The sequence below is a fragment of the Hakea prostrata genome, chromosome 10 (assembly GCF_041222555.1).
Source record: "Hakea prostrata isolate BN-2017 chromosome 10, UWA_Hpros_2, whole genome shotgun sequence".
Lineage (NCBI taxonomy): Eukaryota > Viridiplantae > Streptophyta > Magnoliopsida > Proteales > Proteaceae > Hakea > Hakea prostrata.
In genome coordinates this window covers 25704137-25776225 of record NC_142609.1, presented here as the reverse complement: position 1 = coordinate 25776225, position 72089 = coordinate 25704137, and the positions used below count along the sequence as shown (strand labels likewise).

At 39.9% G+C, this 72089-nt stretch overlaps 1 protein-coding gene across 1 annotated transcript; it reads right to left on the bottom strand.

The window, feature by feature from the left end:
- Nucleotides 1–22266: 22266 nt before the first annotated feature.
- Nucleotides 22267–52912, bottom strand: LOC149002361 (uncharacterized). The gene is made up of 5 exons (XM_089138023.1): nt 52778–52912; nt 50204–50259; nt 50004–50075; nt 49549–49901; nt 22267–24478 (listed from the first exon to the last, which is right to left on the bottom strand). Exons 2-5 carry the CDS (start codon nt 50238–50240, stop codon nt 22859–22861), a joined length of 2082 nt encoding a protein of 693 aa, XP_088994149.1. The 5' UTR covers nt 50241–50259; nt 52778–52912; the 3' UTR covers nt 22267–22858.
- Nucleotides 52913–72089: the final 19177 nt, after the last annotated feature.

Sequence of the window (72089 nt, the reverse complement as noted above, 5' to 3'; positions counted from 1 at the left end):
AATAACAAGACCAAAATCACCTAAACAAGCTTAAACAAACATGTATTGAACATAAGGAACACACCCTAATGATCAGAGTCGAAACGGAAGCAAAACAGAGCAAAATTGGTGTCACTGACTCTATGGGTCGCTCAGCTAGGTCTATCAGGCTGATCGACCCAGGTGATCTACACACAGTGTTCTGTACAGACATAAAACCCTAAATTGGTCATAGCTTCTTCATTTGAAATCCAATTACTCAGAAATTCGAAGGAGAGTTGCACAAAAACATGCTAAGACTATCTATGAAGGTCTAAGCATCAAACATGGTCAATGGAAAAGAATTCTAATTGAACCTTAAAATTAGGGTTTTACCGAAAACAGTCTGTGTATCTCACGGAAAGACTAGAGAGAATGGGGATTCACTCTAGGAAAGAAAGAATAGTATTTCAAAATCAAGAATTGGCATTGGGAAGGGTCTAACATGAAAGAGAAATCAAGGTCTTTGAATGGACACCCATTCTTGAAGGTTATCCTAGAATTGCCCTTCAAAATCAATCCACAGTAGATTCACAAAGTGCTAGAGGGAAAAGGGATTCACCCAAAAATTATGGGGATAGAAGGAAAGGTCATAACAATGGTATGAGTCCTTCCTCACAATCACAGAGGTAGATAGAAAACAAAGAGAGAGTAACTCATGGTCTCATGTAAGATCAAAATATAAAAAACTCACCATATGGCTTTAAGGAAAGCATAGAGTGAATGGGGATTCACTCTAAGACTATGAGGATTAGATACTAGGTCATTACAGTAGTGTAATACCTTCATCACAATCAAAACAATTGGAAGAAATAGTAGAGAGAGTAGATCTAGAGAGAAACAGATCGATTACTAACCTTGTAGAAGAAGATTTGACGGAGAAACTCTAACGGATGCTTGGGGATCTTCCATGGCTTCGAAGAGGAGGTTCTAAGCTTCTTCCCACATACTCCATAGGCTTAGGAGCATAATGGGGCTGAAATCCACGAAGTTCTAATATATAGAGCATAAAAAACCCTAAAAACAGAGTTTTACAAAATCGCCCTTACCCCGTGGGTCTCTCAGTTGAGTCTGTCAGGCTGATCAACCCACTTGATCGACCCAGCTGATAGCAAGCCCAAAAACAGGGATTTCAAGCTCCAGGACCTCAAAATTTTCAATGGGGCTTTTCCCAACTCAACAAGTGACTTACCTAGCATTGAGGGACCTTCCAAAACATGTCCAACTAGGCCTCAAGTCCATCATTCAAACTCTTCAATATCGATGTAGTTTCTTCTCCAAATCAGATAAGGTTTCCATGTAGGGAACTCCATCATCAATCTCCATGGGTTTTGGGTCAAACACCATGTCTTCCACTGAGATGGCCCACAAAGTGATCTTCCTTCACTTTGGGTCTTTGGATCTACACTAAGGGAGAGGTCTGACCTAACTTCCTAGGACCTTCCAAAGATATCAACATTGTACTCAAGGTCCAACTTCAAGGTCAAATATTAATCAAGCTCTTCTTCATCCAAAACAAATAGGGTGTTCAGGTTAGGGTTAGGTGGGATTTCACAAGCTGGGTCACAGTAGCCCATCAAGTCTAGTTGTTGCTTTGTTTTGACTCCTGTCCTTAATGTATTCTTACAACCTTATTCTAGGTAGTCTCTAAATTCTTTGGACTTTCTAATTGTGAGGTTCGAATGCAATTAAGTAGTTTTTACAAGTTAGGATATATATATATGATGAAATATGATCTATGATGAACTGTCTAATTAATTGTTTGCATCATTATTCTTATAACTTGCTGTAATATTATTATGAAATGATTTGTAGTTGAATATATATTTTGGATCATGTTAAGATGTATTTCAATAACTTTATGATGTTGAATGACTGATTATGAAATGATGAGTTATGATGTGTTGTAACTATGGTGGAGGGTATCCATTGCTTGGGATATCAGGGGCTGTGGTATGGAACACTACTTACTGATGCCCCAAGCACTATCATGGTTGCTGGATGACATAGCTAGGAGGTCTAGAATGCATGGCTAGGTACCCACAAATGCTACTACCCTTTTGGCAGGGGTATTGAAGTCGAATGACCCGTGATGACGGTGATGTGACTCTATCTCATCCTACAGTGGTAGCCAGTCCTGTAGAGATTCAGTGGTCCACTATTGATCATGCATTGGTAGGGTTGCATATGTTAGGGTTTGGACTCATGGACATCCAAGGAGCAGTCGGGAGTCAAGAGGGGTCATGAGAGCATTTGCCACAACAATATGTGGAGACCATAGGGTTAGGGAATGAAGTCCAACAGCGGTAGCCAGTTCGTGAGGGGTTCTCATTCTTAGGTAGAGAAGGATACTGAACCGAGTTGGTTGGTGCCATAGGGGAAGTATCTGGACTACATGTAGTATGTCGCTGAATGACCTTGCATTGGATTAGAAACCCCGACATGCACCAATAGTCATACTGATGGTCGTGGTGAGAGAGTGTGGACCTAAACTGTGAAATCTAGCCCAAACCCTAACCCAGAAACCCATTTGTTTGTAGGTCCGAAGACCCGAAGTGAAGGTAGAAGGCAATTTTGGGCCATCTCAGTGGAAGACATGGTGTTTGACCCAAAAAACCCATGGAGATTGGTGATGGAGTTCCCTACTTGGAAACCTTGTCTGAATTGGAGAAGAAACTGCATCTTGATGTTGAAGAGCTTGGTTGATGGACTTTAGGCCTAGTTGGACATGTTTTGGAAGGTCCCTCAATTCTAGGTAAGTTACTTGTTGTGTTGGGAGAAGCCCCATTGGAAATTTTGAGGTTTGGAGCCTGAATTCCCTGTTTTTGGGCTTGTCGTCACTGATTTGATCGCCTGAGTCGATCACCTGGGTCGATCAGATTGAGCGACCCACAGTGATAGGGGGGCGTATGTGTAAATTCCTGATTTTTAGGTTTTTGAAGCTCTATTTATTAGAACTTCGTGGTAATCAGCCTCACATTGTTCTAAAGCCTCCAGAGAATGTGGGAAGCCTCTCTCAAGCATTCACATTGGAGTTTTGGAAGATCCTCATTGAATCCTCAAAACTTTTTGGCGATTCTTCTTCTTTAAGGTTGGTATTCGCTACTACCCACACTTCATCTTCTATTTCTTTTGGTTTCTTCTATTCTCTTTGATTAGGATAATGATCATATGTCATTCCCATGACTGATCCTCCAATCCCTGCTGTTCTAAAGTGGATCTCCATACACCCTATAACCTTGTGAGTCTCCACATGATGATTTCGAAGGGAAATCAAGTGTGATCTTCATGATTGACTATCTTGTCTATGTTTTTTATTTCTAAAGCATGCTAGAATCATTCCCATGATTATTTCTATCTAAGATATACTGTTCTTTTCTTTCTAGAGTGAATTCTCATTCTCTCTAGCCTTTCCTTAAGATTCACGGACTGATTTCAGTAAAACCTAGCTTTTCATTAATTTAGAATTCTACTCTTTTGATCATTGTTGATGCCTAATCTATGCTAGATAGTCTTAGTATACTATTCTAGAGTTTCCCTTAAAATTTCGGAGTGTTTTGAGTCCCGGAAGTTGAGTTTCAGATCAAAATTTAGGGTTTCCGTCCGTACAGAACACTGGTGGTCGATCACTTGGGTTGATCAAACTGACAGACCCAGCTGAGTGACCCACAGTGTCAATGACAGTGGGTTTGGTCTGTTTTGGTCCGTTTCATTTCCAATCTTCGAGGGTTTGTTCCTAATGCTTAACCTATGTTTGTTTAGGGTTTAATTGCTAACTTTGGACCTGTCCTCATTCTTTTCTCCGAAATTCTTCAAAGTTAAATAAGGTAAGGACGTTTGTTCCCTAATAACCTAAAAAAAATGTTTAATTGTATATGATTCGGATTGCATGATCATACTACTATTCTTATAATTTTCTTATAGTTATATTGCTGCTGTAATTACCTTAACTTTAGTAGGACTTGCTTATGTAATTCAATTGTTATTTTGATCATGTAAGATTGGTTATTTCCCTATGTATTGATTCGTTAGTTGTGCTTATGAATGACTGATTTGGAATGTGATTTCTAAGTATAATTGGGGAATGGGGAATGGTCTTTTGACATTTTTGTCATTGGACATCAGTGGAGGTGGTATGGGACACTTTCCTATGGTGCCCCTTGACTCTTTCCCTGATTATTGGTTGACATACCTAGGGCTTATCTAGTAGTGTTTGGCTAGAATTACCCTGTTATATCATACGCGATTCAGAAGGGAATTGAGACCGAGTCAACCGTGGCAGCAATGGGGATTTGTGGGCGCTCAAGACCGGTAACCAACCCATGAGAGGACATGAATCACATTGTAGGGGCCATTCATTGGTAGGGTTGCAATAGTAGACTTGGGCTCATGGGTGCTCAAGACCGGTAACGAACCCGTGAGATGACATGAGAGCTTCCCGTTTACTATTTATGGATGACCAATAGGGTTGATGAGTCCGTAGTCCGAGTTGGTTGTAGCCATAGAATACGCTGACTCTAGTGGGAAGGATACCGAAACGGATCGTGAGAGGTGAGGAATGGAAGTATCTAACTCTAACTTGATATAACTAATTAAAAGACTTGCATTGAGCTAAGTTTAACCCTGACATGCGCCAATACTTAGACCAATGCTGATGTGAGAGAGCGTGACCTAAACCCCAGCCATGGAATGTCTGAGAGGGATGCAGGACCCAAGTACCACCGGAGAACTCAAGACACCGAGATGGTTGAGGGAGAGTGATTTGAGACCTACCCAGAGGAATATGGTGCTATGACTTAAAGCATGTCTACCACTAGAGACCAGCATACATAGAGTTAGAAACATACTTGCATGTCTGTTTCATATTATATTGCATCCTTTATGTTTTGCTATCATGTTATTTGTGTTATTGTGGAATGAACTGCCTTGCTGAGTTCTTTTGAACTTACTCCTTTTTTAGCTACTTTTCCGCTGCTATTGTAAAGTGATTTTCTACCACAATCTACATTGATTTATTCTATTGGTACCATTTTTCGCACTCTGATTATATTGTAAACTCTCTTTGAATCTTATCTTGACTATTCAATTATAATAGTTAAACATTGATTTAGTCTTGTTCTTGATTGTATTATTGTAAATGTGGGAGGTTGATTTCCTCGAACTGATCTTTGGTATGGTGGATCACACACTCGGGTATGCCAGATAGGGCACTGGCTGGGTGGATGTGACATAAACCCTTGCCATGGTTGATTGACGTGGATTGAACCCCTTGCCCAGGATCCCAACAGAGGTAACAAGTCCATGAGAGATCAGAGTGACTAGACCTACCCAAAGGAGGGCTGGTGTTATATCTTAAAGCATGTATACCATTTAGAGACTTGCCTAGTTAGATTTATAGCTACGTCCATAAACTTGCATATCATTCTTTATATATGTTGATTATCCTGATACATCGTCCATATGTACCTAAGATGTGTTTCTTTACTGAGTTCTTTAGAACTCATTCCTTTAGAACTCATTCCTTTTTGTATGTAGCATTATATTATACAGATGGGTATACTGGATCAGGAGAAATTCCATATGACTAAAATGACCCCTGTGAAGAGGTTATATAGGGAATGGGAAACGGAGATGTATGTCAAGAAGTGACCTGCGGATACTTGGAGTGTGCTTATAGCACCCATTGATGGCAGGAGGAGGCAGATTGCTTGACATTTTGAGAAGTCAATGGAGGAAAGCTGGATCTCCCTTCATTGTTAAATTTGAAGAAAAGACCATTGCCCTTGAGAGAACTAAAAGAATCAAACTAGATTAGTTTAACTTTTTCTTCCGCTGAAAATTTTGGAACATATTATTTTTTTTCTTTTTTCTTTGATTCATTCTTTTTGAGTATTGAACTCATGTAATTTCTTTAATTTGATTATTTGGATTAATTATTGCTCTTGATTATTATTACATGCATTTATTATCATTGATGGTATACCGTGGATCTTGTGACTGTGATTTGCACCCACGAGTTGTTGGGCGAGACCAATACTGGCAGGTGGGGTGTGACACACCCAAAGTTTAAAATCCAACCTGAAGTATCCAAACCTGATAATGAAGTCAGAAGGACATCATCTCCGTCCTTCCTTTTCCTATCCTCCTTATGCCTTAAACAATCCTTCTTCATATGACCTTCCTCTTTGCAATAGTAACAAGCTACTTTGCAACCAGTAGACTTTGAGCGACCCCTTGACTTGCTAGACCCCTCCATTCTCCCACTTGATCTTCCTCTACTGTGATCACCCCTTACAACCAACGTGCTACTTTCATCTGACTCCCTATCATCGCTATTTTTCCATCGTGTTTCATTCATCAGCAATGCAGTAATAACATCGTTAAGTTTCAAAGTATCCTTACTGTCACATCCTTCCAGCCAGTACCCCATCGGGCATACCCAGGTATGTGATCCACAGTCCCGAAGATCAAGTATCGAGCAACCATGCCTCCCACATACGTGATAACACAATCATGAACAATAATAATCAAGGTAAAAGCATATAATAAAGGAATCATGAATAAGATAAAACAGATAATCAGAGTGCGGAATAAAGATGATACCAAGTGTATAAAGATAATTCAAAAAGAGAGAGAGAGTGATCAAAAGTCACTTCCTCAATGGCAACAGAAAGTAATCAAATCTAGCTAAGTTAGAGAACCAACTTCTAAAGAGTATATCAAAGAAAGTTAAATTACAGATCCGGTCTTAAGAAGAATTCAAAATATAACACTAAACAAATGTTTCCTCGGTCACATATAGTATGTCCATAACTATAAATATCTGAAGTTCAGCACGGTTACTCCCACACCAATGTCGGGCTAATCCTAGTGTGAAGCATAATCCTCTTCGGTACCCTCACCGTGATCTTCGTAGTAGCCACTACCCTAAGGGTAGTATGTGTCACGCCCTCCCAGCCGGTACCCTATCTGGCATACCCGAGAGTGTGATCCACAGCCCGAAGATCAGGTATCGAGTGATCAACCTCCCACATAAACAATAACATAATCATGAACAATCATAACATGAGTGCGGAAGATAAATCATAGATTCAATAAAGAAAGAATGAATCATAACTGAATCAGAATAATAGATATAATCAGAGTATCAAACAGATAAGTAAAGCGAAGCAAGAATCCCACTTTACATCCAGCGGAAAAGTAGCTCTAAAAGAATAAACTAGACAAAACCTAATCCCAGTAACAAGTACATTGGGTAACTAAATTGTTCTCCACTTTATAGACAACATCCTTGTAGGTGTAAATCTCATAAATAGCACAAGGACGCTTCCACTCAATGGTCGGATTAAGCATCGTACGGAGCATAACCACTCGCGGGATCTTCGGAGTAATTGTGGTAACCGCAATCACCTTCCCCGGAGATATGCCTCTTCGCCTTGCGCTTCTTCATAGGGACCGTGATAGTACTCGAGACTGCAGGATAGTCTAACAACATTGTACAATAAAGGAATGAGTTTCAAAGAAACTCAGTAAGGCGCTTAAAAATCCATAATAACATAAATGGCGGCGAATTCCGAACAAACATAAATGCAATATGATATGAGACAAACAATGAATGAATGAATCTAACTCTATGTATGCTGGTCTCTATTGGCAGACATGCTTTAAGCCATAGCACCGTACTTCTTTAGGAAAGTCCACTCACATCCTCAACCATTTAAGATATCTTGGATTCTCTCACGGATCATTTCACCGGTCTTGAGCAGCCGATTGGTAATGGGTCCTTCATCCCTCGAGGACAAACCTTGGCGAGGGGTTAAGTCAACACACTCTCTCACAACCATTTGGTATAAGTACTGGCGCATGTCGGGGGTAAAACCTAGCCAAATGCAAGTCTTCTACTTAGTTACATCAAGTCAGATCCAGATACTTCCATTCCTCGTCCCTGACGATCCTTTCCGGTATCCTTCACACTAGAGTCAGCGTATCCTATGGCACCAACCAACTCGGACTACGGACTCATCAACCCTATTGATCATCCACATATGGTAAACGGGAAGCTCTCACGTCCTCTCACGGGTTGGTTACCGGTCTTAAGCGCCCGTGAGCCCAAGTCTAACCATATGCAACCCTACCAATAAATGGCCCCCACAATGTGATTCCTGTCCTCTCACGGGTTGGTTACCGGTCTTGAGCGCCCATGAATCCCCATTGCTACCACGGGTCGTTCGGTCTCAATACCCCCTCCGATTAGGGTCGACATAACAGGACATCCTAGCCAAACACTACTAGACAATCCTAGATATGTCATCCAACAGCTTTAGGAAGGTGTCCAGAGGGCATCTCCGGAAACATCCCATAATATTCCCGTAGTAGTCCAAGGACAGAAGTGTCGAAAGGACACCTCTCCTTTCCAAACCATACGTAAGCATACACATGCATCAATTCATATCATCACATATATGGCAACTTCATATATGGAAAGAAATCAGTAATTACAATCACTTGTATAACATTGGTAAGTAAATCATACATGAATCAATTCAATATGAATAAGTAATGCTACTGTAATCAAAGCTATGCAACAGTAGAATATCATTGTAAGAATCTAATTTAGGAAACATATTAATGATATTCAAATATAGAAACTAGATTCATGCTATCTATGTAATTAAGGAAATAACCATCCTTACCTTTTATAACTCGCAAGGAATCCTAAGAAATCAAGTAAGATCTTGGCAAACTTGAGAAGAAGGTCCTAAACAAGTATATACAACATATTAGGAAAGATCCCTAACAGAAAAGATATCAAAACATCCGAAACAGACCAAATCTGGAGTTGCTGTACTCATTGGTCGAGTGGATTGGTCGAGTGGTCCAGTCGACCAATGCAGACAGTAGCCTATAAAATCAGAGTTTTAAGATATGAAATCCGAATTTGGTGGTTCAAAAGGGTACTAATCAAGGGGTAGACTACATCAGTAGTATTCTAACATATAGGGGACCTCAAAACACTAATCAAATCAAGATATCAAGATCCAAATTAGGAAACAAAAAGTTACCATAATTAACTCAAACATGGATCTTGATGAATTTGAAATAGAAAACAAAGACAAGAACAATAGGAGGATGGATCATTGCTTTCGGTAATGAAAACATGAAAAACATACATAGGTCTTCATGGAATAAGGCTTAGAAGCATAAATCTAAATAAGGAAATAAAACCTACCATATATGTAACTATCATGCATCATGAAGAACACATAGTATGGTAGAAGAGAACATCTAGAAATCTATAGATTATGGATCATGGAAAGAAACACAGTAATTAATTACTAACATGATCAATAAAAGAAGATCCAAAGAGATCAGAATTCAGATTAGAAGTTTAACAGAGATTAAATCATGGTTTGATCATGAATCCTTCAAAAGCTTGCAATGATCATGGTTAAGATCATTGTTCTAGCCTTAAATCCTTAGGATGATCATGAGAACATGTTCAGAGATGTTTGCAACAGAGAATGCAGCATCTCCTCTACTGTCTCAACTCAAAAAGGAAAGAAAAACAAAGATGGAGGAGAAGAAGAGAGAGTAGACATACCTTTTGATGCAAAAAGAAGAGTTCCGACGAAGATCCGTCAAGAAAACACCAAGGATGCAAGAGAGATGACTTGCAGAGGTCTTTGGTTCGTTCCAGAGGGTTTGGAGGCAGCAAATACGAAGTGGACTCGAGATTGGACTTAAATAGAGCAAGAACAACCTAATTGCCAAAGACAAGCACTCATTGGTCGAGTGGATTGGTCGACTGGCCCATCGACCAATCGGTCGCCGATCGACCAATCGGTCGACCAATGCGTCGACAAAGAAGACCAAAACAGGGAATTGAAGGTCCAGATCAAATCCAATCCTAAAGGGGTTTTGCACACAAGTCAAGTGACTTACCTAATAGGTAGAAATGCCTTCAAACCAAGATAGAGAGCACTCCAAGTCCATCAACTAATTAGATCTTCATCAGGATTCAGTTTCCATAAATAGAACCTCATCATCAACTTTCATGGATTCAAAGCCAGACACCAAGTCCTCTACTGGGATGGCCCAAAGCTGACTTCTTACTTTACTTCGGGTCATCGGACCTACAAATAACAAGGTTTCCGGGTCAAGGTTAGGGCTGGGTTTCACAGTATGTGTAACATCCAGCCCAAACCTGGCCCGGACACCCTATTTATTTTGGGATAAAGAAAGACTGGTTCAATGTTAGACCTTAAAAGTTGGACTTTAATTTCAATATTATTATCTTTGAAAACCTTAGGAAGCCATGTCAGACCTTTTCCTTAGGGTAGATCTGTAATGTCTGGCCTTATCCTAACCTTGACCCGGCCCGAGACCTGTTATGTTTGTAGGTCCAAAAACCCGAAGTGGGGGGAAATGAGACTTGTGGACCCTTTTGATTTTTGATTTGGCGTCGGAGCCCAAGCCCTTGGATATTGACGATGATGCCCCTCACTTGAGAGCATTGTCAGTATTAGTTTTGAATCTGCGCACCGAAGAGAGGTGAATTAGTTGAATTACCAAATGAACTCCTGTGCCCAATCCGATTATATTTCCCGAAACTATACTTCTTTATGGACTTGTAGGAGAAAACCCCACTCAATTTGACCCCATATAGCCCTCCAAATCCCTGTCCGAAGTTGCTGAACTATGTCTGGAAAATCCTGCTTGCGCATCAAAGAAGGAGAGCTTAGTTGGTGGACCTAATGACAAGTATTTCTGGAAACTAGACTTCTTGATTGACTTGTAGGAGAAAACCTCACTCAATTTGACCTTGTATAGCCCTCCGAATCCCTGTTCGAAGTTGCTGAACTATTTCTCGGATTTTCTGCTGAAACCTGTTACCTGTTTTGGTCGATCCTTTTGGTCAATGCCATCAACCAAGAACCATCGACCAAAGTTACCCAGAATCGAGAAAAACATGCTTTTTGGATATTCCTTCATCTATTTAAGTGAAACCTCGAACCTAGAACGATATTTTACTCATTTCAACACCTGAGAACGTGGGAAGGCTCCTCTTAGGCTCCTCCTTGGCTTGGGTGATGATCTTCTACAAAAATCATTGTCTCTCTTCTCTAATCTCTTCTCCAAGGTATGTAATCTCTCACTCTCTCTCTAATCTACTTCTACCTCATCTTGTTCTTGCTACTGAGTTCATGAAGAAGGTGCTGCAACCTTGCAACCACCTCTTCTACAAGCTCTTTTGCTTTGATTAAACCTCTCTTCACCCTTTCCATGCTATGATTCTCATACATGATGTTCTTGCTTTCTTATTTTGATTTTTCTCTTCTTTACAACATGAATTCATCTCTTAATCTGATTTTCACTTTCAATTAGGTCTGATTATATGTTAGTATGTATCTCTAATCTACTGCCCATCATTCCCTTAATTGAATTCCTAAGTTCTTTTGCAATTGCAATCGATTTCATTAATGAACATGATTCTTGCAAGTTTGAACCTAAGGCTTCAAATTGGGGGTTTTCAATTTGACCATTGGATCATGTTGATTCTTGCTACATAGTCTTCTGCTACTGTTCCTAACCTATTCCCCAACTAATTCTCTAGCTTCCCTTTCAATTTCATCAATTTCTCATGAATGTTAGGATTCTTGTCTTTAGAACATAGGACCTCAATTTGGGGGTTTTCATTTGGACCATTGGATTGTGATAATACTTTCTAGGTAGTGTTCTTACATTGTTATTAATCATCCCTCCAAGTTTCAAATCGATCCAAGCCCCGGAAGACCCATTTCGGACCAAAATCCCCAAAATCAACTATTTCGTCCGAAGACAATTTTGGTCGATCCTTTTGGTCGATGCCATCGACCAAGACCATCGACCAAACTTGTTGCCGACAGCAACCTTGCTCCATTTTGATCCGTTCGACCTCCGATTTTCCCGATTTCTTTTCTAACCTTTCATTTATGTTTGTCTAGGGTCTTATTACCATCTTTGGATCATTCTTTTGAGATTGTTGGATTATCATCATCGTGACTTAAGGTAAGGACGGTTATTGCCATATAACATAGACTGTATGACTTTTACACTGTTGTTGATAACTTAGTAGACATAACTTATTAATTGATTTTAGACATCATATGACTACTGTAGTTACCTTATGACAGTAGCACCATGCTTAGTTACTTGATTTATCATGTTTACTTATTCTTGTCATTTATTTATATCTTGTATTATGAGATGTTATGACATGTTTTCAATATGATAATGTATTGTTGATATGTAATGGATGGAAATAAGCATGTGATTGCTTAGGTATGATTTGGGATTGGGGAGTACCCCTACTGGTACTTCTGTCCTTGGACATCGGAGGGAATAGTATGGGATGTTCTCCGAAGATGCCCATCGACGCTCTCTCCGGATCATTGGATGACATACATAGGACTTGTCTAGATGTATGGCTAGGATATTCCTGTCGTATCAGACCCGAATCGAAAGGGCATTGAGACCGAACGACCCGTGGTAGTGTATGGTTTGATGGGCGCTCTAGGCCGGTAACCAATCCGGTAGGGGACATAAACCATGCTACGGATACCTGAAAGGGGCAATTTATTGGTAGGGTTGCAAATGGCTAGACTTGGGCTCACGGGCGCTCAAGACTGGTAACCAACCAGTGAGAGGACGTGAGAGCTTCCCGTTTACTATTTGTGGATGACCAATATGGTTGATGAGTCCGTAATCCGGGATTACGCTGACTCTAGTGTGAAGGATACCGGAAAGGATCGCCGAGGGCGAGGAATGGACGTATCTGGAACTGAGTTGATACGACTGAGTAGATGACTTGCATTGGGCTAGGCTTTTCTGTGACATGCGCCAGTACTTATACCAAACGGTGATGTGAGAGAGCGGTGACCGATTCCCCTACCATGGTTCTTTTTTTGAGATGACTTTACCGAACTTCCCAGGGCAGACCCAAGATATCTTGTATGATTGAGGGGGAGTGACTGACAACCCAAAGAAGTATGGTGCTATGACTTAAAGCATGTCTACCCTAGAGACTAGCATACATAGAGTTAGAATCATAATTGCATCATGTGTTTCATATCATATTGCATCATGCTATGTTTTGTATCATGTATCTATGTTATTGTGGAATAATCTGCCTTGCTGAGTTCTTTTGAACTCACTCCTTTTGCAACATTTTTGTTAGACTCTACTGCAGGTACTACTACTGTTGACTATGATGGTCAACACTCTAAAGACCAAGTTGATGACCTGTACCCTACTGGTCACGGTGTACAAGTTGGTGAAGACTAGCGATCCGAGATTGGGACTTATCTCGGAGCAGAGTTCGGCCCTTGCACTTGTGTGCTAGTATTGGGATATCGTCCCATTTTCTTTTAACATTTTATTTGATTCATCGAGACTGTAGTTTAGTTTGTTCCCTTGTCATTTTGGGAACCGGTTGTAAACCTAAATTTTAAATCGATCTACCTTCCACTATTATTATACGATGGGTTTCCTCCCTCCTTTTCATACTTGACTGTTTACCCTATTTGAATCATTTCGCACTCTGATGTTCTTTGTGATCCTTCTGTGATCATTTCTTAACCTTTATTATTAGATTACTTGAATACTATATATTGTTCTTGCTTTTGATTATATTATTGTGATAACTGGATATGATCGTTCCTAAACTGGATCTGTTGGCTGTGGATCACCTCCCGAGTAACCCAGATCGGGTACCCCCTGAGTGGATTCGGGGCGGGATGTGACAGTATGACTCATCGTAGGGTGCCTCAAAGGATATGCCATGAGTCTCTTCAAAACCTATGGAATAGTCTAACAAAACAATTGCACAAAAATGAATGAATTCAAAATAATTCAGCAAGGCAATTAACCATAATACATAAGCCATATGATACAAGTCATAACATGATTCGAAACGATATGAGACAGATGATGCAAATATGATTCTAACTCTACATATGCTAGTCTCTAGGGTAGACATGCTTTAAGTCATAGCACCATACTTCTTTGGGTAGGTCTCAAATCACTCTTCCCTCAACCATCTCGGTATCTTGGGTTCTCCCGTGGGAATTGGGTCCTGCATCCCTCGGGACAATCCATGGCTGGGGTTTAGGTCACCACTCTCTCACATCACCATTGGTATAAGTATCGGTGTATGTCACGGTAAAGCCTAGCCCAATGCAAGTCATCTACTCAGTCATATCATGTCAGATCCAGATACGTCCATTCCTCGCCCCAGGCGATCCTTTCCTGTATCCTTCACACTAGAGTCACGGATATTACTCACCGAACTCATCAACCCCATTGGTCATCCACAAATAGTAGACGGGAAGCTATCACGTCCTCTCACGGATATGACTCACCAGTCTCGAGCGCCCGTGAGCCCAAGTCTAGCTATTTGCAACCCTACCAATAATGGCCCCTTTCAAATATCCGTAATATGATTTATGTACTCTCACAGGTTGGTTACCAGTCTTGAGTCCCATCAAACCATACCACTACCACGAGTCGTTCAATCTCAATACCCTTCCGATTCGGGTCTGATACGACAAGGACGTCCTAGCCATACATCTAGACAAGTCTTATGTATGTCATCCAATAATTCGGGAAAGCGTCAATGGACACCTTCGGAGAACATCTCATACTATTTCCTATGATGTCCAAGGACAGAAATGTCAGCAGGACATTCCTCAATCCCAAATCATACTTATTCAATCACATTCTCAGTTCATTATATCACACATACATAATACATCACCATATTGAAAGACATATCATAACATCGCATGATCAAGTGTATAAGTAAATAACAAGAATTAAATCCACATGATATACAAGAATAAATAAACATGTTGCTATTGTTACAATGTAACTACAATAGTCATATGATATCTAAATACAACTAATAAGCTGAGCCTACTAAGTTGTCAACATCAGTGCATTAATCACATAGTTTATGTCATATGGGTATAACCGTCCTTACCTTAATCGAATCGAAAATAATAGCAAGTACCACTTAGAATAGTCCCCAACTTAGTGCTTGAACCCTAGACAACATATATGCAACATTAGAGAAGGAAACAATCAAATCGGAGATCAAACGGAGCAAAACGAGCAAGTATAGAGTTGCTGTCCTCATCTGGTCGACTGGCTGGTTGATTGACTCAGTCGACCAAGATGAACAGTAAAGGGCTGAATAGTGAATTTGGCCCGAAACCGACCTTCCGGGGCTCGGATCAATCCAAAACTTGGAGAGAATGATTGTAATAGTATAAGGACACTATACAACAAGTATTAACATGAACTAATGGTCCAATTAGGAATTTGAAACCCTATGCTCTATATGTTAAACATCAAGAATTGAATTGGAAATTGTTGCAATGGCAAGGAATGATGGGGAATTAGCTAAGGAAGTGATAAGAATTAGATTAGAATCATAAACCAATAGTAAATCAGACTTAGCATACATCTACACATCAGTTTAGATCAAAGAATAAGTTGAAATGAAAGGAATCAAGGAAATGCAATGCTAGTCATTGTAATGGAAGCATAGCATAGCAAGAATGGAAGGAAAACAATGGAAATGAAAGGGGAAACACATGACCACGTGTTTGCAAGGTTGCAGCACTTTTGTCACATCCACCCAGCCAATACCCTATCTGACATACCCGGGTGTGTGATCCACAGCCCCGAAGATCAAGTATCGAGGAAATCATCCTCCCACATAAGCAATAACATAATCATGAACAGATAAAATCAATGTGTAATAATAATAATCAAGAGATCTAAATAAGGAAAGAATAAGATTATATAATATCAAAGTGCAAAAGATAACGAGATAAGTATCTAATCAAAAGAAGTAGAGTGAACGGAATCTCACTCCACTAGTGCAGCGGAAAGTAGCTCAAAAGAAAGAAAAAAAAAAAGAAAGAGTACAATTGTTCCCAAAAAGAGAAAGTAAACAAAACTAAACTAAAGAGTTTTCAACTTTATAAAGAAAATCTTTATAAGTGTAGACTTCTGAAATCAGGCACAGAGGCTTCCACTCCACGGTCGGGCTAATCATAGTACGAACCATGATCACACAAGGGATCTTCATCGTAATCATCGTAACTGCTATTACCTTGCGTGAAGTATACATGTTCACCTTGCACTTCCTCATATGGACCGTCATAGTATTCAGAACCTATAGAGAAGTCTAACAAAAGATATTGTACAAAAGGAGTGAGTTTCAAAGAAACTCAATAAGGTAAGGCAAGTTAAATCCATAATAACATACATGGCATGATTACAGAACATAACATGATGCAATATGATATGAAACAGACAATGTATGTATGAATCTAACTCTATATATGCTGGTCTCTATTGGCAGACATGCTTTAAGTCATAGCACCATACTTCTTTGGGAAGGTTTCATCACATAACGCCATTTGGTAGTGGGTCCGGCATTCCTCGGGACATTCCATGGCTGGGGTTTAGGTCACTGCTCTCTCAAATCACCATTGGTCTAAGTATTGGCGCATGTCAGGGTTAAGCCTAGCAAATGCAAGTCATCTACTTAGTCGTATCAACTTAGTTCCAGATACGTCCATTCCTCGCCCCGGGCGATCCTTTCCGGTATCCTTCGCACTAGAGTCCTCATAGTCCCTGACTACGGACTCATCAACCCTATTGGTCATCCACAAATGGTAAACGGGAAGCTCTCACATCCTCTCACAGCTTAGTTACCGTTCTTGAGCGCCCGTGAGCCCAAGTCTAGCCATTTGCAACCCTACCAATAACTGGCCCCCACAATGTGATTCCTATCCTCTCACGGGTTGGTTACCGGTCTTGAGCACCCATGAATCCCCATTGCTACCACAGGTCGCTCGGTCTCAATACCCTTCCGATTCGGGTCTGATATAACGGGGAAATCCTAGCCAAACACTGCTAGACAACCCTAGGTATGACAACCAATAGTTCAGGAAGGTGTCAATGGGCAACTCCGGAAACATCCCATACTATTTTCGTTGATGTCCAAGGACAGAAGTGTCAAAAGGACACCTCTCAATCCCAAACCATAACTAATCAGTCACATTCTCAAATCAGTCATATCATACACACTTCAGTAACTCATCATACAGAAAGTATACAATGACATGATCAATCTCATATACAACTGACAATAAAAGATATCCATAACCAAAAGAATACATATATGTAATGCTACTGTACTTGAAGTACTTGCATCATTAGTATAACAACAAAAGAATACATTTAGGGTAATGAATCCAAAAGAATCCAAGTATAGAAACTAGATTCACGCAATCTATGTAATTATAGAAGTAACTTGTCCTTACCTTATATAACTTCGAAGAATATCCTAAGAATAAAGGAGAATGGTTCCAAACTTAGTAAGAAGATCCTAAACAATCATAGATACCTTATTAGAAAAGAGGTCTAAAAGATAGAAAGTCAAACCATTCAAAACAGACCAAACACAGAGCTACTGACTTGCTTGGTCGATTGGTTGGTCTACTGACCCAGTCGACCAAGCAGTTGAGCAACCGAGTCGATAAGAGGCGAATTGATGTTTGATCCGAAACTTGATTTTTATGATCCGAAACATCACCAATCTTGGAGGAGATTACTACAACAATATTCTAACACTAAAGGGTAAGTCTAAACGCTAACATTGATCAAAACATAAAGGTACTAAATAGGAAACAAAACTTTCCATAAAAGTAACAATTAGGGTTTTCGATGAAAACATAGTATGACCATGAAAGGAGAACTAGAGATGAAGGGATTCTCATTCTAGTAAAGAAATAACAGAGATCATACACTAATCTTCCAAGAAAAACATATCTAAACAAGTTAAGAATCGAATCCAAGAATGAATCAAAGGATGGACATTGTTTCATGAAGATTCCACAATGATCATGGCGAAGATCAATGTGAAAGCATGTAACAAAAGAACACAAGGAGATTTTTAGAAGGAATGGTTGCAAGAATGCAGCATCCACTTCATAATCCACATCAATAAGAGATGAAAACAGAAATAGTAGATTACGAGAGAGACTACAAACCTTAGATGGGGAAATAGGAGATGGAATGCTTGAATCTTCACAAAGATCTTCACCAAAATGCAGAGGAGAGGCTTGAGAGAGAGTCTTCACACGTCTCAGAGGGTTTAGGAGGCAGAGGAGACGAAATAAACTCGTAGACATCAATATATAGAGCAACCAAGACCTAAACAGAAAAACAGATCTGATTGGTCAATTGGCCCAATCGACCAAGCATGACAGCAAGGCCAAGACAGAGATTTGAAGGTCCAAACCAAAACCAAACTTAAGGAGCTTCTCCACACACCTCATATGACTTACCTAGTATGTAGAAATGCCTTCGAACCAAGTAAAATAATACTCCAAGTCCATCAACTAAACTCGTCTTCAACTAGATGCAGTTTCCTTTTCAATTCTGAACAAGTTTCCATATATGGAACACCATCATCAACTTCCATGGATTCTAGGTCAAACACCAAGTCTTCCACTGAGATGGTCCATAGTTGACTTCTTCCTTTACTTCATGTCATCAGACCTACAAACAATAGGGTTTTCGGGTCAAGGTCAGGGTTAGGATAGGGCTAGATTTCACAACTTTAGCCATGGTCTCAATAGCAAGAAAGAGTAGAGGAATGAGTAGAATAGAGGATAAGAGAGAGAAATCATACCTTGAGGAAGCAATGGAGATGGAATGCAATGATTGAGACCAAGGATCTTCACCAACTTCAAGGAAGGGCTTTGGGAAGGTCACTCCTCATTCTCTGGAGTCCCAATGATTAGAATAGGGTTCTATTCACGAGGTCCCAATAAGTAGGCTTAAAATAATCAAGAATTTTATGATTTTCGCATTTATTAATCTGTTGGTGGACTAACTGGTCGACTGACCCAGTCGACCAAGCCTGAATAGCAACTTCAGACAGGGAATTTGAAGGCCAGACTGATCCAAATTGAGTTGGGTTTTCTCCTACAAGTCTAGGTTAGAGAAATACCTTCGGAATGAGATCGAAAGCACATCACGTACTTCAACTAAGCTTCCCCCTTTCTAGGTGCAGTTTCTCACTGAACACTGACAGTGTATCCAAGTAAGGTGCATCACTGTCAATATCCATAGGCTTTGAGTCATACACCGAATCTTCAACTATGAGGGCCCACAAGTCTCTTCTTCCACTACTCCGGGTCTTCGGACCTACAAACAACAAGGAATCCGGGTCGGGTCAGGGTTAGGATAGGGCTGGATTTCACACTTGCCAAAAAGTAATGTGGTCACAATATGATCAAATGATTGAAGCAATGATGCCAACAAGAGTAATGTCTTGTCTTCCTTATTGATCTCCTCATCAAGAGCTGACAACACCGTCAAAATTCTGTTGAACTCATCCACGTGCTAGTCAAAATTTGCTCCATCTAACAACCGAAGGGCATATAAATATATTTTTTTAACAACCGATTTGTCAACGACTTGGACTTGTACCTGCTCTCCAACTTTTTTCCCAAACTTCCTCTGGATTTGCCAACCCGATGACTTCACAAAGAACATTATCTGCAAGATACAACTAGATCGTACTATTTGCTAGATCCCTCAACTCTTGCCACTCGTCTTCTTTCATAACCTTTAGCCTTTCTAATTTTTTCCTAAGAGCATAATTGCCCCTTCCTACGTAAGGATGTTCTTCATCCGTTGTTGCCACAAGGTAAATTGTTATGACCATTAAAAAGTTCTATGGAGAAATTAGAACTCGTCATCGTCATTTGAATTATGCCCTTCATACCCATCATCAACCTAAAAGACTTGTCCATTGATCTCCGTATAAACCACAAAATCAATACCATCGAAGCGAAACCTACATAGTCCTGAATGCCCAAAAACCTTAAGAACACCTAACCCCATACAAAACACCTTCATATAAAATCCTGCAGAAACAACCTGTAAGGTATCGATACGATAATATAATAATAAAAAATATTAAAAAACCCCTTTTTTTGTCTTTTCCTCCATCAAATCCTTTTTTTTTTTTTTTTTTTTTTTTCACTATTTTTGTTCCTTCACCTTTTTAGTTCCATGTTCCCCTCCTATCATATTTCGACTTTTCACCTCTTATCACATAGAAGAAAAAGAGATATAAAAGAAAACTTCAAGTTAGTCCGTCAAACAAGACCGTCAACACTGTCTCTCCTCACGATCAAACCAATCGTCAGTATTCTCTTTCTCTTTTTTACCAATCCAATCCAATCTAACAAAGCAACAAGAGAAAGAAGAAAAAGAAAAAAAAATATTTCATGATTCTAGATCTAGAATCGTACCTTCGATCAATCCATCAAAGCCTTCCATGTTCTCCTGGCACCTATCATCTCCTCCCTGGATCTTCACATGCCTCCGGCGACGATCCACCGAACCTTGCTCTGATTCCATTTCTTGAGGATTCAAAATACACAAGCACGAACAAAGAAGAACACAAGCAAAACGCACAAGAGGAATCCACCGAGAGAAGAAAAAAAAAAATCATTATTCTCAAGAAACTTCACACTACTTTCACACCCACAACGTGCTACCCTTTTCTTGCATTGTTCCCTAGGTTATTCCACAGAGACTATTTATAGGGAAACCGAAAACCCTAACTCCAATATAATTACAATTTTAACCCAGTACTAGTAATTGATCCAAACCCTGTTTCAATTACAAATACAACCAAAACTATGATTACATTGACCTACAGAATACAAGACACCCAAACCCAATAGTAAGTAGGCCAACAATGCTCATGGTGGTTTGGGCTATGCTTTACTCGTGCTAGAGGGTGAAGCAAAAGCTGCAATCTAGTCTCTTGTGGTGTTTGATGATATACTATTAGGTGAGGCTCTTTCATCCGTGAGGCTTTGACATTTACAGTGAACGGTGGCTATCCACACATATGGCTTCAAAGTGATTCTGTTGTATGCATTTGGTACACTTAGTATGCATTTGGTAATGCTTCCGTTTTGAGAGACCAGTTTCGCATTTGGTAATGCTTCCGTTTTGAGAGACCAGTTCTTACGCAAAACCATTTTTTAATGTTTTTATGTTAAAATACCGTTCTTTGCTTGGAAATGGGCGTTCGATAAATACATTTTGAAAATATTTTCAAAACACTATTAGAATAATTAAGTTGGTGTTTGTTAAACTTGTTCTAAGGTTTCAGTCGGGTCCAATTTTATCACTTCCGCTTATGTTCTTTGGTAAAAACATCTTTTTGATGTTCTGCAAAAGGCATTCTTCAGACCACTTTTCTAACCGGACCATTCTTGAAAAATAGAAGAACGAACGTTTTAACAAACGCTTGTAACCCGTTCTTCCATTCCCAAAGAAAAGAAGAACCCCAAAACGTTTTTTAAGAACATTATCAAACGTGCCCTTAGGTGTCCAGTTTGGTTCTTTGTAATATTAAACTTTGTAATATTTTGCATCTAACACGTTGTATTCAATCATGTTACTTTTAGCATATTCCAAGGGCATCCAATGGTATTGTCGATCCCTTGGCAAGGGAAAGCCAGGTCCATCCCAAAACTAAGAGTTTAAGTGTGTAATACGGTGGATCGTTTAAAAAACAAAAAACTAAAAAATAATAACAATAATAATAATAATAATAAACCGGTGGTTCGTTTAATGCAATCTGTATTTTTCACCCCCGAAAAAAGAAATGTATAATAGAATGAAAAATGATACAAACAGAGCGTGAACATCTCATCGAATTCTTATTCTTATTTTTTCCCCCTTTTTTGGGAAACTTATTATATTTTATGCCACGTGGCTCATATAACCTCCCAAATTTACATCCTATTTCCTAGCAATAGCTACAAATCTGTGAGAACGACAAAAACTTTCTACCAGAAAATAAAAAAAGAAACACAGAAGCTCACGATAAGATCTATGATTCACGTGAACGCTTCCACAGCTAAGCAAAAGAGGATTTCACCATATTATGAAAAAAGACAAAGTACAACCTCAATTATTTTCTACCCCTAAACACATATAAACTACCAAGTGAAAACCTACTTGAAGAAAAAACTCAAAATACCCCTACACACGCCAAAAAAGGGACAATAAGACCACCAAACAGGTCAGAGCCCACAGTCATTTTTGAAGAATTCGAAATCTAAACATGACCCATGGTAGAAAATGGGCCTCGGAACATGTTTACATGGTGAATATTTATCTTAACGGTGATGTTGGCATGGATGTCATTGCCTGAAGTGGAAACCTACTTGAAGGAAAAACTCAAAAAACCCCTAGGGACAATAAGACATCCAAACAGGTTAGAGCCCATAATCAGTCATTTTGAAGAATTCGAAATCTAAACATGACCTATGGTAGAAAATGTGCCTCGGAACATGTTACATGGTGAATATTTATCTTCACGGTGTTGTTGGCATGGATGTCATTGCCTGAACAGAAGAAAAAAAGTTGGTTCTGCTGAAAGTCGAGCGGTGTCTTTTGCATGAGGAAAATCCAATCCTGTGCATGCAATCAGGTGTACAAAAAGGACCAAAATTGAGACATTTGCACAGAGCCATAGCAAGTTCTGAACCTATAAAGATCAATCTGCTCATTACACTTCTGAACTCTCGCTTTCGTCCAAAAAGTTATATACAAGAAACAAAAGGAAAGCTTGTGCGTGGAAAGAAAAGAGCAACTAAAACATAGCTACCAAGAGTATTTAAAAAACGGGAGACTAAAATCTGACAAAACAATGTTGGACGAACTACATAGAACTGTGATAGAGTTAGTCTACTTGCCCTTGCGGTAATGGAGTTCCAATATCTTCTTTTTCCTGTAGCAAGAGAGTCACAACATCTTCCTTTTTCTTGGAAGAAAAACCTTTGAGTCCTCTTTCCTTCGCAATTGCCTTCAAAGCAGTCAATCTCAATTTCATCATACCATCACGGTCAGTAGGCAATTTACTTGTGACTTCATCATGGGATTGTTTTCCATCACGGGATTGTTTCCTTTTATATTCACATGATTTTGACTGCTGAAACACGTCACCATGCTTATTGTCAGAAGCAACATGAAGTTCACGATTGGTAGAAGATTTGCAGAATTCCAGACCTTCCCCACTTTTCACCCCATTTACATCTCCTTGCAATGTTAATTTCTCCAGAGCAACACAAGGTTCATTAGGATCTCTGTGAATCTGAGTTGTACCTTTCGGTCTCTTTGCTTTTGGCTTTGAAGGCGGACAAAAGCTGTCATGACTGCTGCAATAAGTGCTGGGCTCTGATGCAACACATGATTTGGCAAACTGTAGGTCTGTCTTCCTTGAACTCTTGAGTTTGTTCCCTCGCACTGACTCATTGTTTTCATTGACCTGAGCCACGTTAGCAGATTTTGTACTAGTGTTTTGCGTGGCTTGCAACTTTAAAAGTGAAACTAAGTCATCGTGACTATTATCATCTACAACACCAGGCTCTTGACCAAAGAGCTGTAGGTCTTCTTTGCATGAATTCTCAACAGTAACCCCTTGCAACATCACCAATTCTGCAGGAGTCCCACTAGATTCTTCAACCTTAACACTGGCTGAAGGTTTTGTAACCTTCCTTCTCTTGACAACTGGCTTTGAAGGAGGAAGTAAACTGATTTCTTTATCATTAGTATCATTAGTATCATTAGCAGGCTCCTGAACCCCAGAAGAGATTAACTGAGCTAATTTCGTAGTTTTCTGATTGTTAGCTTTATCATTCATAAATACTGAACCAGGCTTTTTCCAGTCTCTTACCCTTGAATTGGAAGACGAATTTGAAATGACATCTGCAATTGGCGGAATAAATGGTTCATGCCCATCTACAGGGAGAAACTGCATTTCATCCTTTGTTATCTTCTGTTGGAACTTTAAATGCAAATTTTCATCGATAATGCTGTTAGTTGCACAGTTCCTGGGTTCTTGGACAACCATTGTATCTGACACGCTTATACCTGCTGCTACATTAGCTTGCATATCTGAAGGTGATTCTGCAATAGCATTGTCAGTACCAAAAACACCCACTTCCTGTGCGGTAATGGTGACTGGATGATCTGACTTTTCATCATGCTTCATAGATGCATTTAAGCTGATGTTAATACTACAAACATTGGATTCTTTGACTTCCTCTTTGGTAATATTTTTCAAACCTGAGGAGCTCAAGCTTTTCTTGTCATAAAATTTGCCATTTCTATTGCTGAAAGCATCCGATCTGAAGTCTTTGACAATGACAGCCAAGTCTAAACCAATGCCTGCATGAGTGACACTGGGTTCTAAACTATCATCTGTTATGCTGCTTCCTGAATCAAAGTTGCTTAAACTTTCCCTATCACTGGATTCACCAATTCCATCCCTAGAAGCATCTTTGACGACCATATCTTCAAACTGTTCATTTAACAAGGCAAAAGGAAAATGAGGATTCTTTCCAATGATTGAGGTCCCCGTATCTAGAATTATGTAACCATCATATATTGTAACTTGCATATGTGAACAAAAGCAAACAGAAAGAAGGTTTATGCAAGTTCACTCGATAAGAAATGCCTATTTTCTGCAGAGCCTCTGAGGCATCTCTATCAACTTAACATGTTGATAAACCATTTTGGACCACTCAGGTTTTCATTCACTACCAGCGCATAATTCCATATTACAGTCATGGGGTCCTTCAGTTCCTCAAAATGTTAGATGTCCGGAGGATTTTCTTTTTTCTTTCTTTTTCTCTTATAGCCAGATGACATCAACACATGAAGTTTGGTGGAAAACTGGGAGTTGGTTCTTGGTAATTTAAATATCAAGCAAAAGCATCCACACCAACGACCATGGAACTGAACCTAAACCAAGAGATGACTGATTGATAAACCTCATAAGCCCCAGATGCCATCTTCACATGGTATTAGGTCTCATTTTGGATGGCCATTTCAGCTTAACCTAAATTCCTGAGATGCCAAAATTTGATGAAACATCACTCTAAGTTTGGTTGCCCATTGTAGAGAGTAAAATGGAAAATGACTGAAGTAGCCAAGCGTTGCACCTTTAGATCAAAATTTTCATAATTTCACAATGGGATGAAAGATATTCCAAAAACTCCACCAAAATATCTGAACTGTCACATTATTCGTCTCAGCACTGCATCCCATTTCACCTGGAATTTTCACAATTCTGGTGAGATTCCAACTATGTAATGCAGCCCTCAAATGGGTGTCCATACAAGGCCAAAGGCTACATAATCCTATGACACAGAACCGGCTTTGGATATTTTCAGTCAAGGGATGAAGCTATTGGTTTAGGGCTTCATAGGGGTTACTTAAAGTTGCGTTTTAGGGGAAGGATGATGCAGGCCTGGATTGAGTAGGATCAATTAGGCACCAGCCTTCCAGAATCTCAATTCAAAAGGTTAGGATTTTAAGGTTTTAGGTAGTTGATTTGGGAAGAAGAATATAGATTATGCTATTGGGTGGGGATGAAACTTGTACAGGGCTTAAGTAATGATATATGAGGATAATCCCTGAAGTTGGGGACGGTTCTAACAGTGAGATTGGTGTAGATCTGAGTTTGAAATTTGGGTTTTCGGGAGTATGACAATAGAAGGGGGAGGGGGGGAATCAGGATTGAGGAATTGGAAAGGTTAGAAAAAGAATTGGGGTGGGGAATAATTCAACTCTTATCTTTAAAATCCCAATTTTAAGTTCAGTTCTAACATGTTCAAATCTTTCTATCAGCAATTTAACCTCTGTTCTACAACCCCAGTTGACCCTTTTGGACAATTTTTACTGCATCAAAGGGATGAATATGTCATTGAAGCTTTGGTGTAAGTTAGAGGTTTAATGGAGACGTCCTAAAATTTAGGAAGTTGTAGTGATAATGCAGGTGGAGGGTCAATGGTGTTCTAATGAATGGACGAGGCTGGTCCACAGTTCAAGATCTCTAACTCAAAGGCAATCTCACCATTTCAAAAAAGTAGTTAAACCAAAATCTCAACAAGATGTTGGATTTTATTTGGGAACATGATGGTACATCTCAACAGGAATTAGGTGTCATTTGGGGCTGGAACTTGCTATCTAGCTAATTTCAGGCCTCCAGACCACAATGTTGCCCTTAGATTTATTGGGGAAAATAAATAAATAAATAAATATATATATATATATATATATATGAAGTAAAACTTCAAATAGCCTATTGTATAGATAGAATACTCATACAAAGTCCTTCACTCATACATTGATGTTCAAGGTTCAAAGCTAAAAAAACACACGTGCTCATAGATCAAATTATGAAGCTCAACTTATAATCAAAAAGGGCAAAGGTATAATTCCAGAGTCGAGACCAACAGGCCTTATGTGCTAAGCACTAGCCACTAAGCACTAAATGTGGACTAGATGTGCTAATGATCACCAGCAGCAGCTTCTCCGACCAATTATCAGGTGAAAGGTCTAGCAGAAGTGGGAGATTTGAGCTGGAAATCGTCAGTGATATCCAGTCGAGATATTGATTTAGGGGCTTCGAATTGAGTCAGGTTTCCAACCGAGTTGGAAAAAGATTTTAATTTTGCTCTAAATTCCTCTTCCCTGTCAGAAAAAGTGAGATATCTCACAAGTTCTCATTCTGAAGGCTAGGATTTTGACCGAATGGAGAGGAGTATAGTGCTATGATGCATGAAAGGAGCTAGAATTGAAACAGAAAAATGATAAATTATAGGGATTCTCTTGATATGAGGTGATATGGGGATAAAATTGATCGAACACGAAATTGTCCCGTAACTAAAACCCTAAGTGGGGCCCACAAGATGCTCCTAAGAAGCCTCCCTAGGCTGGCCGAACCCTCTAGGAATGGTATTTTGGGCTTTTTCAGCCCAATTTAGTTGCTGGAATTTAATTCCAGGTTAATTCTAGAGTCCAGTTTGGTTAAGAAGTCTTGATTTGAGTTAGTAGTTGAGTCATTAGTTCTTTTAAACTCTAGCACGTGTCAATTAGAGTTTTAATTAAGTAGAATTTAGCAAGTGCTTATTAGAGTTTAAGTTATTTAGACCTTTATTTCAGCATGTTTCCACCAACGGTCCTTGGATTTTTTAATTTTTAGTTCAATGGTTGTGATTATTGTGGTGGGATCCTAATCCATAAAAGCATAAAAAACTAGAACTTCTATCGAGGTACAGCCGAAGGCCACAAACTGAATGAAAAGAAGCTGAAGAAGAAGAAGAAGAAAAGAGAAGACACAAGGGGGTAAAGACCAGCTCCAGTAACCTGTGTCTCCACTCCTAAAGGTTTATTTATAGACGAAGATTGCAGCCCCACTCACTTACTAATTCAAGTATATTCCAAAAATAAAAACTGACTTTCTAAGACTCTAAAGATAGTTCCACAAAGGAAAGATAATATCAAACTAAATCTACAAGGAAATTAAAAACTCTCCAACTTCATAGAACACTCAAAGTTTTCCAATAACGTAATAAAAAATGAAATTAAAAATACTCCAAAGCATTATCTATATGAAAAAATTTAACAAATGTATTAAATTGAGTAGAAATTTCAGCCCCCCCCCCCCCAAAAAAAAAAACTATAATAATTTTTAAAACTTTACTCTGATCCTTCATTAAAAATACCAAGTAAATTTGGAAAAATCATCTACAAATATGATAGAGTACTGAAAACCAAAACGAACTGGGAAACAAGAGGGTCCCCAAACATCTGAATGTACTAAAGAAAATAAACTTGTACTTTTAGGTTCAATTCTAGCAGGAAAACTTGTCCTATGATGTTTACCTAGTTAACATAACTCACATTTTATTGACTAAATATCCTTGCAATCAGGAATAAACATCTTAAGCCTATTAGGAGAAAGATGTCCTAAACGATAGTGCCAATCCAATGGAGACACAGTGTATGGCTTCGCAGCGGAATTGTCAAAACCAGTCAATACGATCCATCTTTCTTAGCTCCTCCACCAATCCTCCTCCTAGTTCGAGGATCTTGAAATTCAAAAAAAGATGGAAAGAACAACACAAGACAATGTAAGGATTTAGCAATAAGACCAACAGAAATAGGACTTACCAAAAATTATGGGACAAATAGTACAAAGGAAAGGTTCAAATTTGGTAGGAGAGAGACATTCCCATTACCAACAGCAAAAGGCTTTTCACCGTTAGCCATAACAACGGGAGTAGGGTTAGGAAACTCAGAAAAATTTGAAAATGTGGATGAAATACCTATCATATGTTCAGATGCCCCAGAATCTCAATCTAGGAATTTGAAGCATAAGACTTAGTAAATATACCTATTTGGGTAAGGTTAGAAATAGATGGATTTTGACTCTACTATAACTGTTGTAGGCGCTTTAGGATTTGATTGAGGTCAACACCAGGAGACAAGAAACTTATACACGCCACCAGAGCAGATCCCGATGAGTTGCAAGTGGTATTATCCTCTAGTGGATGCTATCATATTAACATAGTTTTATGCCCACTTAGGCCGACCATGTCTGTCCCAGCAACTATCTTCAGTATGATTTTGCTTACCACAATAAGATCACAACTGGTTTCCTTTAGATAAATTTAGAGGCACAGTTCGACCTTGTCCCCTTCCTCTTCCTTGGCCGTTGCTTCTTCAACAGATGGATAACAACCAAATCCACAGCCTGCAAACATTGTTGAATTCTCCTTGCTTCCTTAAGTACTTTTTGTCCACTAATACGCAATAACCTGTAGAAGGCGTCATTTAAGGTAGATACAATTTCAGATGTCAAAATTTGACTTTTACCTGCCAAGAACTCTAGATCCAAACCAGTCAAGAATTTTAAAACATAGAATTCAGCTTGTTTTATCTTTGGGTTTCTAAATTGGTGGTAAGAGGTTGATGTTGTTGTAATTCTCCCACAAATCCTTTAAATCCACCATAATATTCCATCAACAAGCGATCATTCTGAGAGTAATTGAACATCCGATCATAAAGGTCATAAACATGCAAAATATTTCTTTCTTGACCAAAGGAATTGCGTAAGTCCTCCCATATCTGCTTGGATGTGTCATGAAACATAATGCTATTTGCAATAGGAGAATCAACACTCTGCCACATCCATATTTTGACTAAAACATCTTCTCAAGTCCACATTTCATATGCGGAAATAGTGGCCATATCCTTCGAGTCTACCTTAGGACAATCTTCTTTCAAGTACTTTGATTTTCCTTGAGCATGAATAAAGACATACATTGCCTTTGCCCAAAGGAAATCATTTCAGGCTCCTTTCAACTTAATACTAGTAATTTGGAAGGGTATACCTTCCTTGGACAGACTTAAGAAGGATCAGCCATTACAGAAGCTTAGAACTCTAATTACTGGTAGTATGAACAACTACGAACATAGAAGACTTAATTGTCTTCTTAAATTTCATTCATGTGAACATTACACCCACAATTGCAGCTTAAGGCTGCTGCAGTCACACACAGTTTACACAAAATAAAAAAATAAAATAAAAAAGCAAACAATGGAACTCAGATGGCCATGACCTCAGTATAATAGCACTGATACCATATAACAAACCAGAACCTCTACTGAGGTGCAACCAAAGGCCAGAAGTTGAGAGAGAAGAAGAAAACAGAAGACACGAGGGGTAAAGACCAGCTCCAGTAACATGTGTCTATACCCCTAAAGCTTTATTTATAGAAGAAGATTACAGCCCTACTCACTAATTCAGAGTACATTCCAGAAATAAAAATTGACTTTCTAAGACTCTGAAGCTAGTCCCCAAGAAGGAAAGATAATATCAAACTAAATCTACTAGAAAATTAGTAACTTTCTAATTTTGTAGAACAATCAGAACTTCCCAATCTATAACAACTTTTCCTCCAAGCCAGCACTTTCTATTTTGAGACAGCTTGCACTCCAAGTTTCCACGTATTTGTTTCTAGAACACCAACTCACCAAGACTTGCTCCCCAAGCATTTACTTGGTTAATGCAACAAAAAGATTCCTACTTAGTGTTGAGTTCATTTTACCAGGCTATAAATCAAGCCCTACTCTTTCTTTGTAAGTTAAGTCTGATTATGTGAATAAGAAAATTGAGTTTGGAGAATTGTGGTTCAAGTTTGAGGGGGCCACAACGGATTTTGTGAAAGCATTATTCTTCAATTATCAGCAACCTACCAAGCATTTTTCTTCAACAAGTTTCAGCAGCCATTGATAGAAACAGCAGCCTGAATCATTAAGTACAGCAGGCCCACCCCCTTCCCTAACCTCCCTACCCCATTGCAAGCCCTAGGAGAGCCTTAACCCTCCATCACAGCCTTCTCCCTCCCCTTCCCCTGTAATTACAGCAGCACCTTAACCCTCACCCACCTCCCCTAGACCTCTCTGAAGCCACATCCCTTGCCCCTCGCCTGCTATGCGCAAGATTCCCACCCCCTCCCCCAGCTGTCGCAGCTTGGCAGCAAGCATCCCAGGCCCCCACTACCATCCCAACCCCCTCTCCCACCCCCATGACCCCGCTAGCCCTTTCCCCGACCCTCTCAGTCCTGCAGCATCCCTCCCCCTCCTCTTTCCTTCAGCCCTCTCTCTCTGCCTCTTCTCTCTTGTGGCAGGGACTTATTGTAAATTTTGCATAGTTTCAAGGGCTTATTTGTAAATTTGCATAGTTCCAGGGACTTATTTGTAAATTCACATAGTTTCAGTGACCTTTGTGTAAATTTGCATAGTTTCATGGACCTATTTGTAATTTTAAATTTTCCAGGGGCTTATTTGTAATTTCCAAAAAAAAAAGAGAGAAACATGTGTTCCTCATATGCACTTTTTGAAACGTGGTTTGACTATTGCATTCTGCGACATTTCAGTTATTTTTGAAAGGTGAAGACTGAAGAACTGCAGACAACCTTTTCAACATGGTACTACTGCTCCCACTGGCTCCAAACATTACCCCACTCTTCATCCTCTTTTGATAAGATTTGATGAAACAAATTATTTGATCTAGTCTCGATCTGCTTACCTGACTATTGCCAGAAGAGGACTTGTTGGACACATTATGGGCACCACTATCAAACCTACTACCACATGTGTTTCACATGATAAATGGATCTCGAATGACTCTCTTATTATGTCATTCCTTTTGAATTTCATGAATCCAAATATTGCACATGGATACCTATTACTTGATATTGCAGCCTAAATCTGGAAGACTTACTTAAACATATGAATAGTTGGGGAATGATGCACTGGTATATAAGCTACGAAAGAAACTTCATGAGACTACCCCAAAGGAACTGACTGTGGCCCAATATTATGCTGAGTTGCGATATATTTGGCAAGAGTTGGAACATTATAGGGATTCTCACCCCACTAATCTAGATGATGTGACTGCTTATAGGAAGCACGTTGATAAGATTCGGGTATACGACTTCTTGGCAGGTTTGAATGTGGAGTATGATCAGATCAGAGTGCAAGTATTAAGTTGTTTTCCCTTTCCTACACTAGAACAGTCTTATGCTCTTATTCAGTGTGAGGAAAGTCGTCGATTAGCCATGCTTTATGCTCCTATTATGGAGAAATCAGTCTTATAGTATGTTCGCACTAAATCTAATTCGACTAAGGAGATTGTTAAATGTGAGCACTGTCACAAACCATATCATACCAAGGCAAATTGTTGGAAGCTCCAAGGGAAGCTGCTGACTTTGAGCAAAAAAATGCACAAAGAAGGGGAAAAGCGAAAGCTAATATTTTTAAGACAACTTCCACAACACCCTCTACAGACATTGATTTTTCACAGAAGGAGTTAGCTACTCTGCGACGTATTCTACAATCTTCTACTGCAAGGACAGCCTCTACTACTGCTTCCTCCACTACCCATACCAATTCCTACCTTGCTACTTCAGGTAAAACTTTTATAGGCTATCATGTTTCTTCAGTTTCTACTCCCTGGATCATTGATACAGAAGCCATAGATCATATGATAAGTTCATCCTCTTTTTTCTTACATTATGCTCCAACTTCCAGAAAAGATAAAGTTCGAATTGTTGATGGCTCCTATTCTTCCATTGTTGGAAAAGGGACCATTCAACATTCTCCATCACTTTCTTAGTCTAAAGTTTTACACGTTCCCTCTTTCTCTACTAACTTGCTCTCTATCAGTAGTCTTACACATGACTTGAATTGTAAAGTGGCTTTTTTCCCATTTTACTATGTCTCCCAGGATCTAGTAACAGGGAAGGAGATTGGACGTGGTAAACTAGACAATGGCCTTTATCTGTCAAAGCCAATTGGAGGATCTACTTCTGCTCTGACTGCATCTCCTAATCAGGTCCATTCGGTAAGATCAGACCTTCAACAGTGGCACCGTAGGCTAGGTCACCCCCCTTTAGGAACTCTTCAGAAAATATTTCCCAATTTAGTTTCTTCTTGTAAAAATGATGAATTTTTTTGTGAAGCTTGCATTTTTGCGAAGCAGACTCATTCTACTTATTTACCTTCTCTTCAGAAAATCTAATCCTTTAGAACTAATTCATAGTGATGTGTGGGGCCCTTGCCAACGTGTGTCTATTACTGGCCATAGGTACTTTGTTACTTTAACTGATTGTCACTCTCGTTCTATGTGGATTTATCTTTTAAAACAAAAAAAAATAAGATTTTTCGATGTTTTCGTGATTTTTATAATATGATTAAGACTCCATTCAATGCCACTCTGAAGATCCTTCGCAGTGACAATGGCACAGAATATATTGATGGTGAATTTTAGAGATATCTCTCTGACTCTGGCATAATACACTAGACTAGTTGTGTTGATATAGCTGCCCAAAATGAGGTTGCCGAAAGGAAGACTTGGCTTCTTTTAGAGATAGCATATTCCCTTATGATTGTTATAAATGTCCCTAACAAATGCTGAAGTGATGCTATACTCACTGCCTCTTACCATATGAATAGGATGCCCAGTAGGATACTTGGTTTTAAATGTCCTAATGAGCTTCTCTAGGGAACCTCTTCTTTTATTATCCCCCCAAAGGTTTTTGGATGTGTCTGTTATGCCAGAATCACAGCCCATCAAAGTAAGCTAGCTCCCTATGGCCTACGCTGCATTTTTCTAGGGTATTCTGCTACCCAGAAAGGGTACAAATGTTATCATCCTCCTTTCAAGAAAACCACTGTGTGGGATGAGTCCTACCATAAGTTCAACTCTATTAGAGTTTTTGTTTATGTAAAAAATCTATTACCCAAGTAGGGGTATGTATGTAATAGTATTATCTCCAAGTTATTATAAATAAAGGGCTTGTGATCACATAAATCAATTAAGTCATTCTACCAATACCGTGTTTATTGTCCCCTCAAAGGTTTTTGGATGTGTCTGTTATGCTAGAATCACAGCCCATCAAAGTAAGTTGGCTCCCCGTGGCCTACGCTGCATTTTTCTAGGGTATTCTGCTACCCAGAAAGGATACAAATGTTATCATCCTCCTTTTAGGAAAACTGTTGTCTCCATGGATGTCACTTTTAATGAGTCTTGTCCTTACTATACACCTCTCCAGGGGGAGAGTCCTAGAGGAGAGGTGCTCTTTCCAACTCTAGACCTTTCTATCACACCACTACAACACAACTTAGGAGTTCAAGAAGGGTTTCTTGACCAGGGGGAGACTTCAGCCAGTATACTTGAGGACTCTAATTCTCCCCCTCCGTTTTTTGAACCATGTGAAGAACGTGGTCAGGGGGAGACCACTCCTGAAAGGGACACTATTAAGGTCTTTCAAAACAGGATTAACTAGAATAAGGAGGTGCAAATTTATCAAAGGAAGAATTATAACCGGCTAAAGCAGGTGGAGAAAGGTGACACGTTACCACTTCAGTCTCCTACTCCAGAATCAGATTTTACTGTTCCCCTTCAGGAATCTTCTTCTAATCTTCCTATTGCTGTTAGAAAATGAGTCCGATCTTGTACTTAGCATCCCGGAGCTACATATGTCTCATATGACTTTTTGTCTGACTCTTACCGTGCTTTTATATCCTCTCTATCATTTATATTTGTTCCTAAAAGTTGGCAGGAAGCCTATGCTAATAAGAGATGGAAAGCAGCTATGGAAAAGGAAATGCAAGCAATGAAGAAAAATGATACTTAGGAGCTGGTTACACTTCCTCTAGAAAAAAAACCAATGGGCTACAAATGAGTGTTTGTGGTTAAGCAAAATATGGATGGATCAATAAACAAGTTGAAGGCTAGACTAGGTTGCAAAGGGGTTTTCCCAGACCTATGGAATTAATTATCAGGAGACTTTTGCCCCTGTTGCGAAACTGAAAATTGTCAAAGTTTTGTTGTTTGTAGCTGTAAACAAAAACTGGAACTTGCACCAACTAGATGTAAAGAATGCCTTCTTACATGGGAAGTTAGAGGAAGAAGTTTATATGGAAATCCCACATGGTTTCTCCAATAGCAATACTGCAGGGAAAGTTTGTCAGTTGAAGAGCTCAATATGGGTTAAAACAGTCTCCAAGATGCTGGTTGGGACACCTCCTGAAGGCAATGAATTCTATTGGGTATAAGCAAAGCAATGTTGACCATACATTATTTGTCAAGAAATCAGGTACTAACATCACACTTCTCATTGTTTATGTGGACGATATTGTCATCACAAGGAATGATAGTGAAAAAATTCAAAAGTTGAGCTTTCTTGGCAGAGAGTATAAGATTAAAGATCTAAGGAAGTTACAATACTTTTTAGAGATTAAGGTGGCTCGATAAAAGAAGGGTATATTCCTATCCCAAAGAAAATATGTCCTAGACTAATTATCAGAAGTGGGAATGTTGGAGTGTAAAGCAGTTGATACCCCTACTAAAACTGGAGCCAAACTTAAAGAAAAAGAGTGAGAACCAGCGGACAAAGGAAGATACCAAAGGCAGGTAAGGAAGCTTATTTACTTGTCCCACATTAGGCTAGACATCGCTTATGCCGTGGGGATAGTGAGCCAATTTATGCATAATCCATATTTAGCTCATATAAAGGTTGTTACCAGAATACTACAATATTTAAAGGGAACTCCTGGAAAAGGAACACTTCTGTCACCCACTGATAATATAAGAGTAGAAGCATACACTGATGCAAACTAGGCGGGATCTCTAGACATGAAGTCAATTTCTTGTTACTGTACCTTTGTTGGAGGTAATCTAGTTACTTGGAGTAGTAAGAAATAGAATGTAGTAGCTTTATCCAATACCAAAGCTAAATATTTAGCTATGGTTCGTGGAGTTTGTGAGCTACTATGGTTGAAAGGCTTGCTACAAGATATTGGAGTGCATGCTATATTGTGACAACAAGGCTGCTATTAAAATTGCTAATAATCATATGCAACATGATCAAACTAAGCACTTCGAAATTGACAAGTTTTTTGTCAAAGGAAAGCTGGAACAAGGACTTATCTACATGCCTTTTGTGAGGTCTGGAGACCAAATGGCAGATGTTTTCACCAAGGGTTTAAAGGAAGAAGATTTCCTTTCTATTGTAGTAGGCAAGTGGGGTATGACCAATATCTATGCCTCAACTTGAAGGGGAGTGTTAGTTGAGTTCTACTAGGAGTTCAACTCTATTAGAGTTTTTCTTCATGTAAATTTCTATTTCTTGTTACCCAAATAAGCGTATTTATGTAATTGTGTACTTTCCACTTAATTATAAATAGAGGGCTTGAGATCACATTGATCAATAAGCCATTTTGCCACAATCGACTTTCTCAACAAAATGCCATAAGTGCCACCTCTATTAGCATCATCCTCATCATATGCAGCTCCATCATAGTCGCCATCATCGAGCAGGTATGGGAATAGATCAAGATCTTCTTCCCTCTGCTGGCTTTTCAATCTCAGCAATAGCATTAATCTTTTGACAGTGTGAGAAATATTTAACATAATGTCCACCCTCTTGACAATGATAACATTGTGCTTGGCTGCCACTAGTCATAGGTGTGAAATCCAACCCAAACCTAGCCTAGACACCCTATCTGTTTTGGGTGAAGAAGGGCTCGTTTAATGTTTGACCATGAAGTTGGACCTTAAGTACAGTGTTATTATCCTTGGAAGGTCCTAGAAAGTCAAGTCAGACCCCTTCCTTAGTGTAGATCCAAAGACCCAAAGTGAAGGAAGAAGTCTCTATGGGCCATCTCAGTAGAAGACATAGTGTTTGATCCAGAACCCATGGATATTGATAATGGTGCTTCCTTATTGAAACCTTACTTGATTTGGAGTTGGACTACTCATTTGTGAAGAAGAACTTGGTTGATGAGCCTAACGCCTAGTTGGTCCTGGTTTTAAAGACATCCCTCAATGCTAGGTAAGTTGTTTGAGGTGTGGTATGAAGCCCATCCAAAGATATTGAAGTTAGGCCCATTAAATCCCTGTTTTGGGCTTACTGCTTTGGTTGGTCGATTGATTGGTCTATTGGCCAATCGACCAACAGAGTTATTTTGGTCTTTAACTAAAATCCTTGCAATTTTGGGACTCTTTAGGCTATTTAAAGGGGGGAACTCCGTGTTTTTTACTCACAATCAGTTCTAAGCCTCTGGAGAACGTGGGAAGAACCCTAGAACCTCTCCTCCAAAGCCAAGGATGATCCTCAAGCATCCATTCAAGTTTCTTCATCGGTTTCTTCTTCTAAAAGGTTAGTAATCAATTCGCTTCTTCTTTGATTCATTATTTCTTCTATACTTCTGATCTTCTGGTTATGAGAAGGGTATTACACTACTGTAATGACCTCTTCTCTAATTCTGTTAGCCCTAGAGTGAATTTCCCAATTCACTCTATGTTCTTGAAACCATATGGTTATACTCTTGGTTCTTGATGTTCTTGATTGCACTCCCTTGTATTGATTGTTCCTATAAAGTTTGTGATTGTGGGAAAGGTCTCACACCCTTTTCCTTGGATCCCCATTATTGGTTAGGTGAATCCCTTTCCTTTCTTATCTAGCCAATCTAACATGTGGTTGATTGTGGGAGGAAACCCTTGGGTAACCCTCATGAGAGAATATCCAAATTGGGTAACCCTCATGAGAGTATATCCAATTGGGAACCCTAAATTTCTAATCCTCCCCAATTGCATCATTGATATTAAATTGTTAAGCAAATTAATCCCTTTCATCCTGTGAACCTACCTTGGGTTATCTTAGGACCCAATCTAGGCTAACCTTCATGAAAAGTAACCAACTTAGGAAACCCTAACTTTCCTTGTTAATTATTGGGTCATCCCCAAAGCTTTTCTAGACATGGTTAGTACTCTTTTATTCCCTAAGGTGAATCTTTATTCACCCTAACCTTTCCATGAGAGTCATGGACTATATGTTGAAACCCTAATCCTTAGGATTCAATCAAGAACCTATCTTTTGACCATGACTTGATACTTTGACCTTCTTGGATAGTCCTAATATGTTCTAGGATGCTCCCTTTCGAATTTCAGACCAATCGGACGTCAACGAAGAAGTTATGATCAAATTAGGGTTTGCAACCCCGTACTGTCCCATTGGTCGACTGGTTGGTCGATTGGCCAATTGACCAACCAATCGACCAACACAGCAAGTAGCCTCAAAACTGCTCTGTTTGCTTCCGTTCGACTTCTAATCTTCTAGGTCTTATTCCTGATCATTATTATATGCTTGTTTAGGTTCTAATTGCTAGTCTTGGACCTCTTCCTCATTAATTCTACCGAATCCTTTAAAGATTACTTAAGGTAAGGATGGTTGATCCCTAATAACCTGATATGCATGTTTACTTGTATTTGTTTAGAATTACATGATTGTACTACTGCTGTACTTAGTTATGATAATCATATGGCTGTTGTAGTTCTTCAACTACAGTAGCACTTGTTCTTCTTATTCAATTGTTATTTCAATTATGAATGATTATATTGTATTAACAGTTGTGCTTGTGAATGACTGATTGCGAATGTGGTTGCCTAGGTTGTGATTGGGGAATGGGGAATGCCCTTCTGACGTTCCTGCCTTTGGACACCAGTGGAGGTGGTATGGGACATTTTCCTATGATGCCCCTTTGCGCTTTCCCTTATTACTGGTTGACATACCTAGGGCATGTCTAGAAGTGTTTGGCTAGGATGTCCCTATTATATCAGACCCGATCAGAAGGGAATTGTGACCGAGCAACCCTTGGTAGCAATGGGGATTTGTGGGCACTTCAAATTCGGAATAGCTGTATAGGACATGAGTCACATTGCGGATACTCGTGAGAGGCTATTCATTGGTACAGTTGCAGAAGTGGAACGTGGGCCCCTGAAATCAAGACCGGTAACCAACCCGTGAGAGGAAATGGAAGTGCCTGTTAGCTTGATGTAACTGGCCAATAGGGTTGATGAGTTTGTAGTCCGAGATGGTGGATTTTACCATAAAGATGCGATGACTCTAGGGTGAAGGATACCGGAAAGGATCGCCTAGGGCGAGGAATGGAAGTATCTGGAACTAAGTTGATATAACTAAGTAAAAGACTTGCATTTGGCTAGGCTTAACCCTAACATATGCCAATACTTGACCAATAGTGATGTGAGAGAGCGGTGACCTAAAACCCCAACCACGGAATGTCCGAGATGGATGCCTTAACCCAATTACCACGGCAGACCCAAGATATCTTAAATGGTTGAGGGGAAGTGATTGACAACCCAAAGAAGTATGGTGTTATGACTTAAAGCATGTCTGCCAATAGACCAGTATACATAGACTTAGAAGCATATCTGCATTGTCTGTTTCATATCATGTTGCATTTTGTATGGTTTGCTTCCATGTGTTATTATGTTATTATGGATTGAACAGCCTTGCTGAGTTCTTTTGAACTCACTCCTTTTTGCAATATCTTTTGTTAGACTTTTATGCAGGTAATACTACTACTGTTGACTACGATGGTCAGTTCTATGAAGACCAAGTTGATGACTCATACAATACTGGTTATGGTGACTACGTTGGTGAAGACTATCAGCACGAGCCTGATACTTATCAGTAGTAGTTCAGCTTTAGCACTTGAGTGCTAGCGATGGGATATTGTTCCATCCTTTTTCTAACGTTTAGACCATAGTTTAGCTTTGTTCCCCCATCATGTTGGGAACCGGTTGTAATCTTCATATGCTTTAGATCTACCTTCCGCTTGTCTGTGGAGTGATTTTCCGCCTCACTCTACATTTGATTGGTTTCATTTTCTGCACTCTGATTGTATTCTTGAACCGTATCTTGATATTTTGATTAACAAAGTTAAACATTCGATTTATCATTGCTTTTGATTATATTTTTGTGCTAAGTGGATATGATCGTTCCTAAACTTGATCTTCGAGATTGTGGATCACTCCACCGGGTATTCCAGATAGGGTACCGGCTGGCTAGATGTGACAATAGAAGCCTTGCCCTTATCTTGTCGGGTTGGAAATGTGGGTTAAGTAGGGGTTGTTGTAGTAGGTTTTGGTGCTGGAAATTTCGCCTAACCTCCCCAGCTTGGTATCCAAACCTTTTGTTGTTGGATGCTGTTAGGACCCTAGGATGAGAGGCCATGTGGAATGAAGGTTAGTTAGGGTTATTTGAGATAATAAATAGAGGGAAAGAGGGAAGAGAGAGGGGGAATGTTTTATGAGAGTTTTGGCAGCCGTAGGCTGAGGAACACCACTGTGGGGTGTGGGGGTGACTGGCACCATAGAAACCAGAGTCTATCTTGTTATTTATTGCATTCTTATATGAATTTTTGGGAAATATTATTAGGGTTTCATCAATTGGCATCAAAGTTGTAACAATCCAGGGAGGTGATGGCACTGCCTTCGTTTTTTGGTGAAGGAGGAGTTCAGAGATGGATTTTAGAGGTTCTTCTCTTTTGCTGGGAGAACCAGATCGAGGAAGAGCAGGTGGTTGGGGGAGCGATCCAACATATGGAAGGAGAGGCACTTGACTGGATCTATCACAAGAATTGGAGGGCATTTTCTTGGACGGGATTCAAAGAAGCTCTGAGGTGTGAGTTTAGCGACGGGAGACAACCGACATCAAATTTGGAGATAGACAACAACCAGGTTGAGAAGTATCGAATGAAGGATGAAGTACTGCCAGCTACGGAAGTCACGCATCACCAAACGTGGAGCAAAAAGATGAAGATAGGATTGAGTGAGGATACCTACCGGACCAAAGTGGAGGAGCAATATTCTGCTATAAAATCGAGATGCAGTGAAGTGAAGAAGCATAGAAGAAGGCCAGGTACAATCGACGACAAGTTGCAGGCGGCCAAAAATTCTATTAGCAGGAAAGGAAGAAGATGGTGGAGTTTTAGGGTTTTTGAGGTTGGTTCGGCTCACCCAAACCGGTCAATTAGTTTGGTTCAAACATTAAGGGCCAGGAGCTTCTAATTCGGGCCCAATTCAGGCATGCTTAGAATCAGATTTAGAGCCCAAGAGATCCAAGTTCAAAGATTGGGTCGTACGTTTTCCTAAGAAACCCCCTTGGGCCCAGCCCATTCCATTAATCCCCAGCCCATCGTATTTCATTAACTCAATATCCAACCAATTGATGAAACCCTAATAATATTTCCAAAAAATTCATATAAGAATGCAATAAATAACAAGATAGACTCTGGTTTCTATGGTGCCAGTCGCCCCCACACCCCACAGTGGTGTTCCTCAACCTACGGCTGCCAAAACTCTCATAAAACATTCCCCCTCTCTCTTCCCTCTTTCCCTCTATTTATAATCTCAAATAACCCTAACTAACCTTCATTCCACATGGCCTCTCATCCTAGGGTCCTAACACTGGGGTGTCCCTCAGCCTACGGCTGCCAAAACTCTTATAAAACATTCTCCCTCTCTCTTCCCTTTTTCCCTCTTTCCCTCTTTCCCTCTATTTATTATCTCAAATAACCCTAACTAACCTTCATTCCACATGGCCTCTCATCCTAGGGTCCTAACAGATGCCAATAATTCTTTCACACATAAGGCTTTTTCAAAACAATCCCGCACATTCTCTACATCCACAACGCCAATGGCCCTATTGATTTCAGGCCATAAACCCAATCTGAAACGTGCCAAGATTTGGATCTCCCTCTCTCAAATTCATGAATGAGAAGAAAGAGAGTCAAATTTTTCCATATATTCTGCAACTAACAAGTTCCCTTGACGAAGAGAATTTAACTTGCCTTGTAGTCGCAATCGAAAAGTAGATGACATGTACTTTTCTCTTAGTTCTTCCTTCATTTCCTCCCATGTAGTTGGAGCTCTACCACGATCTTCCAACTCATATTCACGAGTTTTCCATCATTCACGTGAAGCTCCAACTAGCTTGATACGTGCTAGCTTCATCTTTTGTACCTCTGATAGTTCATACCAATCAAAATAGTCATCCAACGCTACCAACCATTGATAAAACATTTGAGGATCATGCTTACCCAAGTATTCTTTGAGTTCAAGCTTAACCCTGTGAGAGTCACCAACATGCCTATTGAATGTAGGTTGTTCTCCAACGAAATAACTTCACAGGTGCTCCTCGAAAGTCGGTTGCACAACTGGAATCCTTTGGGGTCTTCTCCCTACATTTTTCCGAGGAGGAAATTTGGCCATAGAATGATCTGGCTGGGATTCTTCACCAAGTGGAGGGTGAGGAGCATGAGTAGAGGCAACAACTCTGGCCTCCATTTTTTAGACCCCCTCGTCCATTTGCTTTTGGTTCGCAGTGATTTGGTTGCTCAGTTGTTGAAGCATCCCCATCATTGTTGCCATAGGGTCAATTGGATTGGAAGATCTAGAAATTTCACTCTCTGTCATGGCTTTGATACCAAATAATATAATATTGTATTTGATTGATTAAAAACGGTAGCCAAATAGGATCTTTCACAGGGAATAATTTCATATTTAATAGACTCAAGATAAACAAAACTCAGATATTAAGGTAGGCTGAAAACCGGAGTGGTAGTACAAGGATATTAGCTTAACAAACATGGACTGAATAGGTTTTCAAGACAGGGGTAGAACTATAAAGAAGACATGGAAGGAACAATGTAAGAGCATTGAGAGAAAATTAAAAATGACAAAGTACACCCAGGCTTCAAACGCAAGGTGGATCGATTGGATCGAACACTAATCTTCCTTGATCAAACACAAGGATACTTCAAAGAGGAAATAGCTAACGAAGTAATTTGATTTCAAATGTGAGTGTTGAGTTGTGTCCTGACCCTCTTACATAAGCCTATTTATATAGCATTCTAAACATTAATTGTAACATCCAACCATTAACTAACACCACCTACATATTAATAACTCAACTACTACTTAACTCTTGACAAATGAAAACTCCTTTGAGAATGAGTCGTTTTATTTCCAAAGCACAGCCTCTTTTATTGACTTTTCAAGAATTAGACTTGGGCTTAGGTCTAGAGCATGGAGATCAAAATATGTGGGCTAACTTTAACCCACTAAACCAATCCTAGTCCATGAAAGGCATGGGCTGATTTGGGTGATAGCTTTAGGCATTTGATGGAGCTAACCCAATGGGCTTCTTCTTTCTTGAATATGTCTTCAATTCTACATCAGGGGGGAAGGAGGATGTTGTTGTACTTGAGTTGAAGAAGGAAAGAATAGTGAATTTCTTAAAAATACTTAACCCAATCGTGTGGTTAACTCCCACGACTCCAATCTTCATTCATTAATATTCAACTGTCCATTACATGAGAGGGTGGCTCTAATTATAGCCATATTACATAGACACTTGGACTCAACTTGGACTCTAACTAGTTAATCAGACTTGGACTCTAACTAGGTAATCCTCTTTGGACTAGAATTCCCTTTACAACTCAACACCAACCAAAAGAAATCTTCTAAATAATCTTGGAAAAATAAATAGGTAATTATCCATAAATAATCTTTTTAAAATTAGATTCCAACTGAGACTCTTAACTAGACTAGGACTGCCATGTCTCATAAATACTTAACCGGGTATTCGGCTAGCTTTAAAGTGGGCCTTTTGGGTCTAGTTTTTGAGGCCCAATTATTGAGGGGTCCAACCCTAGTTACATCAACTGTTTAGAAGATTGAAGATCTTATTTAGTTACTATTTCATGTCATTATCAATTTTTATAAAGCTAGCTTATATTTACTTATTCATGCATGGGGCTGGATCACAAAGCCTAGAAGTTTCTAATTTAAATGCTAGTAAGTTGTTATTCTGTTAGCTCTAAGAGAATATTAGCTAACAAACTCAAAAAGTCTACTTTCTATTTTAGTAATCAGGAACTTCTATTTCTATTTTTTTACATTGAGCAAACCATTGCTCTACATAAATGCAATTGGCCGGGTTGAGAATTTTAACAGCCTTGGTGCACAAGTTGCAGAGGTTTCTATTTGGAGAAGTTTCTATTTTAGAAAAGCAGTCTAGGTGCACAAATTTTAAAATATAGGGTTTCTATTTTGGTTTAATTTTCTTATTTCTTATTGCTTGGTTGACAAGTAATCTCCCTAGGATGGTTTCCTTTTTAGTAGATTTGGGAGATTCTATATAATACGTAATTTTCCTTTATGTTGAAACTCAGTTTAAGAAACTTTCCAAAACTAAGACCTGATTTTGCATCATAAATAAAGTACTAGTGGAGAGCCAAAAGATATACATGCAAGCTCTCTCCCTTTTCCTTCTCTTCTTCTTTTTCTTCTTCTTCTTCTTCTTCTTCTTCTTCTTCAGTCTTCTTCTTCAGTCTTCTTCTATTCTTCTATTTATTGCTGAATTTCCTTTTAGTCACTCAGCTAACTACAGCTGCTGAAATTATAACATGGTATCAAAGCAGGTTTAATCAGCCTAGGGACTGCTTCTTCTCTCTCAATACTCTCTTCTTCTTTTTTCTATTTTCTTTTTTACATGGTGCGCAGCCACCCGTTGTTGCATTAATGATATAAGAGATCCTTCTTCACAATTCATTAAGTGATCTATGTACTTGACAGTACCACTACACAGAATCCAGAAATTAGTGAAGTTTTTTGCACATGGGAGGACCTGTTCAGCTACTACAGCTCTTCGCCAACCTGAACATCTATTTTACTTCCAATCAACTCTTTTTTGCTTCTCTGGACTGCATCTATTGCCTGAACCAAATTTGTTTCATGTGATTTCTTCAATTGCTACTGCTCTTCAATTGGTTGTATGTTCTAAAAGATATTGTCAATGCCGTATTTGATTTTGCTACAAGATATACTATTGGTTCCCCTATTTTATTGAATTTTCTACTCTGAAAAATTCTTTTGATGCTGTATTGAATTTTGCTGCAAGCTATACCCCTAGTGCACCTGTTTTGTGCAGAAAAATTCTGTTGATGCCAAATTGCCTTCCTATTGCTTCTATCACTAGTTTTGAAAACTAAAATCATTTGGAATTCTTTTTGAAGAACACGGCTACTCTATTTACCAGAATCAACCTCAGTTGTGTTATTCTTCTGGTAGATATTATAAGGATTATTAGTTCCAGAGCCCTATTAACCAGAATCGACATCAATCTCTATTCTTCTTGTAAATAAGGGGGGTTGCTTTGTGACTGCTATTACTTGGATCTTCTTGTGAACTATAGAGTGCTACTGGAGCATAGGTTACTTCTTATCCTATATCATAAGATAAATAAGACCTTTTCTTACTACTGCTACAACATGGGTGCTGCTGGTTCAGTAATTTTCTTAAGAGTTAATTTGCTATTTTTTTGGGACGTCTGGGACATGCTACTGGTTATCGGCCCTTCCTCTGATGCATTCCCTACCTTAACATTGGTTGGTGCTTCCCTTCGTACTACACGGTTACTATTGTTATAAATACTACTTTTGCTACTGCCCCGTTTGGGTTGATGCTAATGATTTAGAATTTTCTACTACAATGACTGGAAGTTCTTACACTTGGTTTCATTACGTAACATAGTTCCTCAGTAACGAATTAGAGATATTGGCAATTGGTTGTCATCATATTGGTCCACATATAATGCTACACAAGAGGGGGAGATTGGAGACTCTATATCTACTCAGGATTTGTTGAAGAATATTATAGGTGAAGATCTTTATCCTCCTAAGATGGTATTCTACAATAACGCCTATACTACCTTTATCTAACAACTTGGTCTGCAATAACTCATATTGTCTTTTATCTACCTACTACATATTGCCTTTTGTCTACCTACTAGGTTCATAGTAACCTATACTATCTTTATCCGCCAACTTAGAACCCATACTACCTTACCTATTTGATGTATCCAGCCCCCAAGCAGCCCCAAAAGATCCTAGAAGGCGCCCAGGCCCATATGAAACAGGGCCAAACAAGGGGGACCGAAACTGACCAAAGGGGCAAATTGGTCATTTTCACCCCTTAATTCGAGTAGGGTTAGGTCAGAATTATTTCTGAATTTTTTTAATTCTGTTTTTAAATTTTAATTTGGAGTCTTAGTGAGTCCGTCTTGTTTCCTTTTTAAGAGTCATTGAGTTGTAAATTAGGAAAGAGCTATTTCCTAATGAGTCCTAAATTTTAGGCACTAGTCTAGTAGCTTTGGGTTGCTTGGCAACCAAGTTTTCCTTTTTGAGTCTGAGTCTTTTGTTTAGGCTATAAATAGCCTCTTTTGCATTGTAATTTGGGGAGTTTAATTGATTGAATGAAATAGTTTGAAATTTTCGATTTGGGAAGTCGTGGGATCCCTGGAAGGGTGACCTGCAGCTGGGTAGAAAGTGTCTTCTGCAATTCTGATTATCTCCTTCTTCTTCATCTTCAAGCTTCCACGCATTCAAGTTCTTTTCTGCAACTCCTGTAGCAGCAGCCCACTTCAAGTAAGTACTAAGCCCCTTCCCTTCAGTTACAGAGCTTAGGAACAACCCAAACCTCATCACCGACAGTCCCAGCCCCTTCCCCTTTAGTTTTCTGAAAATTCCAACCCTTTCCCAAACCCTATAAACCATTAACCATCTCCTTTCTGCTTCCCACGTTTTAAGTCCTAAGCCAGTTTGGAAACCTCACTTCCCAGCCCCAAAACCCTCCTATCTACCCCTGTTAGAATCACCCAAGCCTGCTGAACAAAGACCTAACCTTAGTTCCACCATAACAGCCCTAAATTCTGGTTTCAGAATTTCTGCACTTCATCTTCTTTGTTGAGAAGTTGTTGAAATTTCTGGAAGACTGAAACTTCCCAATTCCCATACCTTTCTTCTTAGATCAATTCTGAACAGCAGAAAACCATCAAACAGTCCTTGACAGCCACAGAACCAGCAAACCCTAATCCATCTCCCAGCCCATCCGAAACCCTTATTGACCTAGAATTCAAAACTTGAATCCTGAATTTTGAAATCCCTTAAGTTTCAGACCTAGTTCAGCACATCACTAGCCTTGTAGACCCCCTTACTAAACCCTAGCCGAAACTTCAAAGACTCCTAACTAGCTGCTGCAACTTTAATTAGAAGATCCTGAAGATAACCCAACACATGGGATTCCATCACTACTTGGTCCGCAATAACATATATTGTCTTTTAACTACCTACTTAGTCCCCAGTAGCCCATACTACATTTTACCTACCCCATACATTTGTCTACTACTTTGCCTTCTTGCAAGAGCTTATGATTGAACATTGAAGCTACAATATTTTATCAGTTAGTGTGGAGGTTCCTCCCTACTATTGGCATTATTTGGATAATGCCTTTGATGCTACTATACTTGGGGATTTTGTTTGTTTTCAATATCGCCAATTGCATTCATTATTAGATGTTTTGTCTGACATGAAGAGTTAAAAGTTTTTTTTTCTAAGTTGATGTTGATTATCTATTGGTGAACTCCTCTCAGCGTTTTTCAGCGTCTCCTATTGCTATACGGTTCAAGACTAGTGTTGCCTTCCAAGTTTATTTTTATTGTTCAAGCTAGAGTTTTCTTTGTATATGTTCCAACTTGAGGGGGAGTCTTGAGAATTTGCAACAGCCTTGGTGCACAATTTTCTATTTTGGAGAAGCAGTCTTGGTGCACAAGTCTTGGAATATCAAGGTTTCTATTTTTGTTACTTTCTATCTTGGTTACTTTCTAATTTTCTCATTGTTTGACTGACAAGTAATCTCCCAAGGATAGTTTCCTTTTTAGTAGATTTGGGAGATCCTATGCAATACGAAATTTTCTTTTTTACTGTAACTTAGCTTAGGAAACTTTCCTAAACTAAGACTTAGTTTTGCATTATAAATAAAGTAGCAAGGGAGAGCCAAAAGATCCACATGCAACTCTCTCCCTTTTCCTTCTATTCTTCTATTTATTTCTGAACTTACTTTCAGTCCCTAGGCTAATTACAGGTGCTGAAATTCTAACAAGCTGTGCCCGAAATTGAGAATGATGATGAAATTAATGAAAGGAGCTTTACTTTGTTGCCACTTTTCTCCTATCCAATTTGAGAGATTAAAAGACTAGGGCCTTGCTCTGAGAGCTTTAACCCCTAGGGCCAAGGGAACCTTGCTGTCAATTACTAAATCCTAGGGTAGAAGGAGCCTTGCTGAGAGGGCCAAATCCATATCTCTTTCTCTTCTTTTCTTGATCAAAATCTGCTGGTACTGTTCCTAAGTTGTTTCTGCTGAGACTGTCACTCCCAAGCTACTAACACAGGTCTTCTAGTGCTCATCTAATCTCAAAACAAGTCAGTGACTAAATTTAATTGGTTGAAACATCCATTCTGCCATCCCTCCATCATTAGAAATTCCTCCATTAACCGCTAAGTTATTAAATTTATGTCCTTATTTCTAGTTCTTTGATCCATTGCCTAAATGGATCTAACTCATCATTGATCTTAGCTGTGCACTACTTCGTCTCCCCTTATTGATGGGTTCTGTATATCGCTCTCCCTTTTGCTCTTTATCCTCTCCATTTTTCCTCCCCCCCCCCCCTTCTGTTTATTTTTTTGGTAGGAATCAACAGTTGCTTTGTTTTTTGTCAAATCAGTGAAATGATTCTCATTAAAAATTGAAAAAAAATTCTGGTTGGAGTCTGGTTGGAAATACTGCTGCAATGTCCGGCTAACCTCTCTCTGCTCACCTGCAATTTCTGGCAACAATTCACTCCTCACCTCTGGAACCTCATGCTCGATGTCACCAAAATGAATACAAAAGTTGGATCACAACTAATAAACGAACAAATGAAATTTGAATTTCTATAACATTCTGTGAATCTCCTTACAATCAATCCTGGCGATGCTTATCCCTAACAAAACCGGTGAACTCACCCCAGTTCACTCACTGCAAACTAACTTTACTCCTCTGAACTCCCTCTTTACAATTTCACATTACATAACCCCCCCCCCCCCACAACGAAAGACCCCACAAACACCCTAGCCATGTAATACTCCCACATGGATTATTTCGATATTCTAAACTACCCCTGCCCCTGCACCTTTGCATGGTGCCTTAACAGAGTCAAGGAATTGGGTGGATGAGAGAGGGAGAGGTGTTTTACTGTGGAAATTGAGGGCAGTGTTTTTTTGTCATAGGCTTAAAGTGAAAGGCGTAAGCAAAGGAGATTTGGTAACTGGGGGTTGGAAAGGAGGTCCATGAGATAGGGCTGTGGGGGATTTTTCATTTTTGAATTATGTATGGCTTTTGGCAGAGGAGCAGAGATACGTTAATGAGAAGGAGTGAGAAAGCCTGATGGGTAAGGAGATGGATCCTTAGACCTTGACGCCAATTGATGAAGGGTAGGCTAAGAGAAGAGGAAAGCTCTGAACAAATTAAAGCCACAGGGTGGGAAAAAAAATCAATACTGCAGAAGAAGAAGATGGTCACACAAGTGACACAACTATTGCTATGCCATTGACCTCACAAGAAACTATCAAGAAAGCTCAAAATTTTATTCATCAATAATAAGCCTGCTACAAGAGTATTAAAGACTCAACAATCCCATCGCAACCATACAATTGAAATTGGCTATTGACTCTTGACTACAAAATTAAAACTTCTAACTATAACTAGCTATTAATGACTCTAACAAGACCCCCCCCCCAAAAAAAATTGTGACATTACATTATTATCTCTACTTAAAATAATTCCTATTTCCTACTAAATCTAGACGACGGACCCAACTCACTTTCACATGGACACCCAAACATTTGAGTCAGACCAAGGCACTGCACATGCATCACCTCCCCTAATGATTAACCACCCTGGGTGTTAAAGGAAAGTGAGCCCACACTAGGCATAATTATCCTCAAATCCTCTTGAAAGTGGTCATGGAAATGATTTTTACACAGCCAACCACTTCAAATGAACATTTTCCTAATCTTTCTTGTAAGACTCAAGCCTCTTTTTGCCCCAGAAACAAAGCAATCGTATAGATTATTCAAAAGTATAAGGAGAATCTTATGCAGAAAATTAATAGAAAAAATATGCTCTTAAGAAAAATTCTAGACAGCTTCAGTATTGATTATAAATGCAATTAATAACCACCTTTGTAATAGAAATAAGAAGACAACAGAGAGAAAAATTCGAGTGAATTAGATTATGAAAGTTTTAGAAAAAACAAACATTCAAACCTGATCAGATTTTCTTTGGCAGCAAGTTCTGATTAAATCCTTTACCATTTCAGAAATTCTCCTGGGAGGATCTCCATGCATAAGTGACTGAAAATCATGATCACACTCATTTTGAACATTTTCATTCTTCAAATTCTGTATCAAAAGCTCCAAAAAGTTGGTCTTTTCTTCCAGACCTTTACAGCATACTTCAAACCACTCTTTTAATTTGTTCTGCTCAGCCCACTCTAATTGGGTTTGAAGGACCGCGAGATCCTCTTCAAGCTCTTCAATTTCAATATTTGCTTTTGATATCAATTTTCTTAGCGCTTCTACACAAGATTTCTCATTCAAAGCATCTTCTTCTATCACATCTTCAGCAGGAAACAACAAGCCAAGTTAGAATGGAAGTACTATAAATCTGGTTCAGAAATGGGGCCCAAAGGCTCAGAATATGAAACAGAGGGATAACATACCTGCACCATAACCAAAGTAGAAGTCACACTCCCATTCATGTTGCTGTATACCCAAGCTGTTTTCTGGTGATTCTGAAGATTCAAATTTCAATTAACAAAAATAAATACTGACATACATATTTTTCCAAAATACATCATGATCATAGGACATGGGAAGAGGAAAGAATTTCAAGTAAAATATCAATACGAAATGGAGAAACCTTGAGGGTATGATGGACCCCAGAGATCCCAGTCCATAATTAAACAACAGGATATCCTGAAAGTCCAAAGAAACATTACCATCATATCATTTATCTAAAAAAACACAAGGAACACAGACTCTGCTGCAAGTACTCTGAAAATCACTACTATAAATAATATACATACATATACATATAGACGAGTATCGCTACCAGGACTTATGGTAGAATTTTCCCCATGCAGGCCGAGACAACAAACAACACTTACTTTTGTCATGAGGATGAAGCTTATAGCTAATTCAAAACTATTCTGGATTCCACATGCTAAACCTCATATCTGGCTTATCATGTCAAAAGCGAACAATAACATCAAAATGAATGAACAATAACATTGCAGATATAGACCAGCTCCAGAAATATTTACCTCAATTAAACAAAAATACAGGCCTTGTAAAATATCTAACATCGCAACTAAAATTCTGAAAGAATTTATCTATTTCTTGAACTAGTTAGAAATTAGAAAGGTTCTTTGCAGCCACAACTGTAAAGAACCATGTGGGAGTATGAATGTCAAAACACAACTCTACTGACCCTCATCCAGCAGTGCCACAACCATATGGAGTAGACAAATTTACAAAGAATATCATTGTCAGGACCATTATTCCTGGGAAAGTGCAAGTAGTCTGGTAATGGAAACAGTCATAAAGAGGAATAAAAATTTGAAAGCTACTTCAACTACCTGCAAGTTCAACATATCTCCACAAACACCCCCCCCCCCAAAAGAGGGGGAAAAAAAAAAAGCTATCTCAACTTGAAAACCTATCACTCATGGATTTGACAATAATGTCCTGATAATCATACTGAAGAAAAGTAGAACAGAAAACTGGGCAGGTCCACTAAACAACGAAATTGAAATTCATAACTGCATGTTCAATTCCATCCATAACCAATATGTCCCTAGATTGCAGGACTGAGAAGCCAGAGCATTTGTGTTATTCAATGTAACTGATTTATAGATCAAAGCAATTAGGGGGTTAAAGCTGTTCACTGCACAGTAGCTCATCTGATTGACGTAATCAAGAAGTCAATTGTTTAACTGAAAGGTCACAAATCCCCTGCCCTGGAGCTCATTTGGAATGAAAATTTTAAATTTATTAGCAAATAGGTGTATTGAATGAAAGACTCCAACATGAGACCACTCACTTGAAAAGCATCAACCATCTCTTCAGTATGAAAAAGCAAGTTGTTTCATACAAATTAAATAAAAACTCATGTATTACATATTTTTTTCATACATTTTTTATTTTTCTAGGAATAGCATTCAAAACTATTGAAAGATCAGCATACTGGTTTGACCTCCAGGTGTCTTGAAAGTTCTACAGACAACAGCACTAGTATTGGTAGAGTGCCGCATAGCATGATAACGTTTTACATAACCCCCTGCAACTTCATTGTTATGAAATTTAGCTCTACAAAATTCTAAAAATATGATCTATTTTTCTTTGGTTCATGTGATGGGAAGAGGTCGTTAATCACTTAAACCATAAGTGAACCAAAGGTCAAATGTAATCAACAGAAAGCCCGATCTAACAACTGCAAGAGCTATTCAAAATATCCGCTGGAACTATCTGATATCATAAGACAATGGCTGGACCATTTGTATATTGTTATGTCCATAGATTCAAGGCTACATGCGTAGTAATAGTAGCAGTCATTGTAAACCTTTTGACAAGAGTACTATACAAGAAACATGTTTAGTGAATAGTATAACTAACTCATTTGATACTGTCCCTCAAAAATCACATTTTTCCAGCCTGCCATAGATTTGGCTGTGATGGTGGAAATAAACATATCCAAATCAAGATCTGATCCATAAAAGAATTTCCTGTCAATCTGTGCTTAGTAGGCCACTACTTGGACTATTCCAGGGTTTCCCTCTTATCCAGCATCTTCTTACTTAAATAATAAAAGGGAGTTGTCCATCAAAAAATAAAAAGTAAAATAAATAAAATTTACGAACAACCAAGTGCAATGGAGAAGCACTAATTCGACCGCCACAGACAAAGTTAATCTCCTCACTGCTACGTAGGATCGAGAAATTATCAGAGCAAGAGACATTAATCAGATGGTGGAAACAGAAATCAATCCATCTCAATGCACCAGACCATAAGCATGCACTTCAAAAACATTTGAAAGGCTTAATATCCATCAGATTCTTCAGACTTTATGACATACTCAGGGTTCACCACCTCACACGTTAGCAGGTGGCTTCCCTAATGATGGATGCAAATCAAACGAAGAACGTTATAGATGAAGCGCCTCCAAGTATCTTAAACAACAGAAGATTCCCAACAAAACAAACCGATATGGAGGTCGTCAATGCAGCTTCATCACAACTATTTCAGGCAATGGAGCAGTTCCAGCTTCAAATTAAGTGAATAAAAGAATCAAGAAGATAAAGGAAAAGATAACTTAGTTCATTGAACAACAAAATACACGAATTACAGTAATTGGGTGAACTCCGAATAAAAAGAACATTCTACCAAACGTAGCAAGTAGATGTAAAATGAATGCAGAAAATTTTGAAACACATACCCTCTTACTCTTCGGCAAATCGCGAAATGCAGCAAGAATCGCTGCAACAGAAGAATTTCCAGCTTTGGTACTTCAAGTAAAACCTGATTCCCTAGGGTTTCGAAGCAGAGAGAGAGAGAGGAGACAGGGATAGAAATGGTCTAGTGACAGACACAGAGTAACACAGTAACATCGCCCGTTTTATGAGGGCGAGAAAAGGCGGCAAAGAAAGCGACGACCGCTCAGTGCAATGAGTAATGGCAATATCGTAAATAAATTGTAATATCAGTGGCAAAATCGCTATAGAAGCTTCGAACGTGTCCACTTTGGAACGAGCTTCACAATGCAAGGACAGAATTGTCTTCGCCTTAGATATTGACACGTGTCAGATTCATGATACGATCGGATATTATAAGAAACCGATGGGTAACTTTTTCACAAGCAACGGAATTATTTCTTTGTCTTGATACTAAACCTGAGGCGATTCGATTTAAAGTGGGCCCTTCAAAAGCCACCACGTCTGCCAATCGTATGGTACTATAATTGTGGGACCACAGAACAACCCCCAAACAAACCACCCAAATCTGCCGTGGGAACAAGGAGGTTGGCTTGTACTTAACATTTATTCCCTGCCAGGTTGTACAATAATAAGGAAAGAAAAGGCGAATCCTGGTCCCCAGGCCTTAGCGCCTTAGCGGGATCCACAAGAGAATGGTCCAGGTCATAGCTGGGTGGGTCCCAATTGGAAGGGATGTGTTACATCATTACCGACCATCTACAGATCTTAACCCTACCAACTCACATGACCTGATGACCGTTTAATTTGGATACGCGAAGGAACTTTAAACCTACTTGTTGTGGGGTCCAGAGCCACTTGTGTTTCTTGATGACTGCAGTCCACCGGTCTAGTTGAGCCGTTGACCCATTTGAGCAACGGAATTGAATACATAAAGCATTGAACGGGTGGTATCCGTTCTTGTCCATGTGCTTGCTTTCCTCCTATGTGTTATAGGGGCTGTCTTATATCTATTTTGGGGAGTAAAGTTCGATCAAAATTTTCCACCAAAAAAAATAGGGAGTTAGCTTTCTAAAATAAACACTTCCCCAACATCTTTTCAGTTTCCTTTACCAAAAATCCTTTCACTTTTAGCTGGATAGGTTCCTAACATTTTGACCGTCATTAAGCACGTATAAAAGAAACAATTCCTCAAGAGAGAGGGCATGTAAAGTGGTAAAAGGCCCAACCTCCCACGGGGAGGTTTTGGGTTCACACTCATTCGCTAGCATTAATATTCTCATTCCCATCTGGTATATAAGAAACTCTTAATCCAAAAAAAAAAAAAAAAAAAGGGCATGTAAATGTTGCATGTACACAATGCAAAAAAACCAATGAGACAATAGCATTGTTATCTTTTATTTTGGCCAAGTAAATATTCACTCAATGGTGTAGCAATAGGGTAAGGAGTGGGAATTAAAAAGTTCTTACATTTTAAGGAGTTGAAATAGGCTAGTGAATCCTTCTTGGCAAGAAGATTGTCTTCCAAGCTAGGAAATCTTCCACACTGTTAAAATCCCTAGAAATGCAATTAAAACTAATTAAAGAAGAAAAGAAAAAAGGGCGGAAAAAAAAAAAACTATAAACATTTTATGTAATAACCCCCACCTAGTTTCTTAACCCATGTGAGATATTGTAGGAGTCATACTCATAAGAACCTTGACATATTGTGGTTCATTTGAGCGGATAGCCTTAGATGAAACTGAACCCTTAGAGATGGATGAAAACGATCTATAGTGATACGGGAGTTTCCTACCCGACTGGGTCAGACCCGATCGGGACCAAACATGTCCTTTAGTCGGGACAACTACCAACATGCCTAATCAATGCGTGACATACGCTAGACTTATATGGCAACCACTCTCAATAGGGAAAATCAACTCAGCAACCGATCGGGCGAGATCAATGACAAGGAGGCGTAATCCTAGGAGAAACAACAACCCTCGTCGGGTAAACATACCAAATACAAAAAAGGTAATACTTACAGTATAAAAACAAAGACAAGCCCCTCCGGTAAGCATCCAATACATTCTGAACGTAGTCTTGTGTAGTTCTTGCATGAGACCTTAGCATGTTCACTGTCTGACTAAGCCATCAAAGGCAGCTGCCCGGTATTCGAGCCGGCCTGCATCTAACTCTTTTTGCAGGACTCATCCTCAAGAGAATGAGAGGAGGCTTAGTCGGGAACGGCGATATAACTGTGACACATCAGTTTGGCGCCGTCTGTGGGAAAGACAATCTTCAAGTCATGGCAAGACGAGGAGCTAACAATGGGCGCACTTGGCAAGAAACTGATGGCGAAAACCCTCACTTAGATGATCAAACACATCAAGATGAGGGTGCCGAACGCTCGACCCGAGTGGAACAAGATCCTCCAGAGGATAATCTGATTCCAAAAAATCCAAAGAGAAAGGCACTTCCAAAGGCCCCCAGGGGCATGCTACTATAGCAGATGTAGATGAACTTTGGAAGGGAATGCTCGAGATGCAGGGGGTCTTGCAGGACTTGATCCATCAAATTGGAGTTGAGCAAGGACCAAGACGAAACACACAGGCGGGAAGGCTACTGAGAGCTTTCCAAACCACCAGAGGATCCCGACAAAGGAGAGGTGTCCCGAGAGGAAGACAAGCCAAGGGTCAAAAATCCATTCAAGTCTTAACCATCATCAAAGAACACTGAACAGGACTAGGATCAGCGCCCTAGATCGTATCTCAATACCTTCTAAGACCGGATCTTTACCTCAAAGAAGTCGTCGGGAGGACATAGAGCATCAAGGAGAAAGTCAACCTCAACCAACCCGATCGAGGATTTTGGTCGCCCGAACACAATCTAGAGGAGAAGACACCGTTGAATCTGATTGAAATGGAGCAAGGCAAAACCGTCTTTGGAGAAGGATAGCGGAGGTTGAGTGCAAATTGGAAGATCAGGATCATGACGAAGATCTGGACGTAGTTGATCGGGAACCTTTTTCAGATGAAATCATGAATATGCCTCTTCCTCAAAATTTCATCATGCCAACTTTCATGCCATTCGAAGGGAAAACCAACCCGAAGGAGCATATAAGCTACTTCAAATCAATGATGACAGTCCTTGGACGGGAAGATGAATTGCTTTGCAAAACGTTCCCGACCTCATTAAAGGGACCAGCCATTAAGTGGTTTAGTAGCTTGCAGCCGGGATCCATCCACAACTTCAGGGAACTTGCTCAGAAGTTCATAAGCCGATTTCGAAGCGCGATCGGGAGCAAGAAAACGTCCGACAGCCTATTTGCTATAAGGCAGGCGAAGCGAGTCTATTCAGAACTTCCTAAAGCGCTTTGATGAAGTGGCTATTGAGATCGAGGATCTAGATGACCACGTCGCATACAGCGCACTCTGGAGTGGCATTACTCACCAGAGACTATTGGAAGTCCTATTGACGGACAAGCCCAAGACGTACGGGACGTTATTGCGTAAGTGCCAAAAGCAAGCCAGCGTTTATGAAGTCATAAATGCTTGGTGAAAGCTGATCTAGATAGGAGGCCCGATCAGGAAACTGAAAAGAATTCTTCCAACGATCGGAACCAAGGATCAAAGAATAGATGGAAGCGTGACCAAAGATGGGAAAGCTATACTCCTCTCAATGCCAAGCCATCGGAAATTCTGATGAATATTCGGGACAAGAAGTCCTTAAAGTGGCCTGGGAAACTGCATTCGCTTCCAAAAGATCGGGATATGACAAAATATTATCGCTTCCATAAATATTATGGACATCACACAGACAATTGTCGAATCGTTAAATCAGAGATTGAGAAATTAATCTAAGAGGGCAAACTTGGCCAATATGTGCGAAGATCTGGAAAGCCTCGAGAAAGCTCACCCAAACCAAGAAAGAGAGCACGATCGTCCAGCCCGAAAGAAGTTGCCAAAAAGGATGACAAAGGAAAAGAGAAGGAGGATCGGGAGGAAACACCAGTCTATGTTATTATGGGTGGCCTGACCGTGGAGCCAATAAAGAAGGCAAAGCAGAAAGCGCGATTCGTGGGAGCCGTACACTTGCACAAAAAGAGGCAAAATCCAGCATGCCCGGAACCCATAATATTCATAGATGATGATTTAAGTGGGATTGTGGTGCCTCACGATGATGCGATCATCATTAAAGTAAAGATTGCTAATCGGGAGGTTCACCGAGTCCTAGTTGATACGGGTTCATCAGGTGATTTGCTATCTTATGAGGCTTTCAAAAGACTTAAGATAGCTGACGATCTACTTACCCCATCAGCAACTCCCCTTTATGGCTTTGTTGGATCTTCAGCAATAGTAGAAGGAACAATCCATTTGGATCTAAAGATTGGGACGTCACCTCGGGACACACTTGTACAGGTCAACTTCATAGTTGTTAAGGACCTATTTGCATATAATGTGATCCTGGGAAGACCGACCCTCAATGCACTCGAGGCAGTCGTGTCCCCCCGACACATTAAGCTTAAGTTCCCGACTTATGTTGGGGTTGGTGAGTGCAGCTTTGACCAATCTACCTCCTGACAATGCTATGTGAATTATCTAAAGCAAAAGCGGAGGTCAGAAAGCTCGGGAAGTGCCTTGACCATTGAAGTTCACGACGATCAGGACGAAGAAAATATGCAAAGGGCAGAATCGGTTGAGAAGCTGGAGAGAATTCAACTAAGCCAGTCTCTTCCCGACCGAGGGAAGTTCATCGGATCCAAACAACCCAAAGAATTCAAGGAGGAGTTGACCAAGTTCTTATGTGATAATGCCGACATCTTCGCATGGTCAGCAAATGACATGCCTGGGATAGATAGACGGGTAGCAGAGCATAAGCTTTGGATTCAAAAAGATGCCACCTTGGTCATTCAAAGAAGAAGAAATTTTGCAATTGAAAAGCACGAGGCGATCAGAGTAGAAGTTGAGAAACTTGAAAAATTAAGCTTCATTGAACCGATCAAATGCCCGACATGGCTGGCCAATGTGGTAATGATCAAAAAGGCAAATGGGAAGTGGAGAATGTGTACTGACTACACTGATCTGAATAAAGCTTGCTTGAAGGATTGTTATCCTCTACCAAGGATTGATCTACTGATCGATGCAACAGCTGGACATGAAGTCCTCAGCATCATGGATGCATACTAGGGATATAACCAGATCCTAATGAGTCGGGAGGATGAGAAACATACATCTTTTATGACAGATCGGGAAAGTTACTATTACCGAGTAATGCCGTTCAAATTGAAAAATGGGAGTGCCACATACCAGAGGGCCATCAACAAGATATTCCAAGACCAGATCGGGAAGAACATGGAAGTATACGTTGACGATATGCTTGTAAAAAGTCTTGTTCGGGCCCAGCACTTGGTAGACCTGGAAGAAACATTTAATGTTTTAAGAACTTATCAAATGAGCATCAATCCCGAGAAATGTGCCTCTGGGGTTTCATTTGGGAAATTCCTCTGCTTCATGGTTTCTTATAGGGGAATCAAGACCAATCCCGAGAAGATCCAGGCCTTGATAGAAATGCAACCTCCCAGCATAGTAAAAGAAATTCAATGCTTAACGGGAAGGGTGGCGGCGCTAAATCGGTTCATATCCCGAGCAGGAGAAAAATGCAACTCTTTTTTCAAAGCGTTGAAGGCCACACCAAGCTCGGGAGAAATCACGTGGACGGAAGAATGTCAGAAGGCATTTGAACAATTAAAAATGTCTCTTGGGACAACGCCCATCTTAGCGCAACCAGTCACCGGGGAAACTCTAACTGTCTACCTTGCCATTTCATCAACTACAGTAAGTGATGTATTAGTAAAGGGAGAAACAACTCAAAACCCGGTCTACTATGTGTGTCACATCCACCCAGCCGGTACCCTATCTGACATACTAGGGAATGTGATCCACAGTCCAAGGATCAAGCATCGAGGGACCATGCCTCCCACATACGCAATAACACAATCATGAACAATAATAATCAAGGTAAAAGCAACAAATAATAGATATCATGAATAAGATAAGATCAACTAATCAGAGTGCGGAAATAGATAATACCAAATGTATAAGTATAAGCATAAGGATGAGAGAGTAAGTGAAAGTCACTCTCTCAAGGCAACGGAAAAGTAGTAAAAATCAAGTTAGTTACAATCCCATGTTTAAAGAGTAATCCAAAGAAAGTTAATTACATATCCATATGTTCCACAATAAACCAGGGAAATGGGGCACTAGACAAGGGTTTCTTCTATCCTAATGATCGTCTTCTCATAGGTGTGGATGAAGAAAGCTCAGCTCGGCCGCTCCTGCACAATAGTGGGGCTAACCCTGGTACGTAGAATAATCCTCTTTGGCACCAAAACTTTGATCCTCACCGTAGCTACCACCCGGAGGGTAGTATGAGGAATCAAATTCTGTCTCGTAGAATGAGCCATCAGAGTCTACGGTACCTGCGGAAAAATCTACAACAATTGCACAAAGGAATGAGTTCAAAAGAACTTTGCAAGGCAGTTATTCCATAATCCAAAATCATATAAATACAGATCATAACATAATGCAATGTGATATGAGACATATGATGCCAATATGATTCTAACTCTATGAATGCTAGTTTCTATGGTAGACATGCTTTAAGCCATAGCACCATACTTCTTTAGGTAAGTCTCAATCACTCAATACCGGGGGGAATTGGGTCCTGCATCCCTCTCGAACAAATCCATGGTTGGGGTTTGATAAGCATGCATTTACCATTATTTATTTGATTTAATTCCCCATACTTATTTAATTGAAGAGAGCTAATTGAGTATTTTTGTGTATTTTTCAGGAATAATGTGATTTTGGATATTAGAGATAATATGGAGTGAAGTTGGCAAATATATTAGATATTGGTGGATTTTAAATCATGACATTCAATCTTGCTGCTCAAGAAATCATGAAAAGTGAGATCTTAGCCAAATTGGAAATAGGTGGAGGTCTAAGGAACAAAATTGGTAATAAATCTGAAAATCGGGTAAATAGACCTACTTTTGGGCATATCTCTCTCGTATGAGCTTGGATTTCGGTGATTCAAGATGCTATGGAACGATATCGAAAATATATAACACTTTATAGTTTTGAGTTTTTCCAAAATCCGAACGAATAAAGGTCGAATATATGAGTAAAGAGAGGGGATTCATTGTGTGTGGGAGACATAAAAGAGAAGCCAGCCACAGAGAAGGGAAGAAGACGGCGAACGCGGCTCTCATCTCTCTCATTGCTGAAGAAGAAGACCACATCTCTCTCTCTCTCTCTCTCTCTCTCTCTCTCTCTCTCTCTCTCTCTCCCCCTATGCTTTATCTTTATTTTTCTTATGAACTTTGTGATAATGAGTAGCTAGTTCCTTTTCTTTGGGATGTAGATGAACCATGCTTATTTCATTAATTTGATTGTTCTATATCTTCTAGTTGATTGTGTTTGAGTTTGGCCAAAGATATTTTATAGCTCCGCAAACTAAACGTGCCAAGCTTTAGTGAAGGACAATAGTCTTGCGAAGATAGGGCATATCTAGGAAGACCATTCTTAATTTACTTTGAAGTGTAGAGTTATATCGGTCAGGGAAAAGCATTGGGGATTCAAAATCCCAAAGATCTTCACATATTCATGGTTAACGTTTTTGCATTAATTGGTAGATTTAGTTTAAATTTAGTTTTCTTGAATTCAATCTTAGTGACTTAGCCTTTTAGTTCCGCACAGTTCGACCCCATACTTTCTGCTTGCTAGATTAGTATAGGATTTTATTTTTGATTGGTTAGCGACATGATCAAATTTTGGCGCCGTTGCTAGGGAACCAAAGCACGGTTGCTAGGATTGATTTTTGTCAATTAGGCATAATTTTTAGAGTAATTTTAGCGTTTTTAATTTTTAATTTTTCTTTGCTTATTTAACTAATCTATTTTTCTTTCCTTTTGTAGGTAACTGCAAGAGTAGCGATTCGATAATTAGTTTAGGTTGTTATCTTTTATTTCTTAGATATAATTGTATTTAGGACTTTTCAATTGTAATATTTGCATTAGATTGGGTTGTTTAGGTTAATTTTTTAAAATCCCCATCCCTCAGATCTCACATGTGTAACTTTTGTTCGAAAGATCACGTGGATTGCGCTTCAGGTGCGTCCTAAACTCTCCCTTTTGCTATAGTTATTTTCTTTTAATTTTACTTATTTAGCTTCTTATATTTTTCTTCTTCTGTGTGTATGCATGGTCGTCATTCCCTAAACCCTGAGTTGACTCCACTTGACTTATAGTTAGAAGAGACTTTGACCAACCTTAGAAGGCAAAGAACCATGGCAAACTATGAGCCTCCAATTAGGCCCTTGAGTGAGCATTTCATTCCTACGATATATACTCCGGTTTCTTGTATTAAGTTGCCTGACATAGAGGTGGCTCAATATGAGATCAAATCTAATGTGATTCAAATGCTACCATCTTTTTATGGACTTGCTAATGAAGAGCCTTATAAGCACTTAGATGAGTTTTTAGAGGTGTCCTCCACGGTTAAAATTCAAAACCTCTCAGTTGATGCTTTAAGGTTATTTCTTTTCCCATTATCCCTTAAAGATAAAGCTAAGCAATGGTTTCATTTTTTGGACAATGTTAAAATTTCTACTTGGGTAGAAATGCAACAGCAGTTCCATAAAAAGTTCTTCCCCATTGGCCGTACTAATAGCATTAGAAGAGCGAAAACGAGTTTCTCCCAACAAGAAGGAGAACAATTTCATGAGGCCTGGGAAAGACTAAAAGAATTACTTAGAAAGTGCCCACCATGCTATTCCTAAATGGCAATTGGTTCAATGCTTTTATGATGGCCTTAGAGATCGACATAGGCAAATGGTTGATTCTTCTTGTGGTGGGACTTTCATGCACAAGAATGAGAATGAGGCATGTGAACTTTTTGAGACCCCTAGTGAAAACTCCCAACACCATGCTTCAACAGCTAGGACTGAGATTCCATCCAATGGGCAACCAATGTCACATCCACCCATCCGGTACCCTATCTAGCATACCCGGGATGTGATCCACAGCCCAGAAGATCCATAGTTCAGGGACCACATCATCCACATCGACGATAACACAATTATGAACAATCAATACTAAACTAACAATTGATAATAATAGAATTCAGAGATGAGATACCAAAGATAATCGAGTCGCTGAAGTACATATCTTATCAGATAAATTAAGAAGACAGTGGGCGGAATCCACTCCTCCAATTAAGCGGAAGTGAGGTCAAAACTGATAACATACTAATCCCAAATTATGAAATTAAGTTAAAGTTATTACAATTCTCCCAAGTTTAATTGTCACAAAAGAGGGGGGTGGGCAGATACACATAAGTCTCCCCACAATAAATATGTTCTCTTCAAAAGTGAAGACCAAAGAGACCCAATATGGCTGCTCCCAGGCTATCTGAGGGCTAACCCTGATACGCCGGAGGATCTGCTTCGGTACCGTCACCGAAGTCTTCATTGTAGCTAGCCTCCGGATAGTAGTATGAGGTATCCGGGTCCGTCTCAGGGAACGTGCCATCAGAGTAATCACTTGTAGAGTAGCCTAGCAAAATATTGCAACAGAAAAGGAATGAGTTCAAAAGAACTCAGCAAGGTAGTTATTCCACGACACATAAACCACAAGATAATCATAAATGATGCAGATGATATGAGACATATAATACAATATGATTCTACTCTAAGTATGCTGGTCATCTATGGTAGACATGCTTTAAGTCATAGCACCATACTTCTTTAGGTAGTCTCAGTCACTCATCACCGGGGGGAATTGGGTCCTGCATCCCTCTCGGACAAATTCATGGTTGGGGGTTTCGGTCACCACTCTCTCACATCACCATTTGGTACAAGTATTGGCGCATGTCAAGGTAAAGCCTAGCCCAATGCAAGTCATCTACTTAATCATATCATGTCAGTTCTAGATACGTCCATTCCAACCCTCTCGGGATCCTTTCCGGTATCCTTCACACTAGAGTCACGGATATTACTCACCGGACTCATCAACCCTATTGGTCATCCACAAATAGTAGACGGGAAGCTCTCACGTCCCCCTCACGGATCATTTCACCGGTCTTGAGTGCTCGTGAGCCCAAGTCTAGCCATTTGCAACCCTACTAATAAATGGCCCCTTTTGGGTAACCGCAATGCAATTTATGTCCTCTCACGGGGTGGTTACCGGTCTTGAGCGCCCACAAATCCACACTACTACCACGGGTTGTTCGGTCTCAATGCCCTTCCGATTTGGGTCTGATATGATAGGGACATCCTAGCCAAACGCCACTAGATAAATCCTATGTATGTCATCCAATAACCCGGGAAAGCGTCAATGGACACCTTCGGAGAACATCCCATACTATTCCCTCCGATGTCCTAGGACAGAAGCACCAGTAGGGTACTCCTCAATCCCAAGTTATATTTAAACAATCACAGGCCCAAGTTCATCATATCAATTCACAAGATACAACATCATAGTAAACATTTGATTCATGATATTGACATAATTCATCATATATTTAAATTGATAAGCATAATAAGACATTGAAATAAAACTAATGTAAACACAAAGCTACTGTTGAAAGACATATGTAGCAAGTCTAACATGATAATAATATGAAATAGAAACTATGTTCACCATGTTAGGAACACCAAGTCAAAATATCATGTCCTATGTAATTATATCGATAACTATCCTTACCTTGAATTGGAGAAGAGAATGGTCCAACATCATAAGCAAGTGGCCCAAATAGTCTTAAAACCCTAAACAAGCATATATGAAAGGTTAGAGAAGAAATCAGAACAATCGGAGATCGAACGAATCAAAACTAGGCAAAAGTTGCTGACAGCAACTCTGTTGGTTGATACATTTGGTCGATAGTATCGACCAACAAGCATCGACCAAAAGGATTTCGGACAGCAAGCTGGCTTTTTGGGTTTTGGCCCAGATTTGGTCTTCCGGGTCTCGCATCAATACGAAACTTGGGGAATAGTCTAAGAACAATATAGGGACACTAACTATCAAGGAATTAACATAATACAATGGTCCATTTAGAAATCCCCAAATGGGTATATCAAGGTCAAGAGTTGTTAATCATGGCATTGGCTATATCTTAATGCAAATTCGGGGAAAACATAGTGGATTTGGTAGGGAATCACTTAGAAGCAACATTGAACTCATATGCAATGTATAGATTACGTTAATCACAGGCTTCACCTCAGTTTTGGTAAATAAAGCAAGTTGGTGAGTAACAAATCATGGAAATGCATGGTTAATGATCAAGAGGTAAGTAAATCATAGAAAGATCGGAGAAAACATCAATGTATAAGGTATAGAAGGCTCATGGCAAGGTGTTTGCAAGGTTGCAGCACCTTGGCCATGGTCCCAACAGTAAAATAAGAGAAAAGATGAGTGAGAAAGTGATTAGGAGAGAGAGTCATACCTTGAGAGTAGAGCAAGAGAGTGGAAATAAGTGGTTGGCAATGATTAATGGAGAAGATGCTTCACCATTACCAAGGAGGAGTTCTTGAAAGGCTCTCCCACGTTCTCAGATGTTGAAATCGTTGGAATAGGGCTCCAGTCTCGAGGAATAAATAAATAGAGAAGAATATTCCAGAGAATCTTTAACTTGGGTTCAGCAATCCTGTTGGTCGATACATTGGGTCAATAGTATCAACCAATAGTATCGACCAATACATTTTTCTGTAGAATTTTACAGAATAGTTCAACAACTTTAGGTGTGGACTTGGAGGGCTATACAAGATCAAATTGCATGGGGTTTTCTCCTACAATTCACTCAAGAGGTCTAGTTTCAGGGAGTACCTTCGGATTGTGCACTGGAGTCCGTTGATATCTCAACTGTCTCACTCTTCATCAGTGCGCAGATTCTAATTTAACACTGATAATGAGCTCAAGGAAGGAGCAGCATCATCAATGTCCATAGATTGGAGTTCCGACACCACGTCATCAACTAGTAGGGTCCATAAGTCCCTTCTACTACTACTTCGGGTCTTCGGACCTACAAACACAACAATGTCCGGGTCGGGTCAAGGTTAGGTAAAAGCTGGATTTTACATTCTCCCCCCTTAAAAGAAATTTCGTCCTCGAAATTGAAAGCGTACCTATGCTTCCAAAAAGATTAGGAAACTTCTCCTTCATTTCGTCTTCCTTCTCCCATGAAGCTGCTTCCGGGGTATGGTTCTTCCACTGAATCTTCACCAAAGGGATGGTGCGATCCCGCAGTTGCTTGTCCTTTTTATCTAGGATTTCGGCTGGTCCTTCATCGTAAGAAAGATCGGCACTAAGTCCTTCGGGTGCTTGCTGTAGTATGTGTTCCGGGTTCTCTATGTACTTCTGAAGCATCGAAACATGGAACACATTGTGAACTCCAACAAGAGATGGGGGCAAGGCCAAGCGATAAGCAATAGATCCAACCTTTTCCAAGATCTCAAAAGGTCCAATGAAGCGAGGGCTAAGATTTCCTCTCACATTGAATCTCATCACCCCTTTCATAGGTGACACTTTAAAGAAAACTTTCTCTCTAATTGGAAAGTCCAGATCGGTCCTTCTCTTGTCGGCATAAGATTTCTGTCTTGACTGAGCGACTTAATCCTTTCTCTAATCATGTCGACCATCGCACTTGTAGCTTCAATCATTTCCGGGCCTAAGACTTTTCTTTCACCCATCTCAGTCCAATACAAAGGTGTCCTACAAGTGTTACCGTACAAAGCTTTAAATGGAGCCATGCCTATTGTTGATTGATAACTGTTGTTATAGGCAAACTCGACTAAGGCTAAGTGTTCATCCCAATTTCCACCCATATCCACCACACAAGATCTAAGCATATCTTCCAAAATTTGAATTGTCCGCTCAGATTGTCCATCAGATTGTGGGTAATGAGCTGTACTTAGATTCATTTGGGTTCCCAAGGCTTTTTGCAATCCATTCCAAAACCTTGAGGTGAACCTAGGATCATGATCAGAAACAATACTCACAGGCACTCCGTGCAGACGAACCACATTGTCCACATAAAGTCTAGCTAGCTTGTCCAAAGTGTAAGTGATCTTCATAGGAATGAAATGGGCTGATTTAGTCAACCTATCAACAATCACCCACACAGTGTCATTTCCTTTACTTGTCCGCGGCAAGCTAGTCACGAAGTCCATGGAGATATCTTCCCACTTCTAGTTAGGAATAGGAAGGGGCCGAAGCAATCCGGACGGAGGTTGATGAACGGCTTTAACACGCTGACAAGTCTCGCACTTGGCAACAAAGTCTTCAACATCCGCTTTCAAACCATTCCACCAAAAATGTTCCCTTAAGTCCTTATACATTTTGGTACTTCCAGGGTGTATTGTAAAGATCGATTGGTGTGCTTCTTTCAATATTTCCTTCTTAATTTCATCAACAGCAGGCACACAGAGTCTACCTCTAAACAATAAAGTACCATCTAAAGATGTACTAAAAGCAGGGTCCATTTCTGAATTTGTGGCAACCTTCTCAATCTTTTCTTTCAACTTAGGGTCAGAACTTTGCAAAGCAACAATCCGGTCTCTAATGGTGAATCTTGCCGTCATGGCATAAAGAATACAATCCGAACCCTCAGGAACCACTTCTAACCTTTCCATCGACAACAACAAAGGTCGGCTCAAAGCACACAAGTTCAAATCCTTCCTCTGACCTTTCCTACTAAGAGCATCCGCAACTACATTTGCTTTGCCTGGGTGATACTGGATATCGCAATCATAGTCAGAAACCAACTCCAACCATCTTCTTTGTCTCATATTCAGCTATTTCTGGGTGAAGAAGTATTTCAAACTTTTATGATTTGTGAAGATAGCGATCTTCTCACTGTATAGGTAATGTCTCCAAATCTTTAAAGCAAAAACAACGACGGCAAGCTCTAAATCGTGAGTGGGATAATTCCGCTCATAATCTTTCAATTGCCGAGAGGCATAAGCCACAACCTTGCCGTGTTGCATCAACATGCAACCCAAACCGATCTTGGAGGCATCCGTGTAGACTGTCAACCCACCGGAACTATCAGGTATAGTTAAAACCGGGGCGCTTGTCAATCTAACCTTCAGCTCTTCAAAGTTCTTCTCACAAGTTTCAGTCCAAATGAACTTCTCTTCCTTTCTAGTTAGCTTAGTCATAGGGGCAGCCAACCTAGAAAAGTTCTCAATGAATCTTCGATAGTATCCTGCCAATCCAAGGAAACTTCTTATCTCAGTCACGGTCTTCGGTCTTTCCCAATCGGTAACAGTTTGCACTTTCTCTGGGTCAACATGAAGACCTTCCGCTGAAACAACATGGCCAAGAAATACTACCCTTGAGAGCCAAAAGTCACAATTGCTAAACTTAGCATAGAGTTTCTTTTCTCTCAACCTTTGTAATGTGAAGTTCAGATGTTCCACATGCTCTTCCTCATTCTTCGAGTAAATCAAGATGTCATCAATGAACACGATCACAAACTTATCGAGCACATCATGAAATACCCGGTTCATGAGGTCCATGAACACGGCAGGAGCATTCGTTAAACCAAAAGGCATAACTTTGAATTCATAATGTCCATACCTTGTTTGGAACGCCGTCTTAAAGATATCACTTGACTTCACTTTCAACTGGTGATACCCCGACCTTAAGTCAATCTTCGAGAACACAGACGCGCCTTTCAACTGGTCAAACAGATCATCAATTCGAGGCAGCGGGTATCTATTCTTGATTGTTAACTTGTTCAACTCTCGATAGTCAATGCATAGGCGCATACTACCATCTTTCTTCTTAACGAACAAGACCGGAGCTCCCAGGGCGACAAACTTGGCTGCACAAAACCTCTATCCAGGAGTTCATTCAACTGAGTTTGCAACTCCTCTAGCTCGGTAGGCTCCATCCTGTAAGGAGCCTTAGACACCGGAGATGCTCCAGGAGTCAAGTCTATAGAGAACTCAACCTCTCTATCAGGGGGTAGTCCTGATAGATCGTCTGGAAACACATCGGCAAAGTTACAAGTAACATTGACATCTTCAAGTCTCTTCTTTTCCTTGACCTTGCTTCCAAATGAAGCATCTTCCACCAGGGAGTGGACTTGTATTAAAGCGGTCAAAGTCTTCTTGCTCACTCTTCCCTTCTTCCCTTGGAACTCCAAAACTGAATTCCCCTCCAATCGAAATTGAATCTTCTTTGAAGAGCACAAGATCACAGCATTGTAGGATGTCAACCAATCAATTCCCAAGTTCACGTCGACATCTCTCATATCGAACAACACCAAATTTGCCTTCAAGTTCAATCCACAAACACAAACAGGACATTCCTCTAACACTTTATCTAGTTTAACAGCAGACCCACAGGGGTACAAATTGACAAATAACTAGATAAACATCTGGGTGTTAGGTTAGTCTTCACAGCAAAAGTAGATGGAATGAATGAATGAGAAACACTCGTATCAAACAACACAAATGCTAGTAAAGAAGCAACTAACAATGTACCTGTAACAACATCATGACAAGCTTCTTGATCAGTACCAGATATACTGAAGACTCTGGCGGCAGGAGGAATAGGGACGCTCTTCTGAACAAGTGCACTAGGCTGAACAGACTTTTTGGGGCAGAGGTGGGCAAATTGGCCAGGCTGTTTGCAAAAGAAACAAACATTATCCTTTGGTCCAACAGAGGTGGCTGTCACTGGAGGTCTCTGAGGTACAGGCCTGGGATGCACCATTCCAGGTTGAGGAGGCTGGACAATTCCCGCAGGTTGGGTCCCACTAGTCTGCCATACCTGGCCTACATGAACAGCATTGGGACTCGGCCCAACACTCCGGGGCTGATAGGTGGGAGTGGGGTACGGTGCAGGCCTCGCAAATCGACGGTCAGGACGATCAACGAACCTAGCAGGCCTGGATTGCCAAGGTCTCTGTGCTCGCGTATTCTCCTTCTCAGTTTCCTCAATTTTCTTCGAATTCTCAACGGCCTGAGCATAGTCCCCAAGAGGCAAGGCAGTGATGTGAACTTTGATCGAAGGTCGCAGCCCTTTGAAAAATTTCTTCGCTTTGGCAACATCAGAGCTCAAGGAATCAGGAGCGAAGAAAAAGAGCTCTTCAAACTTCTACTGGTATTCCAGCACAGAAAGGGAACTTTGCACCAATGCCATAAATTCTGCCTCCTTGGCATCTTTCACTGACTCAGGGAAATAGTTTCTACAAAAAGCTTCCTTAAACAACTCCCAAGAAACCACACCAGCATGAAGGTTTTCGAGAATAGGCCTGGTGGAGGTCCCCCATGCATCAGCTTCATGTTGAAGCTTCTGTTCTGCAAACAACACCTTCTGAATATCCGAACACTGCAGGTGTCTGAATGCCTTCTCCAGTTCTCTCAACCATCTATTAGGAAAGAGGGTGTCCTTGGTCACTCTGGTAAAAGATGGTACTTGAAGCTTAAGAAAACTTTCCATCAGCTTGGTATGCGGGATCTCGGTGGACCTCTCCACATACGGAGCTGCACGGCCAGGGTTTCTTGAACCACTTGCTCGGTTCTCTTCTCGCAAAGCCATAAATCCGGTCATCATTTGATTGAACTGTGTTGCTTGTTGCTGCATCATGTTGGTCATAACGCTAGGAATGTCTCTGAAGCTTCCAATTTTAGGGGCATCGGGAACTCCATTAGGGGTGGGGTTCTCTCTTTGTCTTTGCTAGTCCGGGAACCCAGCAGGCACATCGTTGACTCCGGAATTATCAGAACCAATCAAACGATTTCTTAGAAGCACCATTCTGCAAGAGAGCCAAGGATTACAACGTCAAAAATTAAATTTGTCAATAATCACTTGGTCAAAAGATTAGAATGCCCAAATTATGCTTAAAATCATCAACATAGCAATATTATAATCCAACATTAATAAAAATTAAAATCACATATCAGATTTCCACAAAAAGCCCAAAAGCAGAAAATTTTCCCTATTGGTCGATACATTTGGTCGATGGCATCGACCAATAGTATCGACCAATACATAATCTGCGTGAAAAACAGAATATATGGCCCACTCGTTTCATTTCAAAACACTTCCACTTTGTTCTTGGCTCTGGGGAAAAGTTCTTCTTAAGGTCTCTTAGGGTTTTAGGGGTGATTTGAGGCTTCCAACACTCTTGCAAGCTTGCATTGATCATCTACATGAGTAAGTCTCATTTTCTTCTTCTCTTTTCTTGCATTTTCATTTACCATGACATGGTTTTTCTTCAAAACTGCAAAATGTTTGTTGCTAATGGTTAGAATCATGTCTAGGGACGTTTAGAAACATGCTCCCACTAGCCTACAAACAAAACCAAGCATAAAACACAAGATTTCACACACTTAGGTTCCAAAATCACTATTCATTTCCAAATTTTCCAACTTTGCAAACACTTGCCTCATTTTTAAACCAATTTGAATTTTGACATGAAACCAAGTCCCACATGACTAATTTACCATGGGGAAGGTGTTCCCACACTCGGTTTGCCAAGAATCCAATTTTTGAAAAATCACAAACATAGCCCAAAGAGGGATTTTCCTTCTCACCTCTTGCTGAATTTTCACTTCCACACGACCAAAACGTTAGGTTTTCACCAAACGAAACATCCTAGCATGTTTATCCAAGTCTTATGCACATGCTAGTACGTTCGAATCGCATTTTCGCAAAAATTTTAATTTTTCAAAAATTTACGAAAATGCCCTTCATCTAACAAATGTACACGGGGACTAATCAAAATGAAATTTCTTTCTTGTCTCCACAGATTCATCATGCCCAGAGGAGGACGGAGGGCTGACAGAGGTCTAGGGCACACTCCATGACAGGAGGTTATCGAGGAGGACCTCTTTATCTCACCTCAGGCAGAGTTCCTGTTTGAGCGCTACTTCTACGACATACCGATCGAGTACGGGCGGTTGGTAGTCTTAGATGAGCTAGAGACTTTCCGCATTCGGGAGAGGTTAGAGGCAATGGGCTGGCTACCCTTGTACACCACACCATATCCAGTCTACCCAGAGCTTGTCAGGTACTTCTATAGTAACCTGACCTACCGATTCAAGGATGACCCACGAGATGGTTCTCGGATTGTCATCAGCTCAGTGGTTAAAGGCATCGAGATCATATTTACCACCAGTGAGTTGGCTACGATCTTGGGGGTGCCTTCCGTACCGGATTTTCGTTGGTGGATTCCTCCTCGCACTGACATCATGGAAGCTCTTCTTCCATACGAGACACACAAGATATGTATGACTCTGTGGGATGACGAGAACTGCTACATGCCCAGGAGTGGCACTTCTATGCTGCCATCTGCTCGAGTTATCGCTTGCTTCGTCGGGCAAAACATCATTCTGAAGGCAGAGTGATGATTATGGAGGCACTAGTCATCTACAACATTTACACTGGAGTGCAGATAGACTTGGCTCACATCATGCAGCATATCATGATAGACCGAGTTGAGCTTCCCGGGGTCAGGAACTTAGCTTTTGGTCGGATTCTGGCATGCATCTTCTAGTACTTCCAGGTGGATTTAGAGGACACACTGATGATTCCTGATATAGAGATAGGTGAGGACCTCTGTGCATGGTCGATTAGGAAGATGGGGCTTGGTGATGCAGTTAGATCAGATGATGAGGCCGACATCGATGGGGGTGCTGAGGCTGACGATGTAGATGAGCATGGAGACGATGCTGATCACGGTGATGCTCCCGCTCAGAATGTTGATCAGGGGCATGAGGAGATTTCTGCTCCACGATTCTCCGAGGTTGGAGGTCCATCTCGCTAGACTTCTGAGACTCCAGGTGTGGCTTCTCATCAGTCTTCGATTCATTCCATACTCGAGAGGATCGAGGCTCGATAGATGAGGATGGAGTCATACATGCACACTCTAGGTGAGAGGTTTACATGACTCGAGGATGAGTTCAGATCGAGGAGGGATCAGATAGATCATCGGAGTAGATCACCTAGATAGATAGCACTAGGAATTTCCTTTTATGTTTTCCCAAATGTACTTTCTTTCAGACTTGTAAAAATTTTCTTATGCGATTAATGAGATCAAGTTGTTTTGCTTATATTATTGTGTCTTATTCCAAAATCAATTAAGCTTCATTTATTTAGTTACTAATCTTGGTTATCTATTATCCAGCTTTAAGAATAGTTGAGTTACCCTTTTGATCTGTAACTCGGAACGTTCCGTCATCGCTTCTGTGGTTAGGGTCTTACTGAACCTGGGGCTCTGATACCACTCTTTCACATCCACCCAGCCGGTAACCCATCTG

Bases quoted from the DNA above. Each gene is read 5' to 3' on its own strand.
- LOC149002361 (XM_089138023.1), bottom strand. From the start codon at position 50,240: ATGGACTGGGATCTCTGGGGTCCATCATACCCTCAAG. The intron at 50,076-50,203 runs GTTTCTCCATTT...TTGAATCTTCAG, and splicing joins GGGTCCATCATACCCTCAAG to AATCACCAGAAAACAGCTTG. The intron at 24,479-49,548 runs GTTTGAATGTTT...TTAAATGAACAG, and splicing joins GCCAAAGAAAATCTGATCAG to TTTGAAGATATGGTCGTCAA.